This window comes from Metopolophium dirhodum, chromosome 4 (genome assembly GCF_019925205.1).
Source record: "Metopolophium dirhodum isolate CAU chromosome 4, ASM1992520v1, whole genome shotgun sequence".
Lineage (NCBI taxonomy): Eukaryota > Metazoa > Arthropoda > Insecta > Hemiptera > Aphididae > Metopolophium > Metopolophium dirhodum.
The window spans coordinates 28,663,484-28,735,572 of NC_083563.1; the positions used below are offsets into that span (position 1 = coordinate 28,663,484).

Below are 72,089 nucleotides of genomic sequence, written 5' to 3' on the forward strand. Positions count from 1 at the left end.
ACCTGATCGGCCCGATTAACCAGTAGCAACCAATAATAAATAGATACCATTTCTATTAATTATTTCTTTTATAACCAATAGCAACCATTTATAAACAAATATTTCCACCGTAAATCTCAAAATCCCTGTTTGAGTACTTCTATTAATTGATCGTAGCGTGATGTTATATAACCTATAGCCTTCCTCGATGAATGAATTATCCAAAAAAAAATAATTTTTCAATTCGAACGAGTAGTTCCTGATATTGGCGCGTTCAAACACACAAACTCTACGGCTTTATATATTAGTATAGATTTACGGTTTGAAAATGTAATACAAGATTCTCCACAAGTTTTTTTTACCAAAATATGTTCACCGCTGCGAAACTGGACACGCTTATGAATTATGAGGGTTGCAAAGTGTAGTTTTTACAAACAAGCAGTCGAAATTATGTCGGGCCATGCGACTGCCCCGGGTGGAAAAACTTTAAGAATAAGCTGCGCCGCTAGAAAGGCGTGTGCATAAAAATAATGTCTTAAAGGTTAAAGGTGAGGTTATGGAACGTTGGGTAGAAATTGAAACCCTCCTACCAGTGGTGTATATTTAAGTATAGATTTGATGCATGCTTGTACCTGATCTGCCCGATTAACCAATAGCAACCAATAATAAATAAATACCATTTCTATTAATTATTTCTCCTATAACCAATAGCAATCATTTATAAACAGATATTTCCATCATAAATCTCAAAATCTCTGTTTGAGCACTTCTATTAATTGAATGTAGCGTGATGTTATGTAGCCTATGACCTTCCTCAATGAATGGACTATCCAAAAAAAAAAAAATTTTTCAATTCGAACTAGTATAGCCCCTTACAGCCCCTTTAAGCCCATTTTAGCCCCTTACAGCCCTTTTTTAGTAATAAAAAGTAGCCTATGTTTTTTCTCAGTGTCTAAACTATCTATGTACCAAATTTCATTTAAATCGGTTCTGTAGTTTCGGAGCCTATTCAATACAAACAATCAAATCTTTCCTCTTTATAATATTAGTATAGATTAATTATCCTTGGCTTTTGGATATTTGTATTATGCATTACCGGTTTCACCTATTTATATTAAATGTTATAAATTGTGGCCGAATCTACATGTCATTGGAAATATAATAAAATATATAATTGATTCATGATTGAGAACAATTATGATTAAAAATCGATATGAATTCGATGTATTGTGTAGATTCCAGCTTTCAAATGTATACTTACTTCAAAGTTTTTGCATATTTCTGGGAAAATTCTTACTAATAATTGCATATTTTTTAATAAATTCACAATAACACAATATAAATAATTGAAATGCAATTACATTTGATATTGTTATTTTATTATTTTTATTACAATAATAATTATATGATTTTGATAGGACATAAGAGTAGGTACTATAAGGCTAATAAGTTTACAAATATTCAATTAAAATCATGAATAATATCTATTCTAAATTAATAAAATAATAAAACTAGTAATGAGTGAAAGTTGTTAAATTGAGGAACGGTCGGTTTAAATATGAGAATATTATGACATCCAAATAAGTGTTTTCAAGCACAGATAAGTATACTACAATAATTAATAATCGTAAGAGATTTAAATTTTAAAATTAATTATCATAAAATGTTACACTCGAATAAAAAATCCCATAACAATGTATACTTAAAATTCAAAATAATATTAGGTACAATACATATTACTATATTTTGATTTTATTTCAAATATAAGTTCATACATACAAATGCATTTGTACCAGTTATTATTTTTAAAATACATGTATTTGGTGTTATATTAGTATATTATATGGCCAATGGTAATAATTGATAATATTAATATTATATTTATTGATAGTCAAGTAGGTACCTAGTTTTATTTTGGATAATTTTGCTTCTTGTACCAAGTGCATATTTTATGAGTTTTCGGTCGACCCTAACAACAATATTATAATAAATAACTACACAAATGTAAACTCCGTCTTACAAAATGTATAGTAATTTTCTATATTATTATACTTCCACAGTCCCCCTTCTACCCCCACACACCTAAACTTACACACGCACAAACACACACATACACACACATGCGAGCGCGCAACTGCATACTCATTGGATATACGCTTTAAATGTGTACACGTTTGTGGAGTTAAATTTCTAACGAAGTGTCGTCGAACTTGGCACAAGTAAACAAAAATAAATATTATATTTATAATGTAAAGCATTTTACTTGTACACTCAAAAACATAGTAAAATTAACTTAATCTGAGCACGTACCAATTGTAGGCACCAGGGAGACGACGAATGACAATACAAAAACGATATTTTTACGCAACACGTGTGTTATTCCGAGTTTAAAGGTAACACATAACCTAATCATATCGAATGATTTGTATGGATAGGTAACAATTTGTCTTATAGATGACCACAATTATTTTTAAAAAAATTAAAAACAATGAGTCGTTGTGGAAGTAGGCATTTATAAAGCTATTAATATGGTTATTGGTTAGTAATTATTTAGCTCTAGAGCGCGTCAACAGGTACCTTCTCAATTGACAAGTAAACACAAACACAGGTACTTTATTAATAACATAAATCAACTTTAATACTAAATTGTGATTTTTAAAACGTAAATTATCATGTTAAATTACTCATATAGGTAATAACGTTGTACATCGTACATAATACGTGATCAACTGTCTGAAATACTCACTTTGGACCCATATAGAAGGAAAAAACTGTGAACAAGATTTATGATAACAAGAAAAATAGAATAAATCATATGAGGAAACGAATAATATTATGTTATGCAGACGGATGTGAATTGAATACATATAAATATAAATACAAGTTAAAATGGTGCGTAGGTATGGTAGGACTTAGTAGTATTTGTTTAACCATAACGGAAAAAAAATTGAAACGAAATACAATGATCCACGTTTGAATAAAATATCGAGCTGCATCGTAATAATGAAATGTACATTTATATATACACAAACCATTTTCAAATTTATTCCAAAAACTAAGAATAAAATAAAATAATAATAATAATAATTTGTACTGCTTTTTAAAGTTTTAACATTTCATTCGGCACTGTACCCGAAATATTCAGTGAGTCGTTTTGAGTCCCTGCAGCAGTGTTTAGTCTGGAGTTTAAATCGTGGTGGTTTAACGGCCGTGTTAGTTCTAAGGCGTGTGGTGAGCAGGGACCTAACCTAACAAGAGGAGAAAGCGGATAGAGAGGATCAGAACTCCATGGTGGTTTTTTTTTTTTTTAACAAGTCCTATAGGAAAATCAAAAAAATTCTGGTAACTATAAAATATAAATTATAAAAATATTAGCATTTTAAATTATGGCATAAAAACAAATTAAAGTATTGCAATGTTTGGCTTAAAAGGGGGCGAGAGATGGGTAATCATTTCCACAGCACACCTATTTACAAAATTAAATCAGTAACGTAGGAATAGTGTTGAATAAATTCTTGAAACAAGGTCAGAAATCCAAAATTACAAATAAAACATTTTGTTAGGGGTTGTATAAGTGAAATAATGGTTTTATGGAAACATAATATATTATTACTTTTAATTTGTACATTAAAAAAATTGAATATTTCTTTGTTTGTCCTCTATTAACTCAAAAATTACTCAACTGTTTTCAATAAAAGTGGGTGCATCAATAGATTCGTTGAGACTTGTTTTTTACGTTACCAGCTATAAGTATATGGTAGCTAACACATGCATTTAATTTGGGCTCACAAACATTTTTTTTTATTTGAATAGTTGCCAATGGTTACAAATTATATTATAATTATGATAATTAGTATAAAATAAATATTACATGTAAAAATGTTTACAGATATATTTAAAAAAAAACAAATCTTAAAATCAAAAACTTATAAACTCAATCATAATGATACAATGAAACAATACATTTCTTAAATAAAATATTTATATTTATATTTAATACTTTCAATGCGGTAATAATAAATAAAAGAACCCTTTCTTTGATGTTATATATATTTTTTTTACCCATATAATATGAATTGTTTACAATATTATTATTTAAATAGTTATTTTTATTAATCTAGAATTTTTATATTATATAATACCTAAATATAAATACCTTAAAATCACAATTATTCGTACATAATATATGTTGTTATTCTCAACTGAACCCCCCGCGTACATAACTTAAATATACACCACTGGTAGGAGGGTTTCAATTTCTACCCAACGTTCCATAACCTCACCTTTAACCTTTAAGACATTATTTTTATGCACACGCCTTTCTAGCGGCGCAGCTTATTCTTAAAGTTTTTCCACCCGGGGCAGTCGCATGGCCCGACATAATTTCGACTGCTTGTTTGTAAAAACTACACTTTGCAACCCTCATAATTCATAAGCGTGTCCAGTTTCGCAGCGGTGAACATATTTTGGTAAAAAAAACTTGTGGAGAATCTTGTATTACATTTTCAAACCGTAAATCTATACTAATATATAAAGCCGTAGAGTTTGTGTGTTTGAACGCGCCAATATCAGGAACTACTCGTTCGAATTGAAAAATTATTTTTTTTTGGATAATTCATTCATCGAGGAAGGCTATAGGTTATATAACATCACGCTACGATCAATTAATAGAAGTACTCAAACAGGGATTTTGAGATTTACGGTGGAAATATTTGTTTATAAATGGTTGCTATTGGTTATAAAAGAAATAATTAATAGAAATGGTATCTATTTATTATTGGTTGCTACTGGTTAATCGGGCCGATCAGGTACAAGCATGCATCAAATCGAATTTTAGCACATTGCCTACCAGGATGGCTGAGTTGCACTTACTGCAGTGAGTTACACCAAAAAGGAGTTGAACAATCACAATTTTTTTGTCATTTTTTATGGGCCACGAAGTGCGCAGGATCAGCTATATTATATATAAATGAATGTTTGTGTGCAGATTTCTGGGAAGAAGATAGGCTAATTTAAAAAGGGTTAAATTTGGTTTTTTTTATTCATCGGATTTTAGTACCGTTATAGGTTAGGTTAGGCTAAATTGCATTAGTAATATTTTTCAACAGTTTTAAGGAATGTTGTATTACATTTTCATTTATACATACACACAAAGATGGTATCATTTATAAATTAAAATAAGTGTAAACCGTTGATACGTATTATAGTTTATATCAATATATAATCAATTAATAAACTAAAGCAACTCATAAATTTCAAATATCTATCAATAGTACAAAAATAGCCAAAATATTTTCAAATCTATAATATATCAAATTTGGTGAAAATTTCAAGTCTTTATATAGTCTTTGATTTTTAATGACTACAAAATATAAACAATTTCGATATCTCCAAAAACTAGTATACAGAGTGTCCCGGGAGGATATACCCATAAGCCTTGCAGAAGGACTCACCGCCTGGAAAAAAACCGGTTTTTTTTTGCTGTTTTAGCTATAAACGAAAAAATTATTAAAAATCGTAAGATTAATGAAAATAAAATGTTGAAAAATCAAAATTTTCACAAAAATAAACTCTATAAAATGGCTATTTTCAATTTTTTCAAAAATAAAAAATAAAAAAATATTTTTTTAAACTTATTTATCAAAAGTTGTAATTAAATTAAAAAATAAAATATGTGTAGTCCTTGTGGCTTGTCTCTTCGAGTCTAAATAAAATAGATTTATGATACATTTATTATCTTAGGAGATATTGCAATGGGAAATCCTAGCGGGACACCCAGTAGTAGAGTAAAAATACCAGTTCCTTCATAAGATCTATAGATCAAATTTTCTACCAATAACCACTCTCAAAGTTGAAGATCCAAGCATTTTTTCTAATTAATTCGTGTGCATAGACGAAAAACAAACATAATTCTAAAAGTGTGTAAAAGTGTGTTACTCATCGCTCTGCACAGAATCTAAAATCTACCATTTTATTATTTAAAGACAAAAAAAGATAGGTAGGTATCGCATATTTTTCGGAAAATGGGACATTTCGGTCAGGCACCACGTTATCAATTTGTCTGTCAGTTATCAGTTACCTATAATTTATGTAAATATACATACTTACTATTGTATTAAAAATAACGATGCTTATAATGTTTTATTAATTTTGTTATTTACTATTTCACATTTGAAAGTAGTTTCATTTAAACACAAAACATGAAAATATGATAAAAATAATAAGATTTTTCAAAAATGCATTAAACTACCTTAATATCGTAATTTGTCATTGTAATATAACTGCAGTATAACTACGAATAACTCGATCGAACTTTTTGAATATCACATACACACCACGTCGTAATTCAATCGCTAATGGAGCCAAAATGTATAATGTGACCAAACTATCAAAATAATATTACACAATATGTGAGAACTATATTTTGCAGTTTTTCGATTCAAAACATCGATGTCAATAACGATGACGAATATTATGAATATGATTTTTATGGTAACGATGATGATGATGATGATGATGATGATGATGATGATGATGATGATGATGATTATGATGATGATGATGATGATGATGATGATAATAATACCTGCTAATAACGTCGTCTATATCCTTGAACCATCGGCGAACACGTTAATTGACACTGAAACTCAGAAGAAGTTCGACAGTATTATAATTTATATTATGTAGATACCTATATACGGTTCACAGTAGTAGAAACGTTAAACCAAACATATTATACTAAAACACGGATAAGTACATGAAATACCGCGATTTAGCACGTCATTGGCGGAAAAAAAAACAAAAATGGATACTTTGGACGTCACAATAATAACGTCAAACCATGATTGAACGATCGTCTACCAAAATTAATGACATTTGTCACGACTTTTGTGAACTCGAAAAACATTTCATGACTTAAATGATTTACATTTTGCTTTGTAATAGTCGAGTTGGTCATCGTGCGTGTATGTAATTCGGATGTACACACGATGTTCACAGCGGGTCTCCGCCACGTCTGCACAAAACTTATCATTTACCAAGATTGAGCTAATATCATTATATAAATAGTACCTGTATTATGTAAATATCTATACGCTCGAACCAGAAAGATTACCTGTTTGGTTTTACGTATGTAGAACAAACATTACGCTACATATACATTGATTGGAGTTTTTGGGAAACAGTTATTATTAATTACTAATTAGTACGTGTACGCTATACCTGTACTACTAATCGCTAACGAAGTCGGGAGGTATCAACGTTTTTGACGTTATTGACGTAATAAGCTGACTCTGTACCTATACGCGTAGTTTACACTCTGTAACCGATCACATTTTGACAAGATAATATTATAATAACAAACAAATAAACATTTTTTTTGTATATTATTATACTATAAATTTCCAATGATACTAATGTCTAATACTACACCTATGTATAATAATACAAATAATAATATTATGATTAATATTGTGTGAATGGTATACTGTACAACATTATAATTTATAGGTACCTAATTAAACACGAATAATATGTGATTAGTGCAGTTAAGCTGGTATGCTAATCTGTATTAGTATAAGTTGTACATAAAATTCAATAGATTTATCGGAGTTGGTTAACACATAACATTAATTATTACCAGTAAAGCTATAATGAAAGGTTTTATTTTTGCATGAAAATTTACAATCTGTACAATAAGTAAATATGGACAAAATATAATAATAAAAAAAAAAGAACAGTTTACAATAGATTATACATAGTGATGAATATTTGAGGAGAGCAGCGACCTATTAGTCACACATTCGTTTGGTAGTGAATAATAAAAGGTAGGTAATATTTATGAGTGGATCAACTTTACTTAACAAAAATAATGAGTTTTCAAAAAATCGTAAAAAGTTTACTATTCTTTGGCCTTAATAAATGTTTTTACAATCAAAATTTAAAAAGTAAAAAATAGAGCAAAAGTGAATTTCCAATAGTTTTAAATAGCTTTTGGAAAAACAAATAAAAAATTTTAACCAGTTTTAAAAATAATCAATTTAGTGTTTTTTACATTTTTTGATAATACTTTAAATTTTCATTTCTATTAAATCATCAATTTGTACTTGAGAAATTGAGTAAATATCCAATGTTGTAAAAATGTTAACTTCAAACGCTCATAAAAATTTAATTTTACTTTCTTATAAACATTTTTTTTTTTGTGATAAAGGTAGATAACCATATAAGAAATCTTGTATTACTTACATTTTAAAATTTTAGATTTAAAAAGAAAAATGTTTAGGAATTTCTACTCAGAATAATTTACACATTTTCGTGATTTTTACGCCTTTTGTCAAAATTCGAACTTTAAATGCTATTATAAAAAATAATTGTGACTATGTATTTTTAATATTTTTCATTTATCATTTATCAAGGATCCTATTGTATTCTATTTCCAACAATTTCGTTGATATTTACTATTTATAAAAAAAACTAAAAAAATTGGAAACTGAATATATGTCCGTAAACAGCTCAAAACATGTTAAAATATTTCGAAAATTTTATAGTGTATAGAAAATTCTAATATAAACGATAAATGTCTCTACAGTCATTTTTTAGAGTTACAGCAAAAACCAAAACCGATTTGTCGAAAACTAATTTTGCGTAAAAATTACGGTTAGGTTAGGTTTGGACTTTTGGCTGCACTTTTGAAAACTATTAAGATTTTTAAATTTTGACCTCCCAAATGCACCAACTAGATTCACTTTCCCATCAAACAATAAACTGTTGAAGAAAATCGAAGCTGAAAACGGTGATGACAGACACAAAAATAAAAAAACACACAATATCATTGTTAAACCGACTCATTCATCGCTCCGTTCAAAGTCTAAAATAATAATAATATTTATTTAGTTCAAAAAATATTTTCAAAATCAACCAAAAGTTCTAAAAATAACAGACATACCGGACTTTAAATATTAATTTTAATGAGATGAATAGTATGCTTTTTATTATTGCAGATACACCTACTTGAACAGAGTTGAGATTAGGCTTTAAGAATAAAAGTAGAAATCTCATATCAGGTTTGGCATCAAATCTGTTATGGTATTTCGTTTTTGTCGATACATAAGCTGAGAACTCCGTTTCACACATAATATAATGATTAAAGTTCCAACACGGCCTTTTGCAACATTTGAGGATATTCATCTATTAATCCGCACCAAAAGTCCACTAATTTCATTAATTTAAAATATGTTCCTTGGTATGATGAATCAAATTACATTTCAATAAAAATATCTTATTCCTCTGCTGATATGATCGAAGATCGTGCATTGACAATAAATGGGTTTTTAAATCTTAACTGGTTTTGTTATTATATAACCTGCTGCTCATTTGGAAACAACTGTTTAAAATCTTCACTAAAACCATTCAAGTTCTGAATAATTTTTTCAATAAATATCCCTTCTATTTCAGCCCTTTCTTTTCTAAAAAGCATTTTACTGTTGGAAAGCAATCAAACACTTGAGCGCTTGCACATTTTACAAATATCTAACTTATTCTTGAAAGCAAACATTTTTTCGTGATCAGTAAATATATTTATTTGTTTGCTCTGAAGGGTGAAATTAAGTTCATTAATCTTTATAAAAATGTCACTTAAATAGACACCTAGCTAAATTTTATCAAGGAATATTTAACTCAAAAGTATGTTCAGACGCACCTCGTCCTTTAACTCAAAAATACGAATTAGAATCTTTCCTGGAGATAACCACCTGATCTCTATATGTAAAATAAGAGAAGTATGTATACTTCCTGCAATGTCCTCACCTAACATTTTTAATGAATGGTTAATTAATGGATTGGTAGATTAAGTCGTAGTTAATCGTACGTTATCGACCACAGGCGTTATCTTGCTAGAGTTTAAGAATGAACCAAATCGATCACATATGAACTGACTATTATAATATTATGAGAGGTGAGTGAGTCGACATACATTAAAAATATATTTTAAAATAATCATAATGTGAATATATATTCACATTAATATATATAATCTTTAGTTAGATTTTTAAAATCTAAGCTCTGAAACACTGTTTAAGAAACACTGGTGTAATACAGAATACTACACAATTATTATACTATGCCATATAGAGTATAGACATAATAATTAATTATTATGGTATAACGTGTTGAAGAGGCACAAATAGAATATACATTTCTACAGTACATATTTCCCAAAATTAAATTATAAAAGTAGCGTACACCCTTCGACACTTCCGTTGATATAACCATCACATAAGTTATTTAAGCAAACAAATATACTTTGTCTATTTAGAGAATAATTATACATTAAAACAATTCTAATAAAACCAATACAAATGTTACAACTAAATGTTAAAGAAATAACAGACAAGATTACGGTAAGTACTTGAAACTTAATTTTTAAATAATATATAATTTGTAATTTAAATATAGGTACCTGTATATTTATAAATTATACTATAGTGTTAATCATATAAGAATTTTATTGTAAGACACATAATTGAAAGGTATTGTAATTATAATATCAGCTATAATTTACTCCAGATTAATATTGTGTTATTGAATTATTTTGAAATAAATAATAATAATAATAATAATAATAATAATAAAAATTATTTTAAAATTTCTTATCATATAATGTTATTACAGTGTCTACACTCTACAGGCTAATTGTAGTTATGATTATTTATTTTAACGATTCAGATTTCAACGATAGAATATAATGACGAATAGCGATTGCATACCTAATATTATATTATTCTAATATCAAATATGTATCTACTACCATGACTAATTTAATAGGTTGCCATGTCTACTACTATGGTGACCACAGACATAGTATAAGCTGCTCTATGGTAGTGACGCTCCGTTTCGATATTCCTGATTAATAACAACAAACATTTAGTTATAATAATATGGTACCATATTGTATGCATCAAATACACAATACACAATAGTCAATAATATATCAATTACTAAGGCACACTCGCACACTGTATACGATGTTTACATACACGATAAAATGGTAAATGCTAGAGAATGCCCAAAATATCACGCACAATAATAGCATTATAGATCATGATAGATATTTTTCGATGTGCGATTAAAACGCACGCGATAGAGACAATAATATTTACTGTTCTCGATAAATACCTGCGCTTTGACAAGACTTAAAAGACACCCTGGGTCCATCCGGCCATGCATACGGGAGCACCGTAACTCCGCACAGTACTTTTTTTTTCGATACCGTAACTCCATAAAAGATATTTTTTAAATTATAATAATTAACATTATTGAGCAAGAAAACATTGCACGTCCTATAAATTGTAATACATAAATCAAATAATGATAAATAACGTAAACATTTTTGTTTAAAATTCTTAAAATTTCAATAATTTACAATCTTCGTAATTCGTGAGTCAGTAAGTTGATCATTTTTAAAATCATTTTCAAACATGATTCAACCTCATCTGGATTCAGAAATTTAAGTCCAAATAATTAGCCTAAGCCATTTTTCGGCGTTTGATTCATTATTTTCGTACTCTCGTGCAAGGCCTACTGTTTGAATTTTTCTCCACATATTAATATATTTCAAATAAATAATAAATACCTAAAATTATATTATATTTATATAGTTTAAATAACTATACAGGTATAATAGGAAAACAACATCCAACAATAGTTATATCAGGAAACATTTATTTGGCATTTTGATGAATATGCACTTGCAGGTGATATCATAGTTTATGTAAATTTAGTGCATGGTTTCACACCGATATTATAGTATCGACCTAATTAGGTTTATTGACAAATGAGGAACTCCAGTGTTTTAGATATTTCAAATATTTTGAAAAGATATTTTATGGCATGTGGACTTTTAGTGCAAAAATATTTTTTTAGAATGAGGAGCTATGATGCATTCATTTTTTTGGCTGTTCTTATATGCGGTGTATGTGGAGCTACGGATTCACAAAATATTTTTATTCATGCGGAGCTACAATGCGTCCATACATACGAGTGTGATACCACACGTAGACACAACATTGTTTAGGCGTTATAGGTAAAGTGGTCGACGTGACGATCGTCGTATTTAACAAATTTAATAAATACTCATCACTCACCTAAGTCAGTATAGGTCGGCTATTTATTTGAACTATTCATAAGATCTAAGTATGATGGCTATAAGTACGATTATACAACTTAACAAAAAAGTCTAATCACTTTTCACGAATAGTTTATAACTAATTAACGTCAAAGTATAGAAGGTCGACCAGCCGCCTATTCAGTGGATTACGTTGTCCCAGCTTCATCATACAACATTAATGTTCAATGGCTCCATAGCATAGTTATTTTAATATATTAAAATTATATGAATATATTCACATCGGAATCCTAATTGATAATGCAAATTATACTATGCCCATATTTACGGTACACTACATCCACTAGACAGAAGTGTATGACTGCGGTTAATTGATTCGGGAAGAAAACCCTTCTCAAAACTATCACGCAGAATAAATAGTTAGATAAATACGTAAGCAAACAGAGAGTTAAAAATAAACAATCATGTGAAATCTGAATGTCTTATCTGAATTGTTCTTAAATTAGATTAAAATACCTTCCGCCAAACTCCAACAAATTATTTGATTATGTGCCGCTGTATAATGAACAAAACATGATAGTACAATAATATAGTAGAGGTATACAGTATTGATTAAATGAAAAATAAAACGATTAGTATAATAGAAATGTTAAAAAAAATAATTAAAAATTCATACCTAATTTCAAAAACAACAATTTTAAATTGTATTTTCATCTTAAAAGGGGTCGGCATAAGAATCTTCTGATGTTATTACTAAACGAACTAATTTTTTTACCAAAAATATTTCAAATCATTTAATTAAGTATGCATGCATAAATGACTTAAACGTATATGTAACGCCTAATAATTAATGGTTATAAGACGTCTCAAATCTTCATATTCAAATAATTATTATAGGTATCTATTTTAATTTTAAATATATGATTTTTATTAGGTATATAATAGTTGTGTTTGTATTCTTTCTTTATGATAATAGATTATTAACGAAGGCCCGAAAAAAGTTATTCGTATTTAAAAACCCTGATATGGAGATCACAATATAATTATCAGACTCAAAATAATAAAATACCGGTATCTACCTATTAAGAATTATAATACTGCAAATTTGTGACGGTTACGAGTTGTTATTAAAACGTAATTTTCGAGAATGTAATTTTTTTTATGTTCGTAAAGTTTGGAAAAACATATTATATTATATAAGATATTCCATGCATTGAGTTTTTAAAACATCGTTTTATCTACTATACCTAGTTTAATACATTATAAAAGTTCGTTTAATATCATATTGATATGACGATATATGTATTATACGCAAGTCCTGATGTACGCGCAAGAAGTGATCGCAAGATCTAAAGCTCCACAATCCGCCCAATGCTGCATTGTGATAGTGGCACAGAAATATTCAAAGATAATAATATAAAAGCTAAGACAGTATAATTATTAAATCTTGACGGTTTTTTAATTTTAGATGTTCGTGGTCGTCAGTACCGGTTGGTGTGTATTATCGTTGCAGAAAAATTGAAATCTGTATGCAATTATTACAACACAACATTTTATGAAAATAATATGAAAATTTTTAATTTTTTGTTATTGGTCGTCTGTGGTGCCTGGTGCCGTTGTTTTTGTGCTTTGTTTAAATATAGGTGTAGTTTCAGTGATTGAAAGAGAATACAATGAATATTTCTGTGTTATATAAAATAACTTGACGATAAAAAAAATACGAACTATAGGTACATTAATAATTGTCTAAATAATTATGGATATGTATATTTATAAACATAATACCTATATGTATAAATATACACATATATATATATATGTATGTAAACATATACTAAACCGACAAAATCAAACGGTCAAGGGAAGGGAAAATATAATATAAGTGAGCCATTATAGAGGTCCAATTACATTACTGTTCGTTCTTACGTTGTGTATGCTACTTGTCATTCTGTATTGTGCGAAGTGTAGTGAACTACAATAATATTATAAACAAAAATGTACACACTCATACAAAAGGTAAATCATAATTTATCATATAAGTAAATAGGTTGGTTTAAGTTACTTTTGAGTAAATATATATTATAAATAAACAAAAACGCGTGAAAGGTTTTTCAAAAAAAAAAAAAATGATCAAACTCAAAAGTGTTATTTATTAGTGTTAGTACAAAATAAACTTATAAAGTTATAACATATTATATACCTTACATTAGTTTTTAACTTTGAAAATCGTAATGCAGAATCCATGGCACGCCCTTTTCTTTTACTCGTATAGATCTAATTATCTAAGGATGAATTATTAGGTATCCATTATAGCATACAACTCTACAAGTGTACAACAAATAACTAGATTAGGCTAAAATATATTAATAGTTGTCCAGTTTTTTGGTTTATACCGTACCTATACCTAATTGACTGGAATTCAAATTAGCATTAATATCTATACTATAGCACCAAACACGTACTTTGAATTTAATCGTATTTTCCAAAAGAATAAAACTGTAGGCATCATATTTTACATTAGTTTTAATGAACTAAGAAGTATAGTTACTATGAGGTGTACAATATTTTTGTTTTAATTATGTTCTTTTAGACACAATTTTTCTCAAAACGCAAATTTGACATATTTAAAAACTTTTTCTTAACAAATAAATAGAGTGCATGAATTAATTCAATCAATCAAGACTGACACAAATGACTAACGTCAATCTACTATATGATAAATTGTATACTCAAGTCTCCAAGTGAGTAATATGAAAAATATAGTTTTCTATTATTATTATATTTTAAACAAGGTATTTCAATTGTATGGAATAATGTATTTGATTATTTGAATTTAAAGAAATCATAATGTTAATATATAATAAGTAAATATAAACCAAAAGACATTTTTTTTCATAGAAACATTTAAATATATAACAATTATTTTGTTTAAAAAACAAATTCAATTTTAAAAATGTCAGTATAATAAGTACCTAACTTAATAGTTAAAAATTAAAATCATGTCCAACTAATTAATATTGTGATTTAGTCATCATTTTTCATATATAAATGAATAAAGAGAATGTAAACGTTTTAATTTTTATTGTTTTAAATAGTAAACATTGTAGGTATTGTAATGATATATGAAAGGGTTTTTAAATGTTTAATACAAATTATCTAAATCCTATTTAAAAAAATTCCATCTTTTAAGTAATTATATCTTATTAAAAACTCAATTCCATGACATGATCAAATAGTGTAAATAATATTACTAATGAATACATTTTTTGATTAATAACAGCATACAGGTAGGTTATAATAAATTGTTTTGGAACTTAAAATTGTATACTCTATAACATGTGCAGAGTTTATAAAAGTTATAATTGTGTAAAAGTAAAACTATGTGGCTATCAAAAAAATAATTTTAATTTCGTTCGAATGCGAAATGGAATATTTTATTAATTTTATTAGTTCCCATCCGAAAATATATCGAAGTTGAAAATAAAAACATTATTTCGACTACTACTATCGAGTACACAGACATAAAAAATAAAAAGAACACATCATTGTAAAATCATTACTTTCATCGCTCAGCTCACAATCTAAAAATAAATAATATACGTTGGTATGGAGGGTGTTAAATTATGTTTGTCCTCGTACCATACTCGCTTACTACATATATTCTTCTGCCCACCTCCAGCTTGAGCCTGAAAACTTACTTTACAATTTAAAAAAAATTATAAAAATTTAATTAGGCAATTCAGTTTTTTAAATATTTATACATTTGTATATTTACACAATTAACTCTATATAGTATATAATACTGTCCACTTCGACAGACCTACAGTCAAAGTTCTCAATCAAAATAGAACAATATGCATATAAGTATTTACTCTACTTCAAAATAATTAATAATATATTTATTGTACTCATTCATATCATGTGTTTTAATATATAATTTTTTATTAATCAATCGAGTTAATTTTAATAAATACATTTCAAGAAAAATATTAAAATATACAAAAAGTAAAATAAAAAATGTAAGCTAAATTATCAAATATGTAGGTAAAAATCTGAAATATTATAACTAATTGTCCAATTATTGTTCATGTTCACGTAACGCGTATTCACGTTTTATGTACCTATTATAACTGTCGTGAGCTCGGTAAATATAATATTAGGTAAATATTCCAATAATTGAAATCTGAAAGCGTGTTACGCAGATTAGGTATGTGGTACCTATGCCATTTCGTTTTCTGCCGTTAGATTTCAGCAAAAATTACATACGCACTTATATGCATACTATATATTGGTGGCGCACATTATACCTACTGAAATCGGTAAATAGCTTAAAAATATCATCTCCCAATATCTTAACTATATTACCGTACCGTGAACTATACTCGGTCTGCAACGTATTCCGTTGAATAGGACGTTATTTTTTTGTGTATACTACGGTTTCGGAGAAGTCGGCAATCCGTACCTGCACTCTGCAGCACACGATTTTTGCAACCCCAGCTAAAATAAAATAACGACAAAATTAACGTGCGTACGTGCATTCCCGCGGCTCCTGTGACAAAAATGTCGAAACACGTGGCCGTGATAATAACATATAGGTAAATAATATTATACCTAACACGACGTCCGATGATTATTTCAATAATATTATTGAATCGATAAGAAACGCGAAGTGCGCGATTAAATTATTTGACTGAAAAATAATTCGTTTTGAAATATTATGATAATATTATATCGATGTAATAACCGAATAATCGTGGCATTGTTAAAAAAGAAAAATGTATGTTATTTTCACCGCCATCATGCACGTATGTGCGTAATAAATATCGTTGCAGAATTACAGCAATAATAGGTACCGGACTGATCAAATTATAGCAACACAAGTGTAAATTACGCTCTATATGTATATAGGCTGTCAGTGGCACGTTCAAACAAATTTTCACAATAATAAAAAATAATATTATGTCCACATACAAGCGCACAACCGAATGTTGGTACAATAACATATGCAATGGGAAATTCGTACCGCGACGAATTGGCAGGTAAAAGAGAAGAGTTTTCTTTTTCGACGCCTAACACAATTTTGATCGCGGGGAAACGTTCGATTTAGATTTAAGAAAAGAAATATAATTTAATTCGAAAAACCTAGTTGACGTATAACACGACGTACTTGTATTATATACAATTATATAATATAGGTACTATCTTTATTAAAATCAAAATTGTTTTACAGTTACATATACATTTGAATGGCAACACTTCGATAAGTAGGTACATAAATACGGATTTGCGTTGATTGTTTAAATTGAAATATTCCTAAAAACTAAAACCATTAAACGTTGAAATTAAATTATTGAATCTTCTCTTGATGATAAAATGTATTATAGTAATAATTAATTAATTAGTCAAATAATAAATTAAATACATGGAATTATGTCAACAATCTTTTCTTTTTTTTTAATAATTTGTAACCATTAATTGGCTTATTTTAAATAACTAAATTAAACTTCCAAAATAATAACAAGCCAAGGGTGTCCGAATATATTTGTTACAGGCCTAAAGTGAACTTAAGTCTAAATAGCTAGGTTATTAAATATGACAATTTATGTGTTGATTTTTATTGACAAAGTCACATTTTCGTAAGTACCTATCATAGTCTTGAGTCTTCCATAATTAATTATTACTTCTAAATGAATAGTTTCTTCAGAAATGTAGTAATAACCTCGCACAGTTCTACAGATCAAAAATTAGGAACCTAAGTGCCCGAACATTTGACCAATATGTACAGAGTTGAAAATTGAAATTATAAAGTTAATAATTATTAATTTATTTAGGATGGTTAATATTTTATATTTTTTATGAGCAAATAATCATAAGATTAAGGTATGAATGTATTTAATTTGAATGTAAAATTAAATTGTATGTACCTAGTAACTAGTAAGTAACCTATAGTTTACAACATAAGAAGATTTATTAGGAGTACCTAAGTACCTACATACGTAGGCTAATAATTATTGCTTATTAGTTAGGTATTATTTCAAAACCATAAGTTAATTGTCTGTGCTCTGTAATGTTAGGTACTATTTATTGTTACATTACGTAAATACATAATATATACTATTATACTATATTTACTAATATGCATAGTAGATATATTTTGAATTTCTTAAACTATAGCATAAAAATTAATATTTGTACAAACTCACATCATTAGTATTGCAGATTGCTATTTTCATTTACTGTCTAATATTAAAAAATACGTTTACAAATAAGACATAATTAAAATGTTAATTTATTTTGACTGTAAGTAAAAATACCAATATCGTTTTAGGAATTCAGAACGCAGATAAACTACATAATCTTTCAAAACAAATATTATGATAATTTGCTATGTGTTTATCACTGCAGTAGATATACAATATAGCAATATACTTGTTATTATTAGCAATTCTGATAACCTTGATCTATAATTTATGGACATTTTCAATTAATTAACTTGTAAACAAATCAAACGATTATTTCAAAGAATTATATAGTTTAAATATTGAATATTATAGAAAAAATTAATAATTTCTATTATTATTGTTTGGATACAAAAATCAAAATAATTGTAATTACTAAATAGTAACTTATATTTCTTGAAATGGAAGTATATGCTCTTAAATTATTTATAAATCAAATAATAATATTTATAATAATTTAAATTTCAGACAAACTTGATATTTTTTATTACACATTCATCAATGCACATAAATTCGACGAATTATAAACCATTATTATTATATTATATAAATAAAGCCTACTGGTAACTAAACAAAATTATTGAAATGCAATATTGTACATTTGTAAAACCATTGTTATTTATTTACATAATAATATCTCCTATTACATTTACAAATAACGAAAATGTTACTAGTTTAATTAATATATATGACATATTATATTAGCAAAACAATATAGGACATAATATTATGTGTATATACTATTATATTATAAATATTATACAGCAAAAATGTAATAGTACCTATACCTATCTAGTGTCTGTATAATAATATGATTCGACACGGTCAACAAATTAAAATTGTTGCACTTTTAAAATAACTGTAGGTACTTACCTACTTATATACAAATTAAAAAACGTAGGTCCACACATTTTTCAAATTAATTTTTTATTCAAAATATAATTTGTGTAGAATTTATTATACACAATAAGACGAATAGTTTTGATAGTAAATATTATTATAAGATTATATACAAACATGGGCATAAAAAAGTTTAAAAGTTGAAGTTGAGTTAAAAGTTAAGTTAATTTTAAGTTTTTAACTTAACTGATTTTTATTGATATAAACTTAATAGTTAATAACGAGTTACTTTTAATCAATTCCAAATTTCGTTAATTTAGAAATAATTAAATAATAAACGTAATAAAATTATTACTGATGACATATTGCATAAACATTTACTTATTATTATTCTAAACCATATTACTAGGTAGCTATTTATAATTTTAAAAAAGTTGGTATATTAATTGCATGTTGCCATATAAAATTTAACGTGACTGAGTTTAAAAATAAAATGATAATAACTACCTACCTATTAACTTTAAACTTTTTAAAATGTTTTCTACCAACTTAACTTAACTAAATTAAAAACTATCATTAACTTGCCAAGGCTTGGTATGTATAGTAGGTAACTACACGCCTTTGTTTATTTACTAGTCTATACTTCTGCCAACGATATTAAACGATACACATTAAACGTAATTATAATGTATTTGACATTTGGCAAAATAATCCATACTGGCAATGATAACGATAGTTAAGTGAATTTTTCAATAACAGAGTACCTACCTATTATATAGTCGTATAATATACACTATACAGTATAGGTACCGGTGGGATTTAATACTTAGTGTCCCATCGTCTGTAATATTGAGAAACTACACGTATTAGAGTTAATAATCTCCTCTTACACGTGTATTCCTGCCGAGGAATTTCGAATACACTAGATACTAGAAGGAATGATCCCTTTTTGAGATAATATTATATAGGTACTGTATTAACGTATAGTCCGATAGTGTATGATAATCAGGGACGAACTGAAGGTGGGTCAGTGGGTCACGGTGTTACACCCCCCCCCCCCCCCCCCACTCGGCAATATTTGATTTTCAGGCTGGTACCTAATTGGTTCCCGAGCTCCAACCCCACGTGCCGATTTGGTTCCCGTTTGAAAAAGGTATTTTATTAACGTAAGTCGAATTGGTTCCTGTTTAATTACGCACATTTTCCTTCTCAATTTTACAGGCTTAGGACTGTCAACTTAAAAGTAGGCTTGGTTAAAAATGTGTGTTATAAAAAAAATTATATAATATATAAAATGTTAAATTGTTGATTTGGAAGTCACTAGCCATCACTTAGGTTAGGTGTACAAAATACAAATAATAAAATATAATAAATACAATTATTTAAAATCGTTGATTTGCAAATTTGTTGCAAACTTTCTTTAAGTATTCAATTCACGTAAGCTTCTCATTAATGTACTCAGTCATACAATTTTCCAAGTATTTTTTATTTCTTTCCTGTTTGCTAGTAAGTTTCCTAGTATTATTACTTCGAAATGTATTATAATTTAATGTCTGAATGCTGTTTAAAGTCTCCATTAAATAAAATATATTAGGATGGGCACTTGTAAATTCTTTATTCAGCTTTGAATGGAACGATTTGCAACAATTTGTAGTCCTATCAATATTTTTGTCAAATAAATATACGATATACCATACACCGATAAAAGTACGTAGGTATATCTTCATCGTTATCTTAATTGATCAGGGTATCACTGATAATTTGCTAAACTTCCAACATACCAATCTATTGCCATCTTATTGTATACATATTATACTATAGACTATAGAGTGTAGACTTTAGGTACATTTATATTTTTTACTATCTAATTTATATTTTGTACCAATTATCAAAAATTAAAAATTAAAATTGTAACTATATTACCTGTACACAAACGGGAACCAATTTGGCTCAACCTAATAAAATACCTTCTTTAAATGGGAACCAATTCGGCTCAACTTAATAAAATACCTTTTTCAAACGGGAACCAATTCGGCCAAATGGGAACCAATTCGGTTACTCCCGATTTTCAGTCGGCAGAATGGAATTTATTTTCACCTGAATTAAACCAATTTCTTTCAGACGAGGAAAGGAAAATTAAATAAATTGTTTAAATGTTAATATTGTTTTAACTCAATATTTTCGTAATGGGTATGGAGCGGATTCGCAAAAGTACATCGAGACTGCGAGAATCGGCAGTCGGCACAAGATAAAAACCTAATAAACGGCTCAGAACATAACACGCATACATATTATAACGATAGACCTAATAATATTATATCATGCATATAATATAATATACAGTAGAAAATCGATAAACCGTACATTTCTTTCATCCGTCATCGCATTTAAGCAATGCGGGTATACGGTCTTAGATCATAACCTAGTATAATATTATGATCTAATAGCATGTGGCGACGGTTGAGGCGGGCGATTATAATATTATATTATGATACGTTATCGAGTGGGGTACCTATAAATTTTTTTTGGAATATCCAAAATACGCGATAATCGCGTTTCAAAGAAACACTCAACAGACGAAGACTACCGATTATCTTGTATCGTATAATATAATGTGTGTGTTTGATGTCCGTACAACTTACTGTAGTTGACACTTGACAACAGTCTGTTGTACATCTTATTCGGTATTTTAATAATTGTGCTTACTTCGCAAGTTATTTTCGGGTACAAGGCTTAGAAAGTACCACAAGTTGTAAATTGTAATTTTTCATTTAAAACCTACCCTGTTTAATTCAAGGCTTAAAATATCTTATATCTACATAATATGGTTCATCACTTTTATAATATACGAAATATAGATTATAAGTGTACAGATTAATTAATATAGAATAATAATATAAAAATATATATATAGATATAAAAATATAGATTTTAAAAATATTATACATATCTCGTTTCACTCAGAATCTAATATTTTTTATTAAATTGAATGAAATTTTTTAATAATTAGATTAAAACCATTGGCTAATAATTAGGTACCTACCTACATTTTATGCAAATACAATTATTTATATAGGTTGTGATAGAAGAGGACGATTCTTATAATGTAGATAATGATTTGGCAACAATAATAATAAGTGATGAATTATAATTATTACCTATTTCATATTATGTTTGTTCATGTTATTTCATTCTGATATGAATTAAAAATAATAAGTTAGGTATTTCTAAGTTTCAACTTCAAATTTAATTTAAACATACATTGAAACATAATGTAATAAATAAATTATAAATGTATAGCATATTGTAACTTAATAGATAACAAAAATTTTGAATTTCAAATTCTAGTCAGCAATTTTGAAGAATACACCCCTCTATGATTTTTTTTTGAGATCGTCCCTGATGATAATAATATATAAGATTTATTTTCTTAAATATTATACAGAGTAATATATTCAATATAAATATTTTTACAGGTAATAGATTTAAACGAATTAGATATGTGGTATTTAACTGTTATTACTCAGATAGCAATATTGGTAGTAATAATTATGATACTGCGATTGAAAGGCAGAAGAAAACGAGTATTGGCAAATAAAATACCCGGTCCCGGTGGTTCGATTTTTATTGGCATGCTACCATTATTTCTACAAGGACCAGAAAAACTTATCTTAAATGGATTAAAAGTGTACCAAAAGTAAGTCCTTAAAACACACTTAATACCTATACATACAGGTATAATTAATGTATTATGTTTTTGTATTGGTAAACTGAGATTTCATAAATTCATAAAATATAAGCCATATTATTGTGCCTGTTTATATTTTAGTGGCAATACAACAAAATCAATTTTTTTCAAAAATAAAAAAACTTAATAAAGCCTATAAATGTCTATAAAACTAAACTAAACAAAACTAAATTTAAACAAACTCTATTCAATACATTTTAATTTTCTAGGTATGATAAATCTTTATTTAAAGTATGGGTCTTAAATAATCTATACATTGTGCTTACGCGACCTGAAGATATAGAAATGGTCCTTACTAATCCAAAATTACAAAAGAAATCTAAAGAATACTTGGTTTTACAAGAATCTATTATGGGTCAAGGAATATTTTCTATCGATGACATAAAAAAATGGAAGAGTAACAGGTAAGTTTTGATTCGTTTAGATACTTATAGCCTATATGATACCTAATATGAGAATACAAATTACAAATTAGGTACAAACACCGCGCTGTAACATAAGTACATAACTTATGTTAAGTACGATTAAATAACGATATTACATAAAACTACAAAATACAATGAAATTTATATTTTATTTTAGGAAAATGGTATCTGGAGGCTTCAATTTTACAATTATAAAATCATTTATACCAATATTTTACGAAGAATCTAATGTCCTCAATGACATACTAAAACAAAAGTATGATTTGAAATCGAATGAGTGTGATATAAGTGTCCCTGTTAGCATGGCTACAATGGAAATGATTGGGAAGACTGCATTAGGTGTAAAATTTAATGCTCAAAATGGTGGTCGTCATCGATTTGTCGAAAATTTACAAACAGCCATGCACGTGAGCAAATTTTATTAAGATGGTATTGTTATGTATTTATCTTAATATTTAATCACTATTATTTTAGGCATGGGAATATAGAATTTCACATCCGTGGTACTTGAGCAAAACATTATTCCAACTTTCATCAGTCAAACAAAAACACGATCAAAGTCAAAAAATCATAAACGAGTTCACGGACGAAATAATTAACAAAAAACTTGATGAATTGAACCAAAATGCAAATAATAAAAATAAAGTAGACACAGGTGACGAAGATGTTTGTCGGAAAACAAAAACAGTTATAGAAATTTTATTAGGAAACTATCATGAAATGTCACATGAGCAAATACGAGATGAACTTGTGACCATTATGATTGGTAAATATGAAAATATATATACACGGTGATTCAGCTAGCATGCTCATCCCCATTTTTTCTTTTAATTATGAATTTATTTAAGTTAGTATATTTAAAATTTTTAAATACACTCAAAGATCATATTTTCAAATTAATGAATATTTTTGTACCACTTAAGGAGTGTCCTGTGGCGATACAAACTTCTGTTTTTCTGCAAATGAGAACCCCCCCCCCCTTTTTACTAAAAATTATTTAGTGGATAATTCTTTTGACAATGTTGATATACCTAATTCAAAATTCGAATGAATAGTTTCTTATAGTTATTAAAATGTTTGTATTAAGAATAATAGTCCTTAAAAATGGGCTTACATAAATATGAAATAGACATAAAATTGAATCTAGTATTTATTATAGGTACTTGGGCCATTTTTACAAATTATTAATATTGATAGATTAATGACTTCAATTTTAAAATCACTATAGCCCCCATATATTGTAAACCCATTACCATGGGACCTTTTATCATTATAGCACAAAGCTATAAATGCATTAAAATCTACTCGTACGAATTTTGATTTTGATACATTTCAGAAAAATTATCTACTTTATAATTTATTGTAGAATAGGGATGTTCTTATTTGAAAAACAGAAGTTTGTATCTACACAGGACACCCCTTAAGTAGTACAAAAAATCTCAAGAATTTAAAAATATGGTGTTAAAGGATATTTAAAAATCAGATTTTGAATAACAGCATTATTGAAGAAAAAAGGGAGTGAGCATGCTTGGTGATCACCCTGTATATATAAACCTGGTCAGGTCATTATATTCTAAATAATTTACATAGGTATTTACATAGCATTCAAAACATATACATTTTTGTTGATTATAATTTAATACTTACCCAGAAAGCAATTTTTTGTTTAATAATATTATTATAACATTATAATCACGAATAATATAAGTATATAATTTAATAATAAGTAATAATTTAATCTATAGTAAATATAAGTAGTGTTTGAAATATTTCACTATATGGTGAAATAATGAAATTTTTTTAACACAAATAAAAACACTATTTTTTTATTTTTTTAACACAATGTTTAGTGTTCTAGATTCTAATGTAAGAATTCAGTAGGTATACAATATACATGTATACTAGTGTATACCTACTTATATTATTTAAACATTAAAATATTTAAAAATTTTGAATACTATTTTAAATGTATAATACCAAAGGTTAGGTATACATTTAGGTACCATACAATTATGAAGGTGATTTATGACAATTATATATAAATACAAAACTTATTTAAAAATAAAACTAAATTTATTAAAATACTGAAATATTTAATTTTTTTAAATTTCATGAAATTTTCAAACACTAAATATAAGTAAAAAATGTTAAGTATAAACTATAAAATATCAAATTAAAGTGGTATCATCTAATATATTATATTATATTATAAATTTATAAGGAAACCTAAACGTTAATAGGTATATATAATAATAGGTAAATAAAGTATAGTTACCTACTAGTGCACAGTTAAAAAATAGAGAATAATTTTTATAAAGACTTAACGTTGTTAATTATTTCAGAATAATTATTAATTTTATAATATTTTCTCTTTTTAGTTTTTATATAATATTAAAAATATGGGTATTCGGTATTAAACTAATATATTATAATATGACTACCTAGGTATATCTTATTTAATTATGAACATATTTCCAACTTGATCAGTCAGTTACTTTTTCCAACAAGATAGGATATACTCAAATTTGATTACAATTAATTATACTTTTAGGAGGACAAGAAACTACTGCTATGGCCAATGCATGTGCAATTCTTATGTTAGCTCATCATCCAGATGTACAGAACAAGGCAAATATATTTTACCAATTCTTTATGTGCACAATTTTTTTCACTTAAATTATAGTTATTTTATTGAGTTATAGGTGTTTGAGGAATTGCAATCAATATTTTCGACCGGCGATCATAATAGACCACCAACATATGAAGATTTACAACAAATGGAATATCTAGAACGAGTGATCAAAGAAACATTACGAATTTTCCCTCCTTTGCCAGTGTTTGGTAGAAGTTTAGAGGAGGAAATGAAAATTGGAGAATATTTGTGTCCAGCCGGTATTATAGTACCTATATAAGATATAATTTAATAATTTATATTAATACTTAAATATTTAAATTATCAAGGTTCAACACTGATGGTCAGTCCACTATTTATACAATCGAGTGCCCAGTACTACACTGATCCAGAGAAGTTTAACCCAGACAATTTTTTGCCAGATACGTGCCGCAGCCGACATCCATATTCATTCATACCGTTCAGTGCGGGATACAGGAATTGTATTGGGATCAAATATGGCATACTCCAAATAAAAACCATTATATCGACACTAGTGCGAAAAAATACATTTTTTCCGTCGGAAAGATGTCCCACGCCTAAACACCTAAGAGTTATGTTTTTATCGACACTTAAATTTGTCGACGGCTGTTACGTCAAAATAGTACCAAGAACTTCGTAGAATAATATCATAAAATAATACACATTTTGTTCATTACATTAGTATTCTAGAGTTAAAATATTTTTAGTTTTTTTGGTACCTATACTTAAGAAATAAGAATAACGCGATTTCATTTTAGTATTAATTATATATACCAACCTAGGTATATAATATAATACTATATAGGCATATAAACAACAAATTATATTATGTATTATTGTAATTTTATTTAAAGATATTTTCCTATAATTGTAAATTAATTGTATGTGTACTGTACTTTTATATCTACCTCCGGAAAATGTCCAGTTAGTCTAATAGTCTATAGGTATATATATTGATTTAATATGTTAAAATATAATTAAAATAATAAAAGATATATCATCACTTACATAGTTACATACATAATACAGATTATAGACTTAATTTATTTAGACTAATTAGACTATACCTACCATAGACTTAATTTAATTCGATGAATCAACTAGGTAACTTTATCTTGGTCACTACATTTACAAATAAATATGCATTAGTATTAGAAAACAACACGTTCAGTCGCGTTTTGACAAATCGTGAATGTTGTACCTACTTACTCATTTTTATGAAAGTTAACATTTTGAATTTTTAGTGAATTTCAAACGTTTTTGGATCGTTTTTCAAATTGCGTATATTTTATATTTGTACTAGCTGATCCCGCGCACTTCGTTGCCCGTAAAAATGGGTGTAACTCGCAACTCGGGTAGGCATGTGCAAAAATTCGATTTGATGTAAGCTTGTACCTGACCTGCCCGATTAACCAATGGCAACCAATATAATAATAAATACTAATTTATACTAATATTGTTTCTCCTATGACCAATAGCAATCATTTAAATACAAACATTTCCATCGTAAATCTTAAAATCCATGTTTGAGCACTTCCCCCGGTTGGACCTACCTGGTCCAATTGTGAATCTAAATCATCCCGGGAACCACTCAAACACACACAAAATGTCTTCATAATCGGCCCAGCCGTTTAGGAATGCATGAAGGACAGACAGCCAAACATTGATTTTTATGTTTATAAATGCGTTCTCCTAGGTATAAAAAATGTCATTCTTATTTTAGTAGTTTATAGTTAGCTTATAGATATAGGTATGTATATAGATAATTTTAATATAGGTATAAATATATGATATATTCTTGCGCTAAAACTACCGAACTTAAAATAATTTAATCCAACAACAAATTTAATGCACAGAAAGAAAAGTTTTGCTGAAAATCTACGGACCTATTCGAAATCAAAATTGGGAATATGATGTGAAAAAACGATAAATTAGGAAGGCTGTATAAGAAGCCTAATTATCAGATTTTTCCTATAAGAGCAAAACGATTGGAGTAGGCTGGCCACGTCTGGCATGCTAAAAATAGTCTTATAAGAAATGTCCTGATTTTCAAACATTTCCCTAATATACTCATCCGAGTATGCTGTCCTCAATCAAGATCTATAAAGAATATCTGGAACAAATCTTAGTTTAGCGCCCACATAAATTTTTAAAAATTTTTTTGGAAACCAAGTATTACAACGAGTTAAGACCGATGGTACAAAAATAAATTGGCGGAAATTATTAGTTTTTAAGTTATAGCATTACGAAGTTTATAACCTACAAAGTTTAAGATTTTCGGTGTATTACGCTTTACGCACGTACACAACGCTATATTATATAGTCGATTGCCCTTATAATCAATTTTTCAATTTTTTTATTTTTGAGACTTAGGTAAATTAACGTTTTAAGTTGTAAATGTCGTAAATGTAATGGATGGTGTTAAATTTGAATTCAATGATATAATTATATCAGTGTACACGAAAAAACGAATTTAATTTCAGTGCTTTTTTTCCTATGACAGGGATTTATTTTCCGGGACTTTTTTTTCCTAGATTCAGTGGCCCTGCCCCCCCCCCCCAGACATATTATTTCTCCAATTTTCATAGGGGGAATTTACATAAACATTGACCTAATAATTGGCAGATTTGAAAAAAGCGACGATATGAAAAGACGTTAGGATTTTGTTGTTTAATAATATTATATAGGTAATCAATAATTGATTTATAACAATAATATTAATAATATTAATACTAATAATATTTATACTAATATTTACCAAACATCACAACACACTGTCCTCCGAGCGCCGTTATTGGGTTAGGTATCATGCCGGACGTATTTTTCGCGCGCACACGTCATGAATTCATAACGACATCCGGTAAACCGTATCGTCGTTTCTTCCATGGCCGTACGGTGTAAACAAAATATCAAATTGCTGTTTTATCAACAAAAATCAACCACACACTGCCCAGTGCCCAACAATTTTACGCGGTTAGGAGGCAATGAGGCATCGACGACATTTGTAACGGAATTTTCGACTCTACTTACGCTGAGCGAGCACGACCGTACTCCACTCCACTCATACGTAGTCACTGCCGTCGTCCGTTGTTTCGTGATTTTTTCGTTCGCCGGAACTAACTGTGGCCGTTGGATCATTGGTTTTTATGTTGAATTGTTCGAAACAAACGTAAGTATGACGATTTGTTCGTCGTGTCGTATACATAACAGTTGCAAGTCGGAACGTTATTTGTTTTTAGTATATTATTTAAAAAGCTTAACGAGTAAGTATTTCTCATCTATAAAACGTGGTACATAATATCATTATATTAACTCAACAAGTGTCCCGCTTATTTTGAAGCCCCTAAATCTAACACCAACATATTTTGTTGATAGATATTAGATTGTGATGCGCGTTTTGTGATATCCCATGGTCTTGCATGGTGTCTTTGGTCGTTAATAATATTGTTAAATACCGTTGGCCCAGTTTCTGTCTGGTTCATGATTGGTGGGGCCCCTGCTATGACGAGGATTAGCCCTCCCTCCTCGAGTTAAGAAGTAAATTCTTCAAGTTTAGTTTTTGAGTAAAAAAATTCATGTATTTGTTGGGTGTAATGAGCAGTCCAACCAATACTGCATACCGCCTTTAAAAAATGGTTTATTTTCCAGATATCTCTATAGCACTTACGTTTCACATCTAAATCAACTAAACCAATGATTATACAATGTCATTAGATGACATTCATATGTGCTATGATTGTGTATAAATGCATTAAATATAAATGTTTGATATTACATCCATCAGAACTGAATAATAGAATATTTCATTGTACATTTGTACCTAACTACCTAACAATGTTTTTTTTTTACATTTCCAATAATTCCAACCTTTTTCAATAAATTTAGTTTAAATAGTAAAATAAAAGTACTCATTGTTCATCACGACCACTCCAATCTTTTTATTATAGTTAATTTAAGTACCTACTTAATTTTTGACAGTGATTTCCATAGGCGTGCACTACCCATTGTGGCAGAGTAGGCTGAGCCAATGATACATAAAAACAATTAATTTAATTTGTATAAAATACTTACATTTACTCATCAGTCATCACTCTTTAAAGCATAAATATATTAATTCATAAAAAACATGTTTTTTACTTAGATATAGGTAGTGGAATTAAAGATTAAAAGATGTAACCAGGAACACCATAAAATAACATATAATAGATAGACCAGCTCCTATGCTACAGGTAGTTTAAGGTTTCGTTAAATAAAAAAAATTAAATACTGAATGATTACCATGATTCACATTTTACATTATTACTCGATACTTGTTTAGTTGTTTGTTTTTGTCTCACCACCAGTAACCTACAGTCTCTACCTAATCTAAAATGTTGATATTTTTCTGTATTTCTATGATATATTACATTTAGTCTAGTATAATTTCATATATTTATGGAAAAAGGGTACATTTTACTATAGATACTTTATGTTGTCAACTTGTCATTATATTGTAGGTATATATAATTTAAAGTGGGTACCTCACCTGTCTTACAAACATTATTAGCTTATTATATAATAATAAGGAATTATTTCCCCGCAATATTTAATACTGGCACTCAAATTTTACCACAAAAATAAATTGTAACCCTTTCAATGCTCCAGGCGTACTATTATATTCCTGTATTTTATAATATTATCATTTGCCATAAGCCATATAATTTTAGGAAACCGGCTTGCATTATTTTAGAATAATTTATTAAATAATTAGATAATTAACACGTTGAGCTCCACTAGAAATGTCGAAGCATAGCCCGGGTCGCCGCACCAAAAATATGATTTTATGGAAAAAATTATTAAAAATAAAAACCAATTATATCGTTAGCTTCTTGAGACAGTACCTGATCGCCTACAATATATTTCAAACGTTATCTCATTGCCATCAAAATTATGATTCATAAAAGTGAATTTATATTTGTTGACGGGTAGTCGACACCGGCGACCCGCGCAATGTTACTGATGTCGACCGTGGCGTTGAACGTGTTAAGATATCAAAAATTAATTAAAAAAATATTTTATTGTACTTAGTACAATACAATAACAGATACACAAGTTCAAAACATAAATAGTGTAGCAGTAAAAAGGTTAAAACAAATAAAATATGTGACATTTAACGATCTTTGTAAAACAGTCTTATTTTTTTAAGTGTAATTATGAAATGTTAATATAATTATTTTGAAGATGTCAGTGCGCTATTTGTTTTCTCTCTCTGACCCACACGCAACATAGTAAATGTATGTTTAGCAGAACCAACTTGTGTTGTTACTTTTAACATTTGAGTGTATTCACTTATTATCAAAGTTAAAGTTTAGAACATTACCTGTGTCCCTACATTGGCTATTGTATGATATCTTAATTTCATCAATTTCTACTATAAATAGTAAACAATTCTGTTATCTTTAATTGTCATATTATTAAATTTTCAAGTAAGTATATTATCTAGTGAATGTCGTAGGTTTTATTTATATTTTAATTTTAAAGCGAGTTACGAGCATTTAAAAATGTTAAATTGACTGAACATTTTAAAATTACAATATAAAAAAAAAACCGATGAGATTCACTCAATAATATTCTTACTTAAGAGTTTGATAATTTGACAATTCACTCTAATATTAAACAGGGGTTAAATAGGATTATTCAGAGCGTACATTTTGGTATGTTATGCGTTTGTAAGACTGAGACAATGCATGCGAGTGTAGCGTCCTCTTAATATAAAAAGAAAATCTTTTCCACTACCAATTATTAAATCTAGATTATTATTTTCAGATAAAAAATGGGTTTGGAACGTAAAAGAAAGTCGATTAATGCTGTTCAAAGCACTGATAAAAAAAGAAAAAGCATAATAGAAAAAAAGTCTTCATCATCGTCTTCCTCTTCTTCTGAAGATTCTGATGAGCAGTCTGATCATGATAATGGATTAAATAATGAAGTAAAAAATGACAATCCTGCTATCAGCCGTTGGCCTCAAGATGACATTCAAAAGCTGTTATCTAAAATGGAGTTAGTACTTCCTAAGAATGACAATACAACATTTCGAAGTCGATTCACGAAACTAGACTGGGATAAAATTCAATTTGATAGTTATAGTAAAGAAGAATGTCAATCTACTTGGTTAGCAATTCAAGATCAGCTCAGGACATTTAAAACTATAGGTGATCTTATTCATGATGCTAGAAATTTATTGGAAACTAAAGGCATTGATACATATCGTTCAAAAACAAATCGGTTACAAAAACCTAGAACTGCATATATGTTATTTTACACTGAACAACTACAAAAATACAAGAAAAAACATCCAGATTTAAAATTGCCACAGTTGACACAAATCATTGCTGAAAAATATAATAAATTATCTCCCGACAAAAAACAAACATTTCTTGATAGAGCACTAAAATTAAAGATTGAATATATTGAAATGGTCGATAAAACAAATGTAGGTTTCAAATTTAAGGATTCAAATAAACCGAAAACTCCATTTCAAATTTTTATGGAATCAAAATCATCAGATTTAGATTCTGCTAATGTTGATAAAGCTGATATTCAAAACAAATTAAAAGAAAAGTGGGAAGGTATGTCAGAAAAGAAAAAATCTAAATGGATTAAATTGGCAAACGAACGAGAACAGACATATTTAACCAATCTAAAAGAAGACCACAAAAATGATCCTGCTTTCACTATGCCTACAAAAAGTGCATTGACCAAAGGGGATAGAAATATTTTGGATTCTCAATCAGGCAAACCAAAAAAACCTCCAGTTAATAATTATGGTCTTTTCTCTAAAGAAATGTTGCAAAGTGATGCATTAGCTGGTGTTCCTCCTAAAGAGAGAATGACAGAGTTGGCAAAGAAATGGAAAGCTTTTTCTGATGAAGAGCGACAAATTTATTCAGATAAGTTGAAAGTTATAACTGAGCGATATAAAACTGAATTTGATGCATACTTAAAAACACTACCAGAAGATGAAAAACAAATAGAAATGTCTAAAAACAAAACAAAACCTAAGAAACCTGAACCAAAAGTTGTACCTAGGATTAATGCTAGAGAAGTAATCTCAGAAAAACCCACAGAAAAGGCTAAGAAAAAAAATACTTCAACATATAACGCAAAAACTAAAACATTCAAAAATGAACCAAGACAACTACCTTTTAAAAATGCATTTGAATTATACAGAAGTAAATTAGAAGCAAATGATAAACATCCAATTACAAGTTTAGAAGATTGGAAGAAGAAAAAAAATGGACGAAAACAAACTTTGTTTGAAAATGAACTTAAAACCCTAAAAAAAGAGTATATGAAAAGTTTGAAAGCATTTTTAAAATCTCTATCTGAAGAAGATTTGCAATTGTATTTAAAATTGAGAAAACCTGAATTTTTAACTGAAAATAATGATTCTAGTGCATCAGAGGATGAAGAAGGCAATTCTTCATCTGAAGAAGAGGAGGACGATGATGATAATGATGATTCAGAGTAAAACAAAAACATTTATTTTCATTTTTATTTCAATATTAATACCTCTTGTTTAATTATTTTTAGATATTAGTTACATTGTATAAGTTAATTTTATTCCCGTTTGACCCATTTAATTTGAATTTTTGATCGTTGTAACAATTTTTTGCATCTTTTTAGATATTTATCCATATGCATTAAATGCAATTGTGTTAAATAGTATACTTGCAATTTAATCAACATTGATTGTTACTTTTATTTTTCTAATTAAGTTAAAGCTTTTTTATTAAATAGTACTAAATAATTATAATATTATATAACTTTTACTTTTGAATTTATGATATATTTTGTTGGATCAACTTTATTGGGTTTTTAAGTATAACTATTTCTACATGTTTTTTTTATGTATTCATAAAATAAAGTAAAATTAATATATTATAAATAGTTTGTAAAAAAATAAAGGGTTCTAATAATACTATTTTGTTCAATATAATAATTATATAAATATTATAGTTGTATCTTATTCTTTTCCATTCTTTTAAACAGATTCAAATACATTTTGTAATGGGAATGTAGGATAGTTTTATAATAATTAGTATTTACCAATTGTTTGTATTCATCAATGAATCAATGGAAAGTTATAATTAGACTATTAGTTTGTGACTTATGCTTAAGACAAAATAATGTTATACTTGACAAACAAATATATTTTTTCTTAATAAAAGTATTTAAATATTTGTACATGCATTCAGTTACAGTATCCAATATGAAAATAATGAATTATTTTGTACACATATAGGTTGACTGACGTATCTGATTGGAATAGATTTCATAATAATATATCAAAATTTATTTATGTTGAAATTTGAAATCATGATAAATCTTATGAAATCAGATGAATTTGAATTTCAACACATCCATTGTAGTGACAAGTGACAAGTGACCTATTTGATGACGAGGTACCTACATCACACTATTTTACTATACAGCATAGCGACCTCCCAGTTTTTTTCATTTATGTTTAACCTTTTTAGTTTGTTATTATTCATTAATTTAATTTTTTTGATACTTGCTATGGTTGAGACCTAGACTTTTTACTTTTTACACAAATGCAGCTATTGAAGCATGTACAAAGTAATTCTCAATTTTTCCAAATGTAATTTTTCTTTTGAAATTATTAGCAGGTAAGGACAAGGTACCTAACCAGTTTTGACTTCAACACCAGAACGCATATTTTTTACAGTGAAAAGATTAAAAAAATATTATTTCTTCGTAAATAGATGTGGTAAAAAACATTTTAGAGGAAAGATTTAAAAACTGCGTGTTACTGAATTTATCAATTATGTTCAAATGCAAGTGACTGTTGGTGACAGTTATTGGATGTGAATTAAAAATGCCTAGATGGAAAAAAAAAATCGGAACAATTATCAAGCGAAAAGATACTGAACAATATTTTTTGCGAAGTATTTATTTAGATACCTATACCACTATATATTGGATACTGTGAAATTGATAGGTACCTATAACCTATTAATTATTAGGTATCATTTTGAGATTATCAACCAGTAGGTAGGTACTTTAGAAGCTTTTGATCGTAGACCTTATACTCGTAGTATACTTTTGATTTACGTATCGTGTATTGATTCCTAAAACAAATATCAATTGTAATTTTTAATGCTATAACTGAGTAACTGACAAGGATTGCTGAGAGAAAAAAACATTTTAAATCTACCTATGTATATCTTTAATCGTGGTAGCAACTAAGTTTTCTAAATTAAATGCAGAAGTTAAATTGATAAATTCTAATTTATTAAAAGGTAGGTACTCGACAAAATAATAGCTAACAAATAACTGAAAATAATGGTTTACCTGGCTACCTATGTGGTTTTAATTTTTATGGCCAGGTGACTATGTAAGATTATGTTATTGTTGTTCCTTAAATGGAAGAAATGTACACAAGACCATCGACCAATTACAGCATTAGATGATGGCATGATGCCTTAACGAAATGTGATAGTGGACTATTTCCTACTATAAGCACAGAATAGACCTATTCTGTGTTATAAGATTTAATTTGAAAATATTAGAACCACTTCCAGACCAGTTGGCAGTTAGTGTTGCTAGAAATTTTTCGACTTTATGCAGAGTTAAACTTGACTTCGATCAAGGATGGACTAGGATCGTTTAAAAGTGTAGGTATGTTTGTTAAATGGTAATATAGATATGGCGTATATAGAAATAGTTTTTGGGGTGGGCTATAATGCTATATAATATTATGATTGACTATTAAATAATACTCTAATTTTGATAAACGGAAAAAAACCAAAATGTTTGATATATATTTTTTCTTTATTCTATTACTGTTACTTAATAATATTAAAAAATTAATTTATGTAATGCATTACATTTGAATAAATAGTTTTTTTAATTTATATTTTAAACTAAAAAAACCTAATTTCTAACCTTTAACTTAAGTTACTATTTTCACCAAACTAACTTCTATTGAACTAAGTTAGAAATTTGGTAAATTTCAGAAACGTAGTTATATTCTAACTTAGTTACTTTTTATATTAATGCAACTTCACTTTAATTAGTTGAAAAAGTGACTAACTTGCCCAGCTTTGAAATTGGATAAAATAAATATATAATTAGTTGTATAATATTTCAATAATTTAATGCTAATTCTCAGATTATATTATCACTTTGATTTTTTTCTAATTTTACCGTAAAATCTAAACAAATTTGTTACTTATATAATAGTCGTCGAAATTACCTCCCACTAAATATAAATAATTGCGGTGTTACCTATTACTTTTTATCGTCTAGATAATGTTATTAGTTATGAATTTTATTATAAAATTGATAATTGTAGTATATAACTACATATTAATACTTTAGTTTCAAAATCATTTAAGATGTTAGGATTCATTAACAGGAATACGATTAATTTTAAAAATATTAACTCATTTGTAATATAATATTATTTAATTTCAGTATAATATTTGTCAAATTGAGATTCAACTTACTGTACTTTTAATTTTTATTATTAATAAAGGGTATACCTATCTGTTTATAAATAAATAAGAAATTTTTATATAGCAATATCATATAATATAATATACACCTATTTATGAATATTATAATAATATAATAATTATCATTCAAAATTTCAAATTGTATATATTATTTTTATCATTATTAATTATTATTTTTGACAGCTGTACCCAACAATACGGTTAGGTATAGATTGTGGGATTTTTTTTTCTAGATTCTTGTTAAATATGTACCTACGTCAAAATATTAATACGTAATGAAATAGGTAATAGACATATTTGCAAAACAAAAAAAAAGAAGGTGGAAAATGTTACTAATAATCGAACATGCATTACTTTTCACTGGCTGTTTATATTAGATACCATTTTCTATACAAAATTAAATTTTCAAAATATTATGTTTACTCATTTTGAACTATTTATAGGCATAAGAAAATTTCATTTTTATTAATTTGTTTTTAACTATTGTCAATAACAAAATTTTAGTTGTGAGTTACGTATAAAAGGGTGTGCAAGATGTAACGGTCTGCTAATCTGCTATACAGTAGGTGTCCAAGGTGGGTCACTGTAATGCAGCCATGCCGGGTTCACGGTTCAACGATTTACTGGTAGAACTTTTGAAGAATATAAGTCGATCATTAGTCGACCTTTATTTGGCAATCGTATCAAATTAATTATATCTGTTGATCACGTGCGCAATCATAAAGTTTACCTAAGACTTAAACACACTTTTACGCTTAAGTTTTTATTAACGAATAACGAAGAAAAACATACAATTTTCCGATGGAGAAATAATAAAATAATATTATTATATTAAAATGTACTATTGTACTGCATGTAATAGTATAAATAATATACAGTATGTCCCAAAAATCTCGTATCACCCTTAGTATCTCCATGGGAAATCTATACATTTAAATTCGGGTTTTTTTACAGTAATAAGTATGAAAATTCTAATTGAATAGGTTTCGATTCAAAAATTCAAAAATTACCAAAAATATTTTTTAGGCAATCAAGTTTTTAAAATTTCCAAGATAGCTGTTTTGTTGATTATATTTTTCAAAACAGTTAAAAAATATGTATTAAAATTTAATGAAAATCTACCATGTTAGAGCTATCTATTATTTTGAATTTCTAAGAATAATCGTTATATTAATAATTAAAAATTGGAAAACTGATATTTTTTTTATACAATCAATTAATATTTAATTATTAGTGAAAGCTTTTAGTCATAAGATTTCAATTTTTTATAACTCATATTTTGTATGTCAAAATTCATAATAATTCCAAAAAAAATCATTGTTTTTTCATTTCAATAATAAAATATCTATTTCAAATTTTAATCCGACAAAACTAATACACAACCTAATTAAAGTTTTGATTTTAATAGAAATAACAATAGCTATGTCTTATAGTTTACTGAACACTGAACAGTGAAACTGGTATTACCTACTTTTAAGTATTGTAATTATCTTTAAGTGAACCTAAAATTACGAAATAGCACAAATAGCCGTGGTGCCCTGGTCCATGATTTTATCTTACAGTAAGTAATTTATAATATTAACATTTACGCATATCTCAGTTTTGTAAATTATAATTAAAATTATTCACTTGTGGTCTTTCTTTATAGCTATTAGTGTCATACGTATGGTCGTGCACTGTCGTCTTTAGCTATAACTTGTTTGTTTTCTTAGGTTAGGTTAGTATGCATACAGACATAGGTCACATATAACTACTATTTTTAGAAATTCAAAATAATAATTAGCTCTAACTTATTCAGTCAATTTCTATTTTATTTTAATATTATATTTTTTTTTTTGAACTGTTTTAAAAAATACGATCAACAAAACGGCTATCTTATCTAAGTACGGAAATTTAACAAATATAATTACCTAAAAAAAATGTTATGTAATTTTTTAATTTTTGAACAAAAAAATCGGATCTTATGCTATTCAATCAGAATTTCCATACTTATTAGTTATTACTGTATACAACCAAATTTAAATATATTGATTTCCCATGGAGATACTTAGTGTGATACGGGACTTTTGGGACATACTGTATAGGTGGCAGTGGCATATCTACGGGGGGGGGGGGGTCATACCATCCCCCCCTGAGACCAATTTTTGTACACATTAAAACATGGATGATGTATATAATAATATGAATGTGTATATGTGTATACTGAATGTCTATTTAACATTTTATATCCCCCCCCCTAGAAAAAAATCATAGATACACTAATGATAGGCGGTACTAGAGAGCCTAGATATAAAGGCTCTCTAGGTGGTACTATGATATGGTACTATATATGTATTATATAGGTACCTAAACAAATAGTGGTCGATCATCAGGTAATTAACATTTTTAATTTAGCCAACTTGTTGGAAAATGTTGAAGATTTCTGCTGTAATGGATGTGTTAAATTTGAACTTTAGTTAAAATGCTTGTCAAAAATATCGTACTAATGTATTTTCGATAATTTTTAATTGGTGTATGAAAAATTTATGGCGAACTTTGTATTACATTTTCAAACTTCTTAACCAAGCAAAACTAGTAAACAAGTAAAAACATACGTATCATATTATATCAGTTATCACAGGCCTGTAATTTCGATCATTGAATAATTTTCATTTATTTTTAACATTTACTCATAGGTGCAATTTGGGGGGGGGGGCTCTAGGGGGCCTAGCCCCTCTTAGTTTTATTTAAGCCTTAGTCTTAGTTTTATTAAGTTTCTAAATATATACATTCATAAATCCAACTAATAAAAAAATGTTGCGGTCTGTATTGATTTTATAAATTTAGCCCCCCCAAATCAATTGTCCAAATTGCGTCTTTGCATTTACTTATTGATATTTACTTTTATTTTGAATGGTTCCACTAAAATGTATTTGTAATCTATAATATTTGTTGGAGAAGAAACTTCGTTTCTACCCGGGTGTCCCATGACAGTACTCACTTTTTTTTACCGGCTTTTTCCAAGTTCTATACGACTATTGTTCTATGATACCTACGACACAAATTACAAATATTTAAAAATAAAACGGCCTAATTTATCAACCTAGATGCTGGGCCTCTCTGCCCCCCTTAAATCCACCACTGATACCACCACAGAACAATCGTATAGAAGTCACTGCATTTTTTTGTGGGCTTTTTTTTCCGCCAACTGTGCTTAATGTTTATATTATTATATTATATTTATCATGAACTATGGTCTATGATCTTAGTTATTAATTATATTTAAATTGAAAATATTATTAATTATTATTTTGAATTATAGTGGTCCGGACCATAGAAAAAAACTAAAAAGATAATAATATCTTAAGTTGACAACGACAATAATATTATAATCGTCTCGGCGCCCGGCGGGCAAAATACTAAAATACGTCACTGCCTAGTGCCTTGCGCGTCCCACCCGACGTGACGTACTTGCGCGCGCGCCACCGACCCCAATATGGCATTATCATTTATCAGTACAGTCAGTACACTGACGAAGTGACGACAAGTCGAAAACGACAGCCGCGACGGCGCGACGACATCGCGATTCGTGAATTATTGGACGATATTCGTTTAAGTCGTGACGAATTCAAGTGGCGCCGATAGCATAATATTAAGCGACATCACGTCCTCCTTATTCTATGAATCAATAAGATCTGTGTTTAAATTATTATTAAAGATCGTAATCCGAGCTGCAGCTACTCTACAACACAGACTGTGACGACCACTCGACACTCGCTGATAACGAGTACGCGATAATAACAACAAAAATAATAACAATATTATCATCGTCTCGTCTCAGGTCTCACGTTACGCGTGTCCGTCGCGACCAGCGAATCACAACAAAAAATATCGTCGTCGTCGCTGCCGCCGCGAATTCAAGTCTTTTCTTCGGTGCGTGCGGCGGGTGCACAGCAGGCGTAGGTCGAGGAAAAACGCAGCGGGGACCGTCGAGACGTCGAGTGGCCGACGGACGCGCGCCCACCAACTTTACACGAATCTCGAGGACGCGACGGCGCACGCACGAAAAATGCGTCGTCGTTAAGACTCTGTGGCCCCGGGAACGCACGCACGCTGGCGATGTCATAGCGGTGAGTAACGCAGCTGCGACTTGCAAGCAATTCGGCGACGACGATGATAATAAATGTTTTAACAATAATAATGATAATAACGTATTTACAATAAGTACCGACGAGGCCGTTACTCGCTCGAAAAACGACAATGATATTGTTATGTGAAGTTATAGTAACACGCAACGGACTGTCGAGTGGTGGTGCCGCCGCCTCTTTCGTAAGTCGTCGGTTGTTATACGGTTACCCATTGTAAGTGATCGTCGTCGTCCCATTAATAATATTTCAACATTTCGTCATCGTCGCCGTTTCGCCTTTTTTAATAATATTCTTTGGTTGTTTTTTTCTATTTTATTTCCCCTACTCTCGTCGTTTGCCAGCCGCCGATTCAGTGATGCGCTCGCTCGCGTGATTTACAACCATTATCTCTTGGCCTGACCCGTGTGTCGGCCTTTTAACCTCGAGATTACGTCCAGACGTTGATAGGGCCGATAGCGATACGGTCGTCGTTGGACGGCTGGCGTTGCGCACAATGTGTAACCGACGCCTCGCCACGGTCCGTTGTCTGTCCGCTGACAGTGCTCCTTGATTTTCGTTGAACGATGCAGGTACCTACGTGCAGCGATACTATGACGCCAGAGTCGGCTGACAACGGTCTGTGTGACAAGTCCATAACGCTCCGCAAGCACCGCAAAAATATATTTAATAAATCAGGTGAATCAGACAGATACCTATGTGTTACTTGTTCCATGTCGACTTGTGCCTCTGTGGCTTATCTATCTTGTGTGGTTGTCCATTTTATTTTAACGTTTTGAGTGTTCTGATCGGTTTTTGAGCATGATTAATGATGGATGTCATAGGTAAAAAAATTAACCGTTTATCTGTTTGAAATTCACTTGGACAATACAGACAAGACTCAGAATACTAATGTTGCTGTTTAGAATACCATTGAATTAGATATTGCTTTTAACCCAACACATAGTGATAGAATAATCGGTATTTCAAAATTGTAGGTGTAATACTAATAATATTTTTTACATCTAATTTCATATGTATAAATAATAGTTGTAAGTAAATAATATTATTATGTGCGTATTGTATTGTTCTCTACCTTCTAATCTTCAATTATGTTAATTGTTTCTCCTATTTTGTATATTAAAAGTTCTTAAAATGCATGGATATTACCTATGTACCTATTAATAATGAGTAGTTTTTAAATACATAATGATACAATCATCCGTTAAGCATATAGGTAGGTAGTTGGTTTACTTAAAGTTTAAACAATCGTGCATATTTCACGTTTCTGAGTATTCTAATGATGATAATTATTTTTGCTTATATTCTAATATTATATCTAATAAATTGAGTAAATAATGTTGCTATAATAGTGGTTTAACCTATTTCTAGCATTGAGGATGGTAGCTGCAGAAATGACAAGTAATCAAGATAAAGATGTCACACAAGTGCAATACATAGATATCAGTCCTGACTTTCTAACGACTGGACGAACCGGTAGAAGGAACGCATTGCCAGATATACTAGGTGAACATAAACTGACGTCCACAGCTGACTTACCCGACCGATTGCAAGCTCTTACAACAAATGGTAAAATAATTCTTATTTGATTATATTAAAATACGAAAAAATAATGAATAATATGTTTTCATCAATCATCAGTAACATAGCCACAAATAGTGTTTGAGTTATGAGCTCAAATTATCCATGTAGATTGTAGGCATATTCATTTTTGTATCACTACTTATCAAATTACTTAATATTAGGTATCTATATTTTTTAGTTTAAAATTAAAAATAATAATTTTTACTAATTTAAGTACCAAAATATTTATATTCACAGATTAGATTATATTTTTTAATGGATATATTAAAAACACATTATTCAAACAAAATTGAGATAATTTAATTAAATTAATAATTTAGTTATCCTTTATAAATTATATTAATTTATACGACTACCTAGGTATATAATATTTTTAATTTAATCTCGTTTGTGATTCTAATACAGTCACGTACTTGAGTATGGCGTCATTGAAACTGATAAAGAGACGTACTAATATAACATAATAAAGAGTTATTGTTCGATATAATATCAATATTCCAATAATTTGATTACAGTTTATAACCAATATTTAAATACATATAATACAATGATTGTGGTATACAATTATTCATGATATTACCATTTTGTTGACTAACCAATTAAAAAAAAAAATTAATAAGTTAGTTTACTAGGTTAATCATAATATTAATTATTTGAATTGATCAGTGGTACTATTTTTAAACAACAAATACATTTACCATAATTTTATTTTTTTATAATGATTAACCATTGTTGATTTTTCTAACACAGAGGGAGCTGGGACAAGTAATATGCAACCATCAACAACCAGTAGCGATTCAGACATGACTAAAACACAAAATGCAACATGTTGAATGACAGCATAAAAATGAAAAAGTTATAATCTTCAGCTACTGTATGTTCTGAAGGTAAAATGAAACAAAGTAAACACACCTATATTGGCTAGATGTTATAGCCTCAAATATTTTTGATTTGAGCAGAAAGCTACCTAATAGTTTTAATGTACTCCTAGTCTCCTAACAATCAGACCAAAGCATAAAAGTACTTTTATTTTAAATGATTAATTTAGTTCCATAATTTTATTTATTTTAATCGAATGGTTTTGTTCCTCTATTCATCAATTGACTGTATGTAATTTTTTTTCTTTTTGTGTAAAATTTTTTTTGTGAAAAACAATTTTAGTAAATATTTATTTTCTTAGTTATAGAAAATTATATTTTGTCCTAAACTGTGTCCTAAACCTAAATTATATGATTATATTTTAATATTTTATGTTGGAATAATGTATTTAAAAATAATAATAATCAAGTTAACCGCTTTTAATCAAGTATAATAAGAGTATACATTTTATTTGTTAAACAAATATATGACTAAAAGAATATTATATTCTAGATAGCTTAAAATTAAACAGTTTATAACATGTTTACTGATATTTTTAAGCAAAATTCATAGCTTTATCAAAAAAAAATATTTAAATTAAAATGTTTAGAAAACAGAAATAATGACTATAAAAAAAGATATATAGGTAAATAGCAGACAATAAACAACAATAAACATTTAGTAAAATGTAAAAAAAAAATAGAATAGTTTAGTGTTGATAATAATTACACACGGTCAGGTTGTGATATTTTAAATGTTTTTCCTACTCAATATTTTTCTCATTTAATCATATTTTATTTTTCTTTATTTTTATAAATTTCACATATAAATATTCCCTTTTTTTTTCAAAGTTATTTATATTGCGCCCAAAAACTATTTAAGCTTATAAAAATTAGTGATGACTAAACCCGAGTAATAAAATATATATTATGAAATCTTAAGTAAATTAAATTACTTTATTCCTTGTGAATAAATACAAACAAAATTATTTTGATGTTCATAAATTACCAAACTTAAAATTATAATTTAGAAGTATTGAAGTATTACTAAATAATGTATTTTAGAAGAATGACTGATCATAATTTTAAAACAGTTAAATATTTCTCAAAAAATACCTACTTTTAAAAGTTTAGTGTCATTAGTTCCTGATTTTTGTTGATTTTTAAATTAAAAATATTGAAATATTGTATAATATATTTATGTACGTAGACAATTATTTCTTCGGAAATTTTTTGTTTTCAAACAAATATTTTTTAATTTGTGTTTCTGTTGAAATAACAATTTCCTACCAATTTTGGTCCAAAACATATGTGTCTTATAGTATATTTTTTATACGGGAATAAATACTATACATCTTAACGATTAATACTAATTATGATAAATTTGATACAGAATTAATAAGTAGGCATAGAAATCATTTTGTCCAACATTCCAATAAAATCAATTGAATAAGAAACATGATTCTTGGGAATTGCATTAAATAAACGCTGTACTACAATATTACTTAACGACTTTAAAACCCATGGTGTATGTATTAGTTTATAATTAAATGTCAAGTTAGCAACCTAAAAATAATCTAGTTATAATCTACATTACCTTTTAATTGTACTTAACAATATTCTATAATATGAACACAAAGAACATATTATTTCCAGTAATGTTGAAAAAACTACCATGAAACACACTTAAATGTACCTACTTTTTTTGTTCCTATCAACTTATTTAAACTGTATTCATTTAGAATAATAATCCAAAAACCTGAGTTAAATTATCTGAAATATTAATAATTGTATTTTTTTCCAACAAATTATTTTATTAAGTTTATTTAGAGTAAGCTAAGCTTGTATTATATTTTTCTGATAAATTTGATCAAGGTGATGTTGTTGAAAAAAGAGAATTTGTGAAGTAAATCTACTTTGAAAATTATTTATGTTAAAAAAAAATAATATTTGTGTATCAATTATAGGATCACTAAACAAAATTGTTGTCATAAGTTCTGACATCATAAGATTTTTAATTAAAGACATGGTTTGTGGTTAGTTAGTTTATACTATGACCAAAATGTCAGGATTGTTAGAACGTAATTTACTGGATATTATAACTAGTATAGACAAATAATTAATTCAAATCACTTAGAAAAACTTAAAACCAAAATACAGTGTTTATATATTTGCCTATAAACAAAATTATAACCTATTTTTAACGAAAACTATATGGAATATTATAATTTTTTACTTAATATGGCGTTTATAGACGAATCTCAACAATTTGTTGAAATGTTTAATTTTTTTTTTTCATACTCCTAATTACTATTTTTTCATTTTAAAAGTTAATAAAAAATCCTAAATCCTCTAGTCTGGAATGCTTTATTACATTTTTACTTACCTATTTCCTTATGAGCTAGTCAAACCATTTGTTGTGAGTAAGATGACACTAGTGTCACAATGTAGTTTTCTACAAGAGCTGTGGTAGTTACATAGATCCAACTTTCTATCGAAAACAAAATTAATTTAAACATAAGTATTTGAACTAACATAATTAATTATTATTGTTCTTTAGTTATTATTTTTTTTAAATTAAAATTTACCTTTATTGAGTTAACATTTAAAGTTAAAATAAGCCATTTATCTTACTTAACTATATTATTTTTAGAAAAAAACCTTTATGATATTTTATTTTATACATTATAGGTACATCCACTATTATTTATTGACTATATTATTATAGTTGCAAATTCACTTTATAAAATTGGGTTTAACTAATTATTTAGCACACAAAAGCACTCTTAATTTTATAGACTTCATGTTGTAAATTGTGTATTTAGCGTAGTGCAATATTGAGTTTTGTTAATATTTATTCTACCTACTGTATATCTAAGTCAATTTACTGTACGAAATTGTGATTTTAGGTAGAGATGATTTTAATATATTTGTACGTGAAAAACAAAATTAATTAAATAAAATGTAAAGTTATTGATTATGTGTTATTTGATTTATAATTGTTTCTTTGCATCTGTTAATTGTTCTGTGAGTAACTATTCCTTTCATTTATGAAGAGGATGCTACCCATGCATTTGTTGTCTCCGTCTTACACACGTACGACATATCAAATTTTCGTTCACTAGTTTCAATAGTGTGCTGTTAGTTTTGATATTAGAGTGATCATTTTTTTTAGATAATAACATTATCTGTGCTTAGACTGTGGCTTTTATTCGATATTTTAAATTTCAAGCGACGTATGAGCATTTTTAATTTTTGATATTTCACATAGGCACCCATATCTTGCTTGAAAATGAAAATTTCGAAAAAATCAGCAACATCTATCTGAACTTTAGCCTATTATAACTAGCGAACGACAATTTGCCATGTCGTGTGTGTAAGACGGAGACTACAAATGTATGGGTAGTGTCCTCTTAACGTAATTCGTTACAGTAGTGTAATTTGGTCATGTTTGTTGTGGGGGTAATTAAATTATTCCCCCCCCCCCCCCACAATAAACAAAAAAAATTGGTTTTTATAAGATGTACATCTAACCTATAGGCGTGCGCACGGGTGCAGCGAATGCTGATTTCGTTGCACCTAACAATTTATTTTGGATTTAGTGGGCTGGTAGATATTTATTTGAAAGGTATACATAGAATGAATAATTTTAAACATATTGAGTTTATAATTAAATTAAAATATAAATCTTCAATGTTATTCAAATGAAAAATGATAATACTATTTTATCAATACAAGTCTTAAAAAAGTTGGTAAGTGGATATCGCTCTGCTGTACAGTAGGTTACTAGTGGGTCACTGTAATGGATGGTGTTAAATTTGAATTCAATGATATAATATCATTGTATAAGAAAAACGATTCTGAGCGAAAACGGTCAGTCAGCCTATGATATTACCAAATATATTTGATGATATTATTGTGAATAAAGTAATTTATATATAACCTATTTACGCGGAGCCTTGTTTTCCATTTTCAATCCTTAGCTATACAATTTGAACATTTTATAAATTTTTAACTAAAAAATAATTATTAAATTATAAATTTGATAAATTTTTTCAAAATTTGAACTTAAAATGCTTAAAAAAAAATTGTGCCTTTGTATTTTTAATTTTTTTCAAGTGCTATTAGAACGATATATCAGGAGCCTAATATTAAATTTTCACGCTTTTTTACCTAGAAAATTAAATTTTATTGATATTTACAGAAAAAAGAACTAAAAAATTGAAAACTGACAATGTCCATAAACAGCTCAAAAAGAGTCAAATTATTTTCAAAATTTTATCGTGTATAGAAAATGCTAATACAAACATTCAGTGAAATTTTCAAGTATCTACAGTCATACGTTTTTTAATTACAACAAAATAAGAAAATCGTTACATAAGAAATCGAGTGAATATCAAATGTTGTAAAAATATCAAAATTTAAATTTCAAACGCTCATAAAAATTTAATTTGACTTTATTGTTGACATTTTTTTTTTTTTTTGATAGAAGTAGACAAACTTATGGATAATCTCGTATTACATTTTCAAATCTTAGATTTAAAAAGAAAAATTTTTATGAATTCTCAATTTAAAATAATTTGCTAATTTTCGTGATTTTTTCGTATTTTGTCAAGATTTGAACTTTAAATGCTTATAAACAAAAACTGTGACTAAGGATTTTTAATATTTCTCAAATGTCATTGTAACAATATAGTAGGAGCCTTGTATTAAATTTTCAAGCGTTTTTACCCATAAAATAAAATTTTATTGATATTTGTAGAAAAAAAAAACTAAAAAATGGAAACTTAAAATGTTCGTAAACAGCTCAAAATAAATGTTATGGTGTATAGAAAATGCTAAAATAAACATTCAGTCAAAATTTCATGTATCTACGGTCATTTGTTTTAGAGTTGCACCAAAAACCAAAATCGATTTTCTCGAAAACAGATTTTGCGTAAAAATTTCCGTTTTTCCTTAATTTTTCTTTAGTTTTTCACGTCGTTTTTGAAAACTACTGGGAACTTGACCCCCCCCCCCCCCAACAAAGTACCAATTAGATTCACTTTCTTATCAGAAAAGTCCTAAAGTCCTAAAGGTGATGACACAAAAATAAAATAAAAAACACACATCATTGTAAAATCAATACAATCATCGCTTCGCTCAGAATCTAAAAATAAAAAAACAAAAAAAAAACACATCATTGTAAAATCAATACATTCATCGCTTCGTTCAGAATCTAAAATAGATGGGTATTATTGGAGAAATTCGACGTACACACTAGTCTACAGACATAACTGCAATGCCAATAGCACATTAACCGTTTGTGTTTATATATAGTTTATATAGATTATATGAATTTATAAAATATTAAATGTTTACACAGTGGTGCTTATCAAAATTCAGGGGGTGGGGGGGAGGCTATATAAAGGAAATAAGTGGGCTGCTTATTGTTCTTTTAGGGCCGGTTAAAAATGTATGGTGCACCCGACACAAAACCCTGCGCACGCCTATCATCTCTCCATTGTGATATGTATAATGTAAGTACACCGTACATGTATAAATGAAGAGTTGTGTGAATTCATGGAATAATCTGCGTACCTAGACGTAAAATACTCAGAAGTGAAAATAACTTCAACAAGTTATAGCTTTGAAACTATAATAGCCCGACCGACAAATTCTGTTTGCATCATTGTTATCAACTCCGAACTCTGAACAATTTTTTTTCAAAAATCGCATGGGAGTTGTAGTGCATTGTTATGCCGTATTTCATGCAGGTATAAATATATGTGTGCAATAGTGATTAGTGTTTATTACGAAGTAATAATATTATCTCAGTTATGCCTCATCCGTACCATAGGGGAGTCGGGATTCTATGTATTATTTGTATGAAATATATTCTATAGTATCTATAATGCATATTATGTAATATGTTGTAATATTATATGTAGATATTATGTAGTACCATCAACCATTTAAATATAGGTACAAATGTACAATAAAAAGTAAGCAGAATTCATATGTGTGATAGGTACCTATATTTAGCTACATATTATATAGGGCTTGAAAAAATAAGCTTAACATCCATTTTTAGCTATAAAACTCGACTGAAAAAATAAAAAATAAAAAACATAGTGCTATGTAGGTGTATAATCTTTGTCTTAGTGTACCACACTTCACGAGTAAATTCGCGTCGGTGTATCTCGCTTTGTGAATTAATTTGACAGAGATCGACAATTTTCAAGTGATGGATTTGATATATTATTACATAACGTGCGGTTGAAACTACTCTTTAAACTTTCCTGGTTGAAATTTCCACAAAATCGGTCAAGTAGTTTTTGAGCATACAAACAACTATAAAAATATATATTCAACTCTCATAATAATATAGGTACCTATGTTGTAACTTTTAAGATATTATTAATTTATTCGAGAGCATATACGCGACAATTTGATGCATGCTCATACAGTTTTACCTAATCTTACTGATAGTAACTAATAGCAACTATTTATAAGTAATAAAGTAGGTACTAAGCTCTTCTAATTATTTCATATTATTATTATAATTTGTAAGATTATATAACCAATGCAACAAGGTTAGTATAAAGCACGTTCAAATTTCCCAGGATTTTCCAATTTCTTGGACGACTTTTTCGATTTCTCTTTCCATAAAAATCTATTTTGGACTATTACGTATGTTTGAAACGAAAATAGCCAAATCGGACCAGCTGTTCTCGTGTACTAAATACTAATGCGATTACCAACGAACGGGATTTCATTTTTATTTATAAAAAACTATTTTATCATTAAAATGTCGCTTCGCCCAATCCTACCCAGTCACGACCCCGGCAAACTACCACATATATAACGAAGCCACGGACCAACGTCGGCCGGCCGGTCACATCTTTTGTGCTCCCCGCCAAATAATCTTCTCCGACAATCATCCAATCCATTAGTGAAAACCGTACCGAAATCCGTTGAGTACTTTTCGAGATTATCAAGTACATGCAAAAAAGGGGATTCTGTTTCCCGAGTATACCGGTGGATTTTCCATAAATGTTCTCTCAAACAAACCTTGTTCTCGCGGCTGTACGAACACAACAAAATAAAAACAATAACAGCCAAACTGATAAATCGAGCCGTTTACAAGCGATGATCTGATTCATGCTGCAATTTGGTTTTATTTATATACATAGATAATCTACAGTTAGTTTCAGATATTCTCGTATTTGACTAACCTTAAAGGTATAAAGGTAAATACCTAAAAGTATAGGTAAGAATTTTTCAATAATTAAATATATTATACATGTATAACTATTAATATAGGTATTTTACAAATTGTATGCAAATTAATTATATTTGCAGTTATTTTACAAATATTATATATTATTTTATTATTTTATATACCTATATTATACGCATTACTATGATATTAATTAATACATAATGGCAACATTATAATATGACAACACAATATTAATTATTGACAACAACAATTTTATACTGCTATAATTAGGTATTGTTATTTATTTATATTTTTTTTTTTGTATACAACATAGGTATAATATATATTTAATAATTTTCTATAAGTATATAAGTATATAAGTATATAATATTAATTATTACTGAACATTTTGTTCTGGCAGCAAAGTGAATGTGCTGAAAAAGGAAGGGTTAAATTTTGATCGAAAAGGGAATCGACCTTTTTTCAATTTTTATCGAAAAGTAAACCGGCCGAAAATGGAAGGGTACACGTTTTTGGTCGAAAACCTGCGTGTATGTACACAATATCAGATACATGCATTCAGTGACGGTCTGGCCCACTCGACTACCTGTCCGTCGCCCTTAGACATTTTTATATATCTTGAAGCCCCTAGCCAAATGGGAAATAAATTAAAAAACAATTTAATTAGGCTAATCGCGATACTGACGAATTTCTCAATGTAATAATATTGCAGTTCAGTATATGACAATATATCCACCATGAACCGTTACATGCACAAGTCAATTTTATATAACTAAATTATAGAGCTATATGAGCTATATATATGATTAAAAAATGAGCGAGTTATTCCCAGCGACACGTTAATTTCGTTACAAAAATCAAGGTCCTATGAAATTGACTTGTGTAGTTATTAGTGGATATATTGAACAATATTATAAAAACAAAAAATAAATATTACGTAGGTACGAGCATTTCGACGAGTCGTACCTATAGTATGTGTTCTTTATTAATTATTACCCATTGGATTAGCATTAGTTATACAAGCGTGGAAACTGGAAACTATACGATTTTATAATATTACCTATTTTTATATTTTTTTTTTATGTCAGTACTTACACGATTAGTAGTTAAAATATTGCTTCGATTTTCAATTTCAGTATGGTACTGCGGGGGGTCAAAAGTAAAATTTTTCCAGTAGTTATCAAAAGCACCGTGAAAAATAAAAGAAAAATTAAGAAAAAACGAGAATTTTTACGCAAAATAAATTTTCGACAAAATCAATTTTGGTTTTTGGTGTAACTCTAAAACAATTAACTGTAGATACATGCAATTTTGACTGAGTGTTTATTTTAACATTTTCTATACACGATAAAATGTTCAAAATATTTTGATTTGTTTTGAACTGTTTTGGAACACTTTCAGTTTCCAATTTTATTTGTCTTTTTTTATGAATAAAAAAAGGCTCCTCTTATATTGTTACAATGATATTTGAAAAATATTAAAAATCCTTAGTCACAATTTTTTTAAGCATTTAAGTTCAAATCTTGATAAAATACGGAAAAATCTCGAAATGTAGCAAATTATTTTGAGTTTGAAAATTTTATTTTTTAAATCTAAGATTTGAAAATGTAACACAAGTTTCCTCATAAGTTTGTCTACAAGCAAATCAAATTAAATTTTTTATAAGCGTTTGAAGTTCATATTTTTATAATATTGGATATTCACTCAATTTCTCGTGTAGTTTCTGTTATTTTATTGTTATTTAAAAACGAATAACTGTAGATACATGAAAATTTTACTGAATGTTTATATTTTCATTTTCTATACACCATACAATTTTGAAAATATCTGAAAGATATGTAGGCTAACACAGTTTTTTTTATAGTTATTTAATTATTTTCAAGTTTGGACGAAATTATATATTTAAGCCAAGTCGAGCGATTTTAGTTTTGTGTTATATTTAAAAAATGTTATTCGTGGGTACTTGAAACATCTAAAGTATATTATTATATACAAATATGATAGAAAACATATAATAATAATTCAACTTAACCGGCTACCGTATTAATAATAACAAAATATAAAATTGATTCAGAATCGTTTTTCGTATACAATGGTATATTATAATTAATATATCATTGAATTCAAATTTAACACCATCCATTATAGTCATCCACTTAGAACCTACTGTACAGCAGATCGGCTTCCACTTACCCGCTTTTTTATATTTATCATGATATGAAAATTACCAACCACTTTATCAGTTACATATTGGTAGGTAAAGGAAAATGAGCCGGCAACAATGTCTGTTGTTCCTGACTAAAACTCTTCACGCGCTGCATACAAAATTAAACAATAGTATATTATATTATGTAAAATATAATAAAAAAAAAAAATAATAATTCATTCAATATACGGTAGTGGTACACAAATAATAGCTGGTAAGTACTGCAAACAAGTGCAGACTGCAATTATAATGATTTTCTATATAGGTACCTAAAGGTAATAGGTATATATATATATATACGACACAAGTTATATAATATATTATTTATCGTTGACCCGTCGCGATATGACCACAACAATAAAACTACTATATCTCACAATAATAACAATATTATTATACTGATGGGTAGGTCCTATGCCTGTACAAAAAACGTCCGCAGCAGTCCCTGTCGCATTTTTATCGATGATAACCGACGGGTGGACAATATTGACAGCTTGTAAACGTATAGCAAACCACTATATCGCTATATGTCAATATTGTGTATTATGGATTTGACCCAAACTGCAGCTAGGATACTACGGTCGAAACTGGAATAAAATTGCGTCTACAATATTATACGCGCATGAATGCACGGTGACAACACTGTAGAAGACAGCCTTTAGTGAAAGAAAATGAGCAATGTAGATCAAACGGTCACTGCGTAAAATATGGACCGAAACTGAGCGTTCGAAAATCATAAAAATATGTAAAGTATTAAAACTCAAATGTTTGTATTCAATACATAAAACGTATAATTCGAATAAAAAATATAACCTACAGCATCCTATTTTCGGTTGCACTGTAAGTACGCAGGAGAATCCAAGAAAAATAACTTTAAGTTTTGATTACACTCCTGAAAATACCGCATCCAAAATTGTAGATTTCCAGCGGATATCCTTAGGGTGTTACACAGCTGTTACGGGACTTCAGGGACAGGGACATAAATCGTATGACAACAACAAAAACTTGGATTATTTATACAATATAATATCATAACTATCTACTCTAACCGCTGACAGACAGTCTTGTCGATCGTCATAATTATTATTATATTATTAGTTATACCTATGTAGCTGCTATAGTAATAGCTGTTTGGTATATTTATTATAATTTAACAATACATTAGTGTATATTATATATATATGTATATGGCTTCCAGAGCTGGTCCGGTCCATAATCTTTTTATTTCCACCAGTTCACCGAGATTATGTATCTCCCTAATTCCCCTGACCCCTGGCCAGTTCGCCACTGTGACTACACATATTGCATAATAGATACGTTGTGAGCCAACATTCTCAAATCTTAAATGTACGCGTAAATCTAGTCATGCTCCAAAATGTTTGACCATCATTTTTCAAGTTTCAACCCCAGTTTGATAAATAAACCAAACATCTCGAATATCCGAATTGAACCAAGTGCTAATAGTTTGGTTCGATTCAACATAGTTTTGACACTTCTTGTGCGTAAGCTATAGATCCAAGTTTCCGTTCCAATCCGGTTTTAACTCATCCAGATCTTTTCTAACCACATAAAGCCATCTTTGGCTTGGAAGTTGGACGTCCCCTTGGTATTCTACGATATATTTAATTTACCATCACCGTCAATAAGAGAACGATTCAAGACGAGTCTTGAGCTCGTTACAATCTGCACAATCCTCTTTTGTTTCCCAATTTGACCTCCTTAGTTATTGATGTGAAAACATCTTAAACAGTTATACGGCGTTCAAATGTTTCCGCTTGGGCAGTAAACATTTTCGAACGTTATCTTTTTCGCGTAACGCTCGATACCTATAATATTTTTTTTAGTTCAATTTGTTTGTCACTTTTATATTATATATGCGTATAAATATGTACGCAGTGTACCTACATATTATTATGTTAATATTTTATTCTACTAAAAGTTATCTCTTTGTGTTCTGAAAAATAAAATTTGAACAAATATAAATATATAATTCCTAAAAATTGTCAATCATATCCTACAAATAACATGAAAGCACGTGTTTTAAATGAAGAATATTTACTTCAAATTCAACAAAATAAATCTATATTTCTAAGCTTATGTATAATATGTTTTCACATCTTCCGAGGATAGCCTGTGATATTTTCTGTTTTTTATTTGTTCATTGTCGTCGAAAACTAAGCTATAGTTTTTTCTTAAGATTTTCCTTTCAAAGACGAGAAGTTTATTGTAGTCCTGTTGTGACCCATGTGTTGCAGACATACATAACAATAATTAGTCTTGTGTACACTTTTTCTTTGGTATTTATGGACAGTGCCCTAGACTTAAACAATGAAACCATAGCGAAGAACACTTTGTTAGCAGCTTTTAGAGTTTAGACGTAGTTTAATTTCTTAATGCGTACAATTTGTATAATATAATATATATAACCAGGGGGATTTAGATACTTCACTGGGCCATGGAGTGGGGGGGGGGATATGGTGATAATAATGTTATTTTGTTGTTAAAATAATAAATTATGTCATTTTACAATCGGTAAAATTGAAATCAATAAATTCATTTTACTTATAATATTTATAAAATTATATTCAAAAATATAAAAATATAATTATTAATTATTAAGTTGATTTATATTTTATTTTTAAAATGACGAAAAAAGAAATAAGTCATAAGTTGTATATTATATAGTTATATTTTATCACAAAAAAAAGGTCTTCTAAACTTTAATTTAAAATGGGAGGGGACGTAAGGTTTTTGAAAATGTACAAGGGGCGTAGAATATAAATAAGGTTAGGAACTATTGGCCTAGATATTTAAAACAGATAACTTGTTGAAAGGAATAATCGTCAACTTCCAAGTCATGTCAACTGCGGTATTATTAGACTATTACCTGATAAAATATAAATATGTGAAAAAATTTAAATAATAAATATAAATTATGTACTTAAATAAACACCATTTCTGACCTGTTTAAAGTTTGATCGGAGTTTGTTAAATTGAAATATGTACATTGTAAACCAACTGTAAATCTGTAGTCTGCAGGGATTGTAATATCACTATACCTAGTTGAATTGTTTACGAAACTGTCGACGCCAAACTAAATTGGAACATTATTTTTGAATTTTTTCTAAACAATTAGACTTTCTAATTAATTTTAATAACGAAGATGTAATGCACCGAGTCAGATTTATAAATATCGTGAAAAAATAAATTGCTGTGTCTTGTTTATTAAGTATTATAAATAGTTGTAATATTGTATAAATCTAACATTTTTATTTTCAAAAAAGTGTTGGTATAATATTGTAGCATAATAATTTGAATTTTATGCAGGTACAGTTAAATCTATCGGTGTTACACAAAATATATTTAATTTTCATTTAATTAAAGAAATACACAAACTCGGAGCAGTTGTGTGAGTCGAATACTGCACACCCCACACCGGCCTGGCGACACATCACAACTCAACAACAACAATACGATTAGCATTTAGCACGAAATAAAATTGCGTACAATATTAAATTTATAATAATATCACATTATCATAATAATATATACCGTTAGATTAGAAAATAAATATAACATGATAATATATTATAATTTTTTCGAACAATGCGTATTTTTTGACCTTCGTGGGTCTGCTGCAGACTAATAATATTAGCCGCTAGCCGTGATGCACGCGTATATATTACACAGCCATATATAGGAGGTACCTTTACCGGTCGGTGCGACGGATAAATATTTCAAAACGATACGGTGCGCGCACGTTGTTAATAAGTAAGTGCGTACGGGCGAATGTGTATAGTAGCTTTTTTCCTCGCGACCTTTGTCACGAGAAAACGAAATAAAATACGCGGCAGCGGCGGCGGCGGAACGCTAAATAGTAAATCGACTTTATTCGAGATCGATAAGGGGGGAAAAAAAAGGAAACACCGACCGTAAAACTATTTCGACGGACGACCTACCTATAATATACCTACACATGTATATAGCTGGCAGGTAGGTATTATATTATATACCTATACTATACCACCGCTGGTATTATAATAATAGAAAATAAAAACGCATACCACGGTCGACCTACGTATACAGTATGATATTTTATCTATATACCCATACACGACCTATACGTGGTATAGCTCTGCGTATAATATTATAATGTAATATATGTTATAATATGTATATACATATATGAAATCAGACGTTGCACGGACGGTCGGAAAAAGAGAAAATTCATACACCGCAAATGAGCGCGCTCGTTCGTCGGGTGATTTCAATAATAATGATAATATGTTTGCCTGTTTCTTGCAGTGTTGGGGCACACTGCGAATTACTAGACAAATTTTTGGATTTTCGGTGACCGTTTAACGACCATCGCGATATTATGTCCGAGAAAAAAAATGTTTAATCGTTTTACAGTTAAATTGAATTCGATATTTATTTACATAAATTATTACTCGGACCCGGTTGATTACTTTTTTCCGTGCGGCGTACCTATAATTCGTCTTATACTATATAGGTACGTGTCTCCGGCCTCGGAACTTCGCTAACCCATTATATATTTTTACAACATGCTTGGTTGTTATATGCGCAGACCGATATTATTACGGTGCAGCCATAACAAGGTGCTACGAAAAAACGAGTAACCAACCACCCTGGCGGCACAAATGTCTCGGAACTCGTGCGGTTAATGTCGTGTGTATGTGTGTGTGTGTGTGTGTGTGTGTGTACAGGGTGGTTCACCGCGTTTTCCCGAGTCGGGGCTCTTAGGGAAAACGCACGGTGGTCGCGCTGTATCTGCAGTATATGATAATATAATATATAAAAATGTCCAATAAAAGTGCTCGCCGAACCACGCACGGCGTTCGCGCCGTTTGTATACGTCTTATACATTATATAATAATATGTATCACATGGACACGATAATATGTGACGTACCAATGCAAATGCGTTTGCCCACGGAGAAAAATAATAATTTCTACTTGTCGTAGAAAGGAACACGGATAGAGAGATACAGTGAGAGAAGAGAAATCGGGCTGGACACCGTCCTATCGGCATTGTTAGTCGTCAATATAGGTTGGACTATGTACATTAGAAATTAGAATGTATATATCAGGGGTCTTCAACCTTTCTAGGGTCACTTATTATTTTTATAAATTTTGAGGGCCACATGTGGATTCGTAATGAAAACATGTATTACTAAAATATATACGACATGCTCATAATGTGTTCATGTGCCTCAAATGAAGACAAGGTCTCTAGCTCGGGTTGAATACCTCTTGTATATAATATATGGTGCTATACGATCTTTATAACGCGAGTCGGTCAACAGTTCGAGAAACATTCCTCATTTTTTGTCCAATATTTTAACCACATGAATCATAATATATTATAGTAAGTATTATACTGTACAATACGTTATTATACGTATAGTTTAATATAAAGTATACAGCTATTCTGTTACAATATTTTATGTTGTGTATATCCCCCCCCCCTCAAATTATTATTCGTAAAAATATCGTGTATGTAGACTTATAGTTTCCCAAAATTTTCCGACAGTGTGATTAATACTGATTTGGGACTATTATAGACTATATCAATAATAAAGTTTGAATATAAAACATTAATAAAGGACGGTCAGAAAATATTCAACAAATTTTATATTATCCCTACATTTCTCAATCAGTATAATTCAAAACTTTAAAGTTCCCGGTTGTCTTTGGCCGGTTGATATTATTGTAATGTTGATGTACCGATTTCACAAATAACACGCGGGTGTCGGATGACAACAATCATGACAATGAAAGTGTATTGAATACCACATGCGCTCTTGGCTCGCCCTGGTACAATTGTATGCTATAGCGATATTAGATTTTAAAACAATAACGATAACTGATAAGTCATCACTCGTCAGTCGTCATGCATTCCAAATGAACGAGATATATGTGAATAAACCGATAAACGTAAACCCGTATTATTGTATAGTAGTACAGTGCGTAGAGCTGAATGTGTTCAACTATTAGATAACGTGTTACCGAAATTTTGTTACCTATATGCATTACATTGGATATATGGAACACGAACCAGCATAATTGAAACCCTGCTTGGCCACTTGACATTATTACGAGGGGATTATCGGATAACAACTGGTACAACGGGAAACGAGACGGCGGCGTACCTGAATTGCCTATCCAAAACGCCGTGTTAACATAATTCGCAGAGGAAAAAAAATGCGCTCTGTACCTATACGAGTTACGGTGGGGGGAAATGGACCCGACGTACAGGCGCACAAACGACCCGCAGTCGCACTAGCGTTTACCGATTTCGCGATTGCCTAAAATATAATATTACACTACCTACCTACTGTGTATAATAACGAGCCCTCGTCGACCGGATATACCCTAATCGAATGCGGATGACGGGGGGACCGCCGCCCCGGTCGTTCTGAAGCGAGAGACGCGCATATATTATTATTATTATTATATACGGTATATACGTACATGTATTTAATATTACAACGTATTGAATTGACCCGAACGCGCCGCCCGTAAGTCGAGAGAACTCGCTCGCTTCTATACATAGTAATAATAATAATAATATGACGTATATACGACGACCGTTGTTATTATATAATATATATACAGTGAATATATTATAATACCGCGTTGCAGCATGACACGATACTATAATAATATTATATCGATGCGTGGTAATACGTCCACTCGTTATACTCGCCCGTGATAATATATTTTAACATGCCGTTAAAATCAGCAAAAGGATTTTCGTGTATTTCACAAATCGAAACGATAACTGTACTGCAGGTAAATCTATATATGGAAGAATCGTTATGATATGCAAAACGAGTAAAAAAAAAAAATGTATAAACATATTGTACCGATACGTATACGTATACACATACGTTTCCATTGCGATTTCGTGACTCGGTGGCGAAACGGAGGGGATGCACTGCCGGTCCAGACCCCTCTTATTGGGAATTGAATAAATATAAAAAATTTGGTTTGATTTCTATTTTTGTTCTTGAATATTTTAATGTTTATTAATAATTGTAATACCGGCTACAATAAGCTCGTACAACTCAATACGAGATACAATAAATATTTAGTTATTGAAATAAAAATTCCTAGAGTTATTTCTATACGACAATGACAACGATGTAACATTTCAAAGAAAAATCCAGATCACTATATTACTCAATAAGTTTTTGTTCCATTTATTTGATCTATTTTCCAGCATCTATAAATAATCGTTTATGTTAACTACGGTTTTTGAATATTGCGTGCACTTAGAATCTAAGATTGCAAATCCTGGTTCCGCCACAGATTCTACTCTGTATGCGTTCCGAGCAGTGTAAAATGCATTTTCAACGCTGTGATGATTAACTATAATATATTTTGTGCTGAATAGTTTTCGGTGCAACCTATCTATACCTATACCTACGTTGTCTAACGATGATTTGAAAAAAAAAGTTTGATGGATTTTAAATTGTGATTTAAAAACACGACATCGTTTGATATCGTATATGACGTGTACACAAATCTCCAATCGGTGATTATTTTACAAGCAGTGTGTATAGAATCGTTAATGAAACGTGTTCAAGACTTGTCACGGTAAATTGCATTAAAAATCGGGCTTCGATCGATTGTGAACTGAAAGGGGACATTTGACAGACACTCGTCGAGACCGACAGAGACGTCTGCAAAAGATTGACCATTAATTTCAACGACCGACCGACGGCATTCTACAGTGTATAAGTGGACATAATATTCTGCATGATAAATACCTATATAATTTTTCACTATTAAATCGGAATAGTTCGATTGATTGTAATTAAACAACAAATTTGAATTTCGCTTTGGTCCTGATTGATCCAATGGATTTTTTAAGATCTGCGTCCTCTCTGAAACATATGCAACACAATAATAGGCACGGCGTTTTTAAACCGTTATAAAACTATAAGCATGATTTTTTTTTTAAAAGATTTTAGCTGATACAAATGCTCATTTTTTTTAAGGCAAACTTTTTACACGCACAGATTCACGCGTACATAATGAGCGTGAAGGTGCATTCGGGTCCTGCGTGGTTGGAAGAGGGTGTGGGGGATGTAGGAACGGTCGGTGAATACTAAATACTGCGACACGCGTATAGATATATACATAAAATGTATTTGACCGACTACCGGCTTTTAGTATTTTGCATACCGGGACGTGATCAGAAATTCGTTAGCTTATATAATATACTATCTATACAATATTATACATTATTATATACACACACGTGGGGTGAAAAAAATGTTCATCGCTTTGGTGTCTCCCAGTGGCATCATTTCAGTTTTTGAAAGGTGTGGAGGGGGGGATGTTGACCCTTAATGAAACTTAAAAATAACCGCTCGCTAAGAATTACATAACAATTACAATTACATTTTTATCGAAATACAATATACCATTCTTAAATAATTTTATACTTACTATGATGCAATGACTAAATAATAAAAATATTATATTCAGAAAGATACCTACTACATATATTACCTATTGGCTATTATATGAAGACTTACTTTGAGGGGAATTTTACCCCAATGTATGTCCTATTTGCGCCAAACAAGTATGGAGAGTATAATTAATATATTTACAAAAAATAAAACAAAACATACAGTCAATTATTAAATATTTATATGTGTTACGACTTTACAAGAGTGAGATGTAATCTGGCTACAATTGACCCAGTGGTTGTGTCCCATTGTATATCTTATTGTATCCTAAAAAACATTCCAGATTTTTTTACCTACGTATTATTGACATTATAAATGCATTACTTTATGAGATACTAGCTGACCCGGCAAACGTTGTTTTGCCATGCAAATTATTTCTAATGAATATTTTGGTAGTCAAATAAAAAATAAGTAAATTATTGTAATTGTGTGTTGATGTGTTACACTGATATATGACTGAAAGAGGAATGGAGCACTGTAAACAATAATAAAACACCAAATATTCATTTTTAGATTCTGAGCGGAGTGAGGAAGCTATAGTGGTTTTACAATGGTGTTTATTTTATTTTTTTTTTATATCCTGTATACAAATTTTTTACCGGAAGGAGTGCTTTGATTTCAACATATAGTACCTTATATTTTAGCAAATTGGATCAAGATGGTACTTTAGAAAGGTCATTTTTCAATTTTCTCATTAGTTATTTAATGTCACGGGAATAACTACTGACAAATTACGAAAAACCGCTTAAAATGGGATTTTAATTTCTAACAATTTGTTTATCACCGTAGCAACGAATAAAAAATTATAATATTATATAATATTAATTCAACTTAAAGGCTATAATATATATACATAAAAATGAATTTCTGTTCGTTATTCTCGCTAACACTCGAGAACGGCCGGACCGATTTGAATGAATTTTTTTGTATGCGTTCGGGTGACGCATTGGATGGTTTAGATTTTCAAATCATCCCTCTAGGTCCAACCAGGGGATGTGCTCAAACGGGGATTTAGAGATTTACGGTGGAAATTGTTGTTTATAAATGGTTGCCATGGGTTTTAAAGCTATTATAATAATAATTATTGGTTGCCGTGAAATCAGTGTATTCATTCAATGCATTTAAATTTTTTTTGTACGGTGTGTCTTGATATTATATGTACGGGTGGTTAATCCACCGTAGGTGGAATTAAGTAAAAACGACAAACTTGGTATAACTTTGATACTTTAGAGTTAAATCATACACTCACAGCACGGGGTTCGTGATCTACCGCAGGTAGATTGCCTACCTGATAATATACTGCTGCGAATAACAATTTTTATTCCGGGCAACAGAAATGTTAAGATGAATCTAGAACATCATACACCGAATATTAAATAAGGCATTGAACAAAGTTTGAGTCATAAACAGTTTGTACATTTAACGGGTAACGAAGTGCACGGGATCAGCTAGTAAATCCAGACTGATAAACCGTCCCCGCTCAGAATCGTTTTTCTTATACAATGATATTATATCATTGAATTCAATTTTAATTTTTAATACAACCCATTATACATTGACCCACTTGTAACATACTGTACAGCAGAGCGACATCCACTTACCTGCTTTTTTGAATTCATTGTACTTTTATTATCTTAACTAATAAATTTCAAATTACATCTCTATCACACATTATGAAAATTAAAAAAAACACTATCAGTCTCTTAGTGCAATGGAATGTACGATATTTTTAGTGAGTCCATATTTACCCAACACAAACAAACTGGATGGTTTACCTACACAAGAACATGCCACGTATAATTGTCCGTGTGAAAAACACGCTGTGCTCAAATCCAAGCCACAAATAGACATCGTTTGGCCTTGATCATTCAATAAAGCGTCCAGATCACCGACGATGCGTCTGGCAAAAGGTGAATTAAGGTTATTGTGCATCCATCATCACCGCCCATAAAGTAAATTTGTATAAATGTATGTGGTTCGTTTGGCATTGGTAGCAATGAGCCCACTTTGTGATAAACTTGGCTTTAATTGTTTGTGGCTTAGATTTGGGTATACCGTGTTTTTCACACGGACAATTATACGTGGCATGTTCTCGCGGGGGCAAACCATCCAGTTTGTTTGTGTTGGGTAAAGATGGACTCACTAAAAATATCGTACATTCTATTGCACTAAGAGACTGATAGTGTTAGTTTAGTTTAATTTTCATTATGTGTGATAGAGATGTAATTTGAAATCTATTAGTAAAGATAATAAAAGTACAATGAATTCAAAAAATTAATATTTGGTGTTTTGTTATTGTTTACATTGCTCCATTCCTCTTTCAGTCATATACCAGAATAACACAATATTAACACACAATTACAATAATTTAATTATTTTTTATTTGATTACCAAAATATTTATTAGAAATAATTTATATGGCAAAACAACGTTTGCCGGGTCAGCTAATTGTAACTATATAATATTTTTATATTTGATTTTCTTATTTTTTCAAAATATATTATCTTGGTAGGTAGAAAATGATGGAGCTTATGCTGTTCATACAGTCCTTGGTACTGATTTAGAAGTACCAAATTTTACTTGTTGAGACGGTCCCTTAATATTCAAATTAAAAAAACAATAATAATAAATAAATATTATTCTTAGCTCCTATAACCCATAGCAACCATTATTACCGTAGGTAGGCTAGGTACCATTTTTCACTGAAATCATTTATATAAAAAAATGTAAATCCTTAAATAATTTTATAGTTATATCAACGGGAATCATCACAATGATATGGGTTTTTGAATTATTGATGTTTGTGAAATTAATATAATTTATATTCCTGATTGTTTATACCTCCACCAATTGCAATTACAATTATAAATAATCTTGTATTACCTACCTATTTATAACACGAATATAAGTTAATCTTAGGAAATGGAAAGGATCAGACGCACTTGTGGTTTTAATGTTGATAAAACTACAAAACCTCAAGGCTCAAAATATTACTTAAAAGTTGAGTAAAATAAAATGCTCAAATATATATCATTGCATTAAAAGTATTATTATTATGCCATTATGTGGCACCACACATGATTGTAAGATCAATATAGGTAGGTATCACACCACACCGCTAATGGAAATAATATGCTTACGTGGTTCCCCCTCATGAAGAGGTTCAAAATTGGAAAAAAAAAGGTATCTCGAACCGCTCAGTATTTAAAAGTGCTATGAATTAATCACATTGTATATATTATATATACCTATATTACAGTATTCGGTAACTATTAAGGCGTGTGTAAAAAGTAAACTGAAAAAATATTTTTGAAAACAATTGTATAAACAATATAAGTCACTCATATTATTATACTGTTATCGTTAATTCACCTAGAAATGCATACATATACATTATAATACAATTACATCAATATTTGTATACACATGCATATAGTCGCAGGGATACACATTATTATAATGAAATAATGAGAAAATATGTGATTCAGACAAATAAAAATAATATATGGGTGAAAATTTAAAAAAAACCTTCTACCGACGTGTCTGTCTGTACACTGGCGATACACACGCGATAGAATTTAAATAATAATAATAATAATAAACAAGAAAAAAAGGTGTCTGTAATTCACATGGCAAAAGAAGAGTCCTTATGTGCCGTCGTATATAATAATAAGTGGCTCACCTAGTATAGTGCTCATTAATAAAATACTATCTTGACGAAGGATTGTTTCACACGCCTTCATATATATGTACATTATACATACCGGAGAATACGTGTATTGTGTATAATATACTGTATGTATACAGAATGTCTAGTCTCATTGGTTCATGCAGCAAACGTTATATTATTATTATTTTGTTTTGTAAACTGTTGTTATACTGGTTGAGTTTAAGATATAGTCACACTGTAGATTGATTTTTGTCAACACGGTGTTGTCCATTATATTAAGTATTAACAATACAATTTTAAACAAAACTACCCAATGGAAGTGGTGTGATTACTACATGTATATGTCCTGTACTGTGGCTGCATCACACACACGTGTTACCTAAATTATAATTTATAATAAATAGGTATGCGTGTATAGTTTTATTTTATAATTTTCGGCAAATACGAAGATTACAAAGATTTAAATCAATTGCCAAAAGACTATCCACTAGAAAACGATTTTTTCCGATTCTTCATTTTAGATTCTGAGCGAAGCGATGAATGTAATGATTTTAGAATGATGTGTGTTTTTTTATTATTTTTATTCTTGTGTCTGTATCATTGTTTGGGGGCAGTAACACTATTTCAATTTCCTTCAACAGTATCTTGTACGATGGGAAAGTGAATCTAGTTGGTGCTTCAATTGGTAAAAATTTGAAATTCTCAATAGTTTTAAAAATCAAGGGAATAACGGTAATTTTTACGAAAAATTGGATTTTGGTTTTTGGTGTAACTCTAAAAAAATACATGACATTTTCACTTAATGTTTATATCAGCAATTTCTATACACGATAAAATTTCCAAAATAATTTTACTTGTTTGAAGTGGTTTACGGACATTTTCAGTTCCAATTTTTTTAGTTTTTTTTTCTATGAATGTCAATTAAATTTTATTTGTTGGTTCAAAAAGCTTGAAAATTTAATTCTGGGCTTTTAATATATTGTTACAATGACAGTTGAAAAATATTAAAAATACATATTATTATGCACAAATTTTTTGTATAAGCATTTAAAGTTCAAATTTTGTCAAAATTCATCAAATTTAAAATTTAGTATAAAAATTTTTATAACTAAGCATTGAAAATTTAAAAGAAGGTTTCACGTAAATAGATAAACAAATTACTCTGTTCAATATAATATCATCAAATATACTTAGTAATATACCATAGGCTGACTGACCGTCTTCGCTCAGAATCGTTTTTCGTATACAATGATATTATATCATTGAATTCAAATTTAAAACCATCCATTACATTGACCTACTTGGCCACTTGTAACCTATTATACAGCAAAGCGACACCCACTTGCCCACTTTTTTTTGTATTGGATCCCTAGTATTCAAGCAGCCCGTTAATATACACATTTTCGAGACGATTGAACTAATTTTGTTAAGTCTTAATGATTATAGGGAATGGACACGATTTAAAACTTGGTGAAGTCGTTCTCGATTGGCTCGCTGAACAGTAAAATATTCAAACTCCTACGTTTTCTGAAAAAACCTTAATCGCATGTAACTTCATAATATTATATAGGTACGTAGATCGATCGATACGTCAATAATATAGTCGATTATAAACGTACTAAATTCAGTTAATCGCCGCGGTTTTCGTTCTTGAAGGCCTTATCAATGGAAGCCCGCAACGTTTCGATTCGAAACCGCGTTTAGAAAAATGCCACTGGGGCCTCATATTACATTGGAATCGCCACGTCTCGCGAGTTTTTACAAAATAAATTACGTGAAAAATAAATCATTTGCGGTGACAACCACCACGTAACATCCAGTATACACACACACGCACACACACTAAATATATATATATATATTTATTATGATATATGTATGTATACTATACATCTATATACATAACATAGTATAGTGAATGCGTGTGTGTGTGTATATGTATATATGTATACAAGCACCGGTATTGATGTCCCTATATACGCGCCCCCCGAGAGAGTGTGTATGTGTGCGGGTGTGTGTGTGTGTGTGTGTACACTAACCACCCCCCTTCACTGTTCCGAGCGTGCCGTTGAGTGCGTATATACACGGCAAGGAGTGGGGTGGAAACGGTCGCGTCCCCCCACCACCCGACTCACCTACACCACCAGCCCATCAACCCCTCGACCACAACTACCCACCAACGTATACCAGAGCCACTGGCTCCGTCTCTGAGAATTCGATTGCTTATCCGCGCGCGCCGCCGACGACCATACTGCGGCGGCGGCACACTGCAATAATGCAGGACTCCCGCAAAAGTATAATATTATTGTATTATAATATTTTACTGCCAATCTTACTACTATCGTCGTTATCACTATTTTATACCCTCAACCGACGTTAGATTTTTTGGGTCTCTGACCTACAGCTTCCCGCAAAATACGTCGTATAGAAAATAGGTTACGTAGTATACATGTTACAAGCCCGGGCCCAAAAAATCAAAACCATAAGAGTTACTTATTATATTAACGTAAATTATTAGAACATTAAAATTATTATAGATTTGAAAAATATTTTTTTACTAATGAAATTGTTGGTATTGTACGCATGTGGGTAAACATTTAATTAGTTAATATAATCTTAACCAGGATCCGATGAAATTTACTAAGTAAAATACACAACTCATAGATACTGAAATAATTTTCATTACATTAAAAAGTTTCAATTTTAACAATGAAAATCAAGGTGATCATAAAATCAATTTTAATAAATGTCAGGTTTAGACATTATAATTTCTATAAAGTCACATAGTTTGAATTGAAGAACCAAGAAAATATATGAACTTGATATGGCAATATACCAATAATTACCAGTATGACAGTATCTATATAGTGTAATATAACAAAGAAAGACATTTTTCGACAATGAGACGAGTAAAATCGTATCTCCAACCACCCATGTGAATACTAATCATTGAATATTTATAGACTAAATAATTGAGAAGTTCTAGTCAAGTTAGCGGGAAACGTGTGGATAATGCGTGCGATTTTGGTCTGATTAATAAAAGGAACCTGGAATTCATGCTCTGAAATATTTTATCATCGCTCCGTAGAAGGGTACCTAATTTGTAATCAATGGTTTAAAATTTTAAACCAGTACTGCAGTGGCTATTATGTAGGTGCACTATCACGAAACATATCGTCTGAAACTCTGAAGCCCAACACGCCAATTATGTACGGGTGCGTGTATAATAGATATTATTATAAGGTTGATGTAACGATGACGATCCTGCAATAGTGTAGTAGGTATAAGATTATTCAATTATTTATCATTAGGTTGGCGAGATCGATTATATTTTGACGATTATATTCGTAAAAACGTATAAAAAAAACCATATAATTTTATTATTGAGACATTTTTTTTCGCGGAATAAAGATATGCGGAGTGCGGGAAACGTGCTAGTGCATACTGACTCGGGAAAGATTTAAAATTACTTTTATACCATATATTTTAATGGTGACTATAGTATTATTATGGATGTATTTTAAGTGTTTATATAGCCCACGGGCTAAACGTCGATAAGGAGAAACCCTATCCGAGCTAAGTCCAGTGTTTTTTTCACGACCTTAAGGTTTATAATAACTATGAATTTTAGAAAATATTTTTTAATGAGTACAGTTTAAAATTAAAATAATAGAATAAATCGGCAAGCTATACGTAAAAATCGAGTGTTGGCAAACAGTCGTTAGATAATAACATAATATTCTATTTTTTTTCACATTTATAACAGCGTATTAAACAGTATCTAATAACAATGATTTCGATTTTTTTTTTTTGGGGGGGGGGGGGTTATTATATTTCCTGTTCTATTTATAAATATATAAATATGTATTATAATATAACATTAGATTATTATGCCGATATATATAATACGACACAAGCTGGTTATGGGCAAGCCTAGGGGTTAAAGGGGGTCACGGGAGTGGCCCCATATACACAAAATACATATTATAATATATGTATGTGTATGCGTTTCAAGCTCGAAACCGAAACGAAACGTTATTGGTAGCCTATATAGTAGCTACCTGTATAATATTGTAATAAGACGTAACATAATGTATTATAAACGACGGTGGCGACGACGACGACAAAAAGCGGCGCGCTGCGTTCCGCGTATATTATAATTTATGAAACTGAAAGCTCGCGGACATACAGCGCCGGTGTTATATAATATTATATGTATAGTAGTCGGCCGTTGTGTTATTGGTGTTTTGGCGGCCTTGTTTGAACTTGAGCCTTTAATGAAATACAAATATTGACATTTTCCTCGGGATTACGTGTGTGTATACATAATATAATAATATATACAATACACGCATCAACCGTAGTATATTAAAATTATAGTATTGTCGTAGTATAATAGTGAGTAAAGTAATATTAGTATAAGTATTAGTAAGAGTAGTAGATATAGACAGTAGTAGTACGGTAGAACAAGACGTTCCTGACTCCAGGAACAATAATGCCCACCATGCTACGCAGTATAGGCGCAAATTGACTAAATATTTTGGGGGGACTCAAGCCCCCCTCCTTATAGGCCATATTGCTTATTACCACAGAATATAAAAATTAGTACTTATTGCTAGATTTTGGACTAAGTCCGACATTTGGGGTGGGGACTAAGTCCCCCCAATCCCCCCCCTATTTGCGTCAATGCTACGCAGTAAGGAAAACTGGGAAGCTGTGGAATGGTAAGTTACATTAATCCTGGGGACTAAAGAGGAAGAAGAACGGTCGAAGAGGTAGATCGAGAGGTCTAAGGCGGCGGGCGAAGGCTATGACAGGTTAAAATCGTTACAGGTACAATGTACAGACGTGTTATATTGTTAAAATCAAGATCCTGTGATGTTGATACTACCTCAGGGGGCACATAGTGCTACGGATTTAGCGTACCCGGGGCCCAGAGCTTCTTCTGGCGGAAAGCCCAGGAAAAAAGGTATTGCTGTTATGGGGTGTAAGAATTCACCTTATAATTGACAATATATTTTTAACCTGCTGTCTTGCATGCTGAGGAGTGATCCTCAAAAGCTAGGAGAAGGTAACTCCGAAATAATATTTCATCAGAAAGGCGACGGGAGACCAACTGATTATTTTCTCTTGTAATCATAATGAATGCTAACGATATTTCTATTGATGAACTTGGGCTTCGGAAACCATGAAAGAACCGGCAGGAGAAAAAATAACTACAAGCCTTCTCAGATCGTCAATAGGTGAAAAACTTGTAACTTAAATGCTAACCAGAATATTAACATATTGAAAAAACCATAAAAATAAGCACCTGGAATAACAATAACAATAGTAATAATAATTGGAATGCAAGGACAATGTACAAAGCAGGAAAAATTAATAATGCAGTTGCAGAAATGGTGAGACTTAAAAATGACGTAATGGGAATAAGTGAGATGAGATGGCCGGATAATGGAAAATGCATTATTGATAATCACAAAGTGTATCATTCTGGAAATGAAAATAATAAGCAAATCTATGGTGTTAGGTTAGGTGTCATAGTATCACGTAGATTGCAAGAGTATATTATACATTTCACACCATTATCAGAGAGAATAATAGTACATAATACAACTTATTGAAAATCCAGTGAGTGAATTCAACGCCAAGATAGGCAAAGGGAAATGCGAGGACTTAGTTGGTGAACATGATCTAGGCGTTAGAAACGAACGTGGTGATAGGATTAATTTATTTATAGAAGAGAAAGAGTTTATAATACTGAACACATTTTTCGAATCGCCACCGCCACTCTTGTACACACGAACTTCTCCAAGAGATCAACCTAGTGGGATTGTCACGAACCAAATTGATTAAATGCTTATTCCCAAGAGACTCCGTAATAGTTGTTTAGGGTTTAAAAGTTAAAACATATCCTGGCGCTGGCATTGAGTCAGATCATTGTCCAGTAATCGGGAAAGTGTGAAAACATTTTTGCTTGGAAAAATTATATTGAAGAACTTTCCGAGGACGGTAATAGCTCTGAGTACCAGCAAGTATTAAAATCTACAAATAGTTTACCAATAATGTCTGAGGAAGTCAAAAAGGCAATATCTCAAATCAAGAATAATAAATCACCAGGACCGGATAACTTACACGCAGAATTTTCAAATTATTAGATGAGGAAAGTATTACCTAGCTCACTAGGTATTTAATATAGTATTTACACTGGAAAATTACCCACATAATGGTTAAAATCTACATTTATAGCACTCTCCAAAAAACCTAGTACTAACTATTGTAATGACTTCCACACTATTAAGAGCCATCCATCAAAGACCTTTTTAAAAATCATACATTAGAGAATTTAAACAAAAATATAATATTCAAATAAATAGTACACAATTTGGATTTAAAAATCCAGTTGGTACAAGGGACGCCATCGTTAGCTTAAATGTGTTAGTTCAAAGCGCTAGAGATGTCAATCACGATGTATATGCTTGTTTCATCGACTGTCAAAAAGTTTTCGATAGTGTTGAACATGATAAACTTATAAAAATAGTAGAAGTGACTGGAATTGACGATCAGGACCTAAGTATTATAAGAAATTTATACTATTCCAGATGAAACCAGATAATAGAAGACTGAAACCAGATCTCAGCTATACGTGTAGAAGCAGAAAGTCAAGCGATATTCCAATAAAAAAAGAGAAGTGAGACAGGAATGCGTCGTGTCACATAATGAGGAATAATCAAAGATATGGATTGCTGCAACTTATCCTTCAAGAAAAAATAGAAGGCAAGAGAAGTGTTAGTAGACGAAGGATATTTTGGTGAAAAAATCTCCTCTATTAGTTCAGTGCAACAACAAACGAACTATTTCTCCCATCGATAGAAAGAGGGGCAATATTCAATATGATTTCCAACATCCGAAACAGATAGGAACTTCAAGAAGAAGATGTTGATTCTGCTGTTTTTCTATTCACTATTTTATTTTATTTTGCATATAATATTGAATGTTTAGAATAAGTAAAAAGTATAGGCTTATTTAGATCAATAAAAGATAGCAGCTCGGCGGGAAATCAAAGCAAAGTCAGTCCTCTCCCGAATCCAGCAATAAAATTACAAAAAAAATTAAACATACAAATTAATTAGTAGAAGTAGTAGTAGTAGGACAAACCTTTAGAACTTGCAGTCTTCGTACCGTGGAAAGCATGGTCAATACGATTGGCAAAATGTTTGAAGCGGTGCCTAGAGGCGTTGAAGTAAGTAAGATACATTTATAAACGAAACTTAACGATCTCACATACACTTAATTCAACTTAACTCGAGTAAATTCTATTAATTAACTCGTACCTTTAAAAAGAGTAACTAATAGTAGTAGTATAGGTAGTAGATATGTAGTAGAATATCAGCAGTA

General features: G+C 29.6%; 2 protein-coding genes across 2 annotated transcripts; both read left to right on the forward strand.

Annotated features, from left to right (window-relative positions):
* The first annotated feature begins 14,021 nt into the window (after positions 1-14,021).
* Positions 14,022-34,203, forward strand: LOC132943613 (uncharacterized). Its single transcript, XM_061012643.1, has 9 exons — positions 14,022-14,116; positions 22,656-22,876; positions 23,137-23,331; positions 23,510-23,759; positions 23,827-24,118; positions 25,904-25,980; positions 26,055-26,244; positions 26,314-26,641; positions 31,817-34,203. The coding sequence occupies exons 1-9, from the start codon at positions 14,096-14,098 to the stop codon at positions 33,513-33,515; spliced, it is 3,273 nt and encodes a 1,090-aa protein (XP_060868626.1). The 5' UTR covers positions 14,022-14,095; the 3' UTR covers positions 33,516-34,203.
* Positions 34,204-40,040: 5,837 nt separating this feature from the next.
* LOC132943212 (uncharacterized) lies at positions 40,041-45,300 on the forward strand. Its single transcript, XM_061012090.1, has 4 exons — positions 40,041-40,634; positions 40,994-41,327; positions 42,021-42,218; positions 42,984-45,300. The coding sequence occupies exons 2-4, from the start codon at positions 41,216-41,218 to the stop codon at positions 43,064-43,066; spliced, it is 393 nt and encodes a 130-aa protein (XP_060868073.1). The 5' UTR covers positions 40,041-40,634; positions 40,994-41,215; the 3' UTR covers positions 43,067-45,300.
* Positions 45,301-72,089: the final 26,789 nt, after the last annotated feature.

Bases quoted from the DNA above. Each gene is read 5' to 3' on its own strand.
- LOC132943212 (XM_061012090.1), top strand. From the start codon at position 41,216: ATGCAGGTACCTACGTGCAGCGATACTATGACGCCAGAGTCGGCTGAC. The intron at 41,328-42,020 runs GTGAATCAGACA...ACCTATTTCTAG, and splicing joins AAATATATTTAATAAATCAG to CATTGAGGATGGTAGCTGCA. The intron at 42,219-42,983 runs GTAAAATAATTC...TTTCTAACACAG, and splicing joins GCAAGCTCTTACAACAAATG to AGGGAGCTGGGACAAGTAAT.
- LOC132943613 (XM_061012643.1), top strand. From the start codon at position 14,096: ATGTACACACTCATACAAAAG. The intron at 14,117-22,655 runs GTAAATCATAAT...ATATTTTTACAG, and splicing joins TGTACACACTCATACAAAAG to GTAATAGATTTAAACGAATT. The intron at 26,642-31,816 runs GTAGAATAATAT...TTTCAGATAAAA, and splicing joins AAAATAGTACCAAGAACTTC to AATGGGTTTGGAACGTAAAA.